The sequence below is a fragment of the Daphnia magna genome, unplaced genomic scaffold (genome assembly GCF_020631705.1).
Source record: "Daphnia magna isolate NIES unplaced genomic scaffold, ASM2063170v1.1 Dm_contigs103, whole genome shotgun sequence".
Classification (NCBI taxonomy): domain Eukaryota; kingdom Metazoa; phylum Arthropoda; class Branchiopoda; order Diplostraca; family Daphniidae; genus Daphnia; species Daphnia magna.
Window position 1 is genome coordinate 250,453 of NW_025533124.1, and position 72,089 is coordinate 322,541.

Here is a 72,089-nt window from a genome sequence, read left to right on the forward strand (position 1 = left end):
ATTCAAGTAAGAAACTCGGACTTGAAAACTCAAAAGTCGAGCATTAAAACTAAGTTAAGTCTCTCGAATCTCAAGGTACCTTTTAGGTGCCTTGAAACTGACTTACGGGCTTAAGTTCTATAAGTAGCGGTGAGAAGAGGCAGTGGCGTTGCGTTTGTTTAGACAATGGCCGATTATTGTAATGACGTCATTGATGAATTCTTGGAGGATATGGGTAATTTAACTGATAATTTTGACAATTTATCTACGGGGAGTGATAATGAATTGCGAGCCGAAAATCGCCGAGCCAAAAAGCGTCGTCTTATTCCATTTTATCGTAAAAGGAAAGATATTCGAAAAAGAAGTTATTTTTCTGCTGACAAATTAATGGCGACTTTTAGGTTCGATCGACCTTCTATAGAATTCATCACAGGTTTTATCACACAAAAATTAATGCAGAATTGATTCCCCTTTTGAAAAATTTTTATTTTTCAGCACTTATTGCCGATATTTTACCACGACGAAAGACAAAAGCACAGCGGAATTTATTTCCGCTGGATGAAAGGGGAATTCCCTTTGGGGAAGGGGAATTCCCTTTCCAACTTCTTTTTGCTATGACTTAGACACTTAAAATTCGTCTGCAACCACGAGAAGAATTTTGAGCAACGTCCTCTGCCATTGGCTGAGTTGCCAATTTCAAGTCAAGTTGCATTTTAAAGCTAAGTCTAAGTTAAGTCCTGGGGAAAACTTCATCTTTTTGTGTTCGGAATAACACCTTGACTCGAGATTGAAAGTTTCTAACTTTAGCTCAAAACTTGACTTAACTCGGACTTAACTTAGATTGTTTCAAGTCAAGTTTTCCTTAAGTTCAAGTCGCCGTTCGGAATACGACCCCTGATTTGAATGTCGGTAAAATATCCCCAAGATTAAAGTCTGGACGTCGATTACCGAGATTTTTCTCGTTAACAATCTCTGCATCTTTGTTAGAGCTTGGTGTGACACACCCTTTTGCAGTATGACTACATATCTAGTCGGTGTCTACATTTCATCTTCTTACTTTTCGACCAAATGAAAAGACACGCAGCAGTGATAACGGTTACCACTAGAGTGAAAAGAAATCCTGATTCTCTAAAAGAGTTTGCTAGATGGATTTCATGCATGATGTTCAACAGCAAGTTGAAAGTGGCTCTTAAACAACCTGAAGCGCAGGCTTCAAAGAAACTACTGACTTTGATAACCTCCCCTTGCATTGCTTTATTCCAAAACAAGATTTCTTTAAACGCTGGATAACGGCATTCCTCAACGAATGATCTTCTTTGAAGGACAGTTTACCTATTATTACCCAGTGACTATTTTACGCTCGCTGTCGACGACATTTATGGTTTGAACAACATCAAACTGAGCATACCACAAATCAGCAACAAAACATTTGCGGTGACAGACAGCAGTTTGATAGAAAATCTAAAAGAAGAAGCGGAGACTTTCCAACACATTCCATCAGCATCGACAGCATGGCGCAGATTACTTGCTGAAATTCCTGTCCCAGCAGCTGAAACAATCGGACTACTAGTAACACTCAGTGTTCACTAACGCTATCGGTATGCCCCCATGAAAACACACAAGTAAGACAGTGACAGTGCAGCTTCCTGGGGTGGAATTCTAACCGTATGAAGTTTTTTGCTTATTTCCATACTGACATATCGAATTCTAAATCATACTTGAAGTATTTGAGGGCGTTTAAGTACACTTAAATATAAGCAAAATTTGACTGTTTTTTAAGCCAACAATTTGTTGGCTTAAACGCAGAAAAGTATGCTTAAACGGATATGTTAATAAATGTTTTCGGTTATGAGGTGGCTCTATAGAATAAACGCTAGTGTTTTTCTTAACAGTTTTCTAAAGAATGAATGGTGATAGAGGGTTGAATGAAGAGCTAGAGTTTCATTTAAATGACCTAGACAAAATGAATAACGATTTAACAAGTAGCGATGACGACGAAATTCGGCGTGAAAGACGCATTGAAGTAAGAACAAGAATGGTACCTTTTTATTCAAGGTGTAAGGATATGTATGAAGAGTTTTTTTATCACCAACAGTTATAAAAAACATTTCGTTTTGACAGGCAGTCACTCCAATTCATAGAAGGTAAAGTGTTTTTCATGGAAATAATTTCGATTGGTGTATGCCTGGAGATAATATATTTTATAATTACAGCAATGATTTCTGAAAGACTTGAACGGAAATTAAATGGCCGAAAGTTTCTAACACCAATGCAACAACTTCTCGCTGCTCTTAATTGCTATGCAACAGGCACATTTTAAAAAGAAGTTGGGCCTGCTCTTAGAATGAGCCAATCGTCTGTGTGTCGCAGTGTACACGACGTTTCAAATGGTTTATGTTCGATTGCACAACAATGGATATTATTTCCTCGAAACTTGAATGCCGTATGAATGCTAAATTCTAAAACAAATTGTCCAGTCTCACAGATTTTCATTGCATTCTAGATATGTGTTGAATTTGCGGAATTTGCCGGTTTTCGTGGTATTATTGGTGCAATCGACGGGAGTCATATCAAGTTACAGAGACCATGGATTGACGAGAGAATTTATGTGAACCGTAAAAAATTTCACTCTATAAACGTACAGATTAGCCCACATTATAAAAGCACGTCTCGTTTCAGAATACAGTTTTGTCTTACTATCATAATTAAGGCAATTTGTGATGCAAATGGAAAGGTGTTGAGTATTTATGCCAAGAAACCGAGAAGCACCAATGACGCAGCTATGTTTTTAGAAAGCGCAATCGGTCAACGGCTAGCAAGAGGAAATTTTTCTCCTTTTCATTTGATTGGAGACAGTGGATATGCTTGCACACCATATTTACTTACACCATATGCTGCACCAATCCCTGAAGCTGAACGCAGATATAATGTTGCTCACAGAAAATCAAGATGCATCATTGAACGTTTATTTGGTATGGTAAAGTGCAGGTTCCCGTCACTTTTCTTTGGCATACGCATGCAGCCCGGTCAAGCTTGTCGTGTAATAATGGCTTACTTTGTCCTTCATAATATTGTTCTATCACGAAGGCAACCAGATTTCGATGACGAGGGAATTGTACCGTTTGAAGAAGAAGAATATGATAATCAACCAGACAGGCAAGAGAATTTGGCACAAGAAATTCTACGTCTACGAAGACAAGGTTTTGCACAAAAAAAAAACGACAACGGATTATTTTAAATGATTTTTCTCGTTGAATGAATTTTTTTGCTGTCAAAACTTTGTATTGCACTGCCTTTTATAATACAGCATTGACCCCAAAAACTAGTACACTTTCACACATCTCTTTCAGATAAATTGAGACGGATTGTTCAGGATTTCTAGCAGATCCGGTGGTATTTCTTTTTCAACGTTGATTGGTTTCCCAATGAGCTGTCTTACTGCTATGACAGAATGAAGTAAGTCAAACCTGTCTCTCGCCAACCTTTTAGAAACGGAAATATTAGATTTCTCTGCATGAGATCTCTTTGCTCGATTGACGACATCACGAAGAGCCAAAGGGACTCTATCTAAAGAAGATTCATCTATTCTAGTAGAAGAACTTGATGTGGCAAGTGGAGACACTTTTGGTGCAGACTCAGCAGTCATTCTCGTGGCTTGAGACCGTTTTGCTACAACCAAATTGGTAGAGAGTGTTGTTGACTTGGCGGACAATACCGGAATTGATGCACGCATTGGTACCAAAGCAACAAGTTGAGGTGTGGTCACGCTATCAGCGATGTCAGCATTACTTAAACTTCGACATAATGATGATTGATTCGATCGACCAGCATCCAATTCAGCGTCGAAAAGAAAGTTATCATCGCTGTCGTTATTCAGTGGTCCAACAATTTGTCCTCTAAGTTTCATGAAATTCAGTACATCACTTAGCTAACCAAAAAATAATAACTTACGAAAAATCACATGTACTGGAATTCACAGATTGGCAGATGTTTGTAAAATCTATTCCAACGGAAGCGTTTTCAATAACGTCTGTCTCTACTCCACCCTGCGATACAAACTTTGTTAGCTTGATTTATCGAACAATAATTTCTCAAAAACTTACAGATATGCTGTTTCCCGGCAAAGCTGCACTTCTTTTGCCCCAAATCATGTTCACAATGTTTTCGTAAATTGGTTTCATTTGAACAGCCTTTCCTCTTCCTAGATAACACGTACATGCTTTAATTTCTTGATTTTTAATTGAATTGAAACACAAGTTTCTTCTAGAGACTTCTTGTGTTCTTTTAAATTTTTCCTAGCTTCAGACGACAAATTATAGCATTTTTTCTTTGTTTCTTCTCTAGCTCGAGGTTATTGGCTAGGACATTGTTGATTAAATATTGCAACTATTTCATCCCAATGTTGCTGTTTGATTTTGTTCGTAACTGTACTTGATTGTGCGCCAAATATAATATCTTTGAGGAAAAAAAACACTCAATAAGTAAAATAATCACAGCAATATTTTTAAACAAGAAAGTTGGAACTCTTTAGTCTAATCATTTTGCTTTGAATACCTTTCGTGCGGTTAGCAATAGCTCGTCAATAAGGATTTCAATTTCACTTTTACTCCATGTTGCAGAGGCGTTACGTACCATGACTGTTATTGTAATTATAACAAACAAGCAACTGATAACTAAAATGTTTTTAGAATGCAACATCGAATACAAATGAAAACGTCGTCTATTATTCCAAATGCCTAGATCCCTTCCAAAAGTTATTCTCATTGACTATTACAATATAAAATACGCTCCTCCTTACTGAAGTAAAAATATTATTTTCTTGCTTAATGCTTAACCAAGCCAAGTAGAAAGTCATACTTAAGACGACCTCAGAATACGGGTTGAACTTATGAAATAAGTATACTTAAATAAGCATAATATTTTCAGACTTTTACTTAACACTTGAGCTTAACTTTAAGTCGCGGTTGGAATTCTACCCCTGGGGTAGAATTCTGAACCAAAGTTTAAGTCAGTTTTTGTACTTAACTTTGGGTTTTCGTACTTAACGTACCAATTTTCTTACTTAAGTCCAAAAATGTGATTCTCAACCCAAATTGTTGTAAGTCAAGTGATGTTTTTTACTTGACTTTGTCAAGTTTCTTACTTGACTTTCTCAAAAGTGTAATCCAACCATTTGTTGGATTAACGACCTCTAAGTATGACTTTACAGTGCGAATTCATTGTAGTTGGGCTAAATTTAATAATTTTTTGCAGACGAATGTCAAAATTGTTTGATAAACAAATATGTCGAGCTCTAGCAGCAACACAGAATCGAGTGACTAGTTGTTCTAGTGATGATGGTATCTTTGATGTGGATCACTTTCTGAATGATATAAATGTGTTTCTTGGTGAAAATAGAAGCGATAGTGAAGATAGTGTTCAACGTCAAGAAGTTAGAAGAAGCATACGTGATAGAATGCAACCTTTCTACAAGAAACGCAAAGACATTCTTGAATATTTCGATGATGAAAAAATACGAAGAACATTTAGATTTGACAGCGCTTCCATTAAATTTATTACAGGTAAATAACATGATATGTCGATGACAAACCAGTGTTTTTATAAATAATTTTTTTAGAACTTGTTGCACCACATTTGCCTAAAAGAAAGACTAAACTAAACGTAAAATAACACCAATTGATCAAGTATTGATTGCACTGCAGTTTTATGCCACAGGAACTTTCCAAACGGTTGTTGGCAATGTATTGAAAGTTAGCCAGGCTTCTATTTCAAGATGTGTACGTGATGTTTCTTTGGCCCTTACACCCTTACACAATCACAATTACCCCCATCAATTACATTTGTTTCCCTGCTGACTTGTTGAAGGTAAAGAACCAATATTTATCATATTAATCCCTACTAACTGCTTATTTTGTAGCTAAAACATGATTTTCAGAATATTGCTAGAATGCATGGTGTTGTTGGGTGTGTTGACGGAACACATGTACATATCACGCGCCCCTTTGACCACGAAAAGGACTATGTTAACAGAAATAATTATCATTCGATCAATGTACAAGTAATGTTATTCTTGTTATTTGGTTATTCTCAAATTCTAGTCTTCATCTTGTTTTTAAAGGGAATTTGTAATGCTCATTGTCGGTTCCTATCTGTTAACGCAACGAAACCGGGAAGTTGCCACGATTCTGCTGTATTCAAGGGAAGTCTTATATGAAAGAAATTTATTAACGGAGTTTTCTGAAATGGTTTCCTTCTTGGGGACAGTGGTTATGCCTGTGCAACATACCTACTTACGCCATATGGAGATCCTTCAACACCGAAAAAGGTAGTGATAAAAGCGGGTAGCCATTTTTATTGGTGTTAGTTAGTTATATTCATATTGTATATCCCTAATATGAGAGATTCAATCAATCTCACAAAGCTACAAGGTGCACAGTTGAACGTGCATTTTGGCATTTTGAAAAAGAGGACTTATTGCCTACGTGGTGAATTACGTTTCTCATCAACAAGAAGTTCTAGGTCAGTATTCAGAACCTAAAATTGTAGTTTGCAATTCTTTTTTACGTGTCCTTTTCCTCTCTATACAGGGTTATAGTAGCATGTTGTGTTCTCCACAACATAGCTCTTGATCGTAACCAGTATTTGTATGAAGACGAAATGGAGGATTTATCCGACGATGACAACGACGATTCTCCTGATAGGCGTAATGAAAATATGTCTAATTCCCTTATTCGTCTCCTAGGTTTTGCCAAGAGGATCAGAATAACGAATAATTCATTTTAAAAATTGTATTCACACCAATGTTCATGCGTAATACAACTACAATTGGTCAGACAAATAAACAATAGTTCATGAAGATCATTGGGGAGCTCAGATACTTCGAATGGGACGCCTAGCTCACGTCGAACTTGTATAACCAATAGGAAAACCTTCAGTCGACGTTCTTTTACGTGGTAGCTCACAGATGTTGCAGTATCTTCACAAACAGAAAATTTCGTTTTCCTCCCAACCTGATTTACACTCATCGGTGTTGCCTTTAGCCTCTTATTTTTATCTAACGAAGTGTCAGCAGACGCTAAAGGAGACCTTGATGGTAAAATAATGCCTTAATGACGATGGAGTGTAAGTTACAAGTTGACGGGATGTACAAGCTGGTTAGGAATTTCCAGAATCAAACTCACCTTCATCAACAGGTGTACGTGGTTGATCGCCTGGAAACGGTGTTGAGGACCTGGAGTATTTGACAAATCCTCTCTGCAATTAATAACACGTTTTTTTTAGTAATATGTTAACACATCAACTAATATAATAATGAAATTAAGAGACTTGCTGCTCTAAAAGATGCATGTGTACTTGGTTTCTAATCTCTGCATCTTGCATCAATAGCTGAAAATCACCATTAGAAGATTCTGAAATGCTAGACAGTTTGACAGTTTCTGAGTCAATGCTATCCAAAATTTCTACACCAGCAAGACTGGGATTGTCTTTTTTTAACAATTGTGTATACATTTTGTCGTATACAGCCTTCAGTTCAAAACATGGTTAAAGCATGGTTAACCATGGTTAAACCTATGGACTTAACCAACTTTAAGTCAAGTATTTTGCTTGACTTACACCTTTGTTCAGAATTCCACTCCTGAAAGTCGAAAATTATTTGCGAGAACATGCACCGGAACCAACGGTGACGGCGAATGTCAAGATTTTAGAGGCTTGTTAGAAGAACTGTTATTTTTATTCGTAATTTAGTAGGCCACCAGGTGTCGGAAATTCCGACGGATGAAGCTCGCAGCCCTCGTCCGAGAGACAGCCCTTTGGCAGAAGCAGCCTAGACTCAGCCGAGTCATCTTCAGTGGATAGCCGCGCCACCGAGGATAGGGAAGTCGGACAGCAAGGCAAAACGACTTAAGACGGCCTAAAGCTCGCAAGAGCCGTAGTTGAGAGGCTGGAGCGCGAGACAATGACATCGGAACTTCTGGAGTGCTTTTCCATGTATATGGAGACACCTGTTGTGGGTGAAAAGAACGACGGGAGGGTTGAACTCATTGAGGCGGTGCCTGCAGAGTTCTTCCCGCCAGAATATTGGTTCAGTTCCCGCAGGGTTATCGGGAAGGTTACAGATCGATAGCCGGCAAGGGACATCATCATCAACTGGTTCCCTCTATTCCAAGATCGGACGCTCAAACAAGATTAGACAACGGTGAAATTTTCCCCATGTTTCTAAGGGACTGTTCAGCCATTGAAATACACTCATTTTTCTTCACCGAGCCCTCGTGTTGAGTCGTTTCCTCTAATCTCCTTATTTCTCAAAGTTAAGGTACAGATCCCTGCCGTTACCGCTCTCACTCTAGCCTGCCCAGCCGTCAAGCCCGCGACCTCAGACGATTCCCGCTGCAGCCAAGGATCAAGTTCATCACCGCCACGAGTAATACTCGATCAGCCGCAACCTCTGCTAAGCCCGATAAGGCTAAACAGATATCCCGGCATTGTCCGGCCATATTCGGCCGATTCGTCCAAGACAAATACCGAAGACATCAAGTCGTAGTCCGATCAAGGCAATGACTGAAGGCTGTTGTCTCTAAGCGTGCTATGGCATTACTCGTAAAAGTTATCCGCGTAAGATCAAATCAGTCTGGCAGGCTCACCCCCGGAAGTTAACTGTCAATCTGAGCCAGCAGTTAACTAACCCTTCGGAATATTATCCTGAAACCAGGATTACTGTAAGACAGAGTCGCTTAGTTGCTGATTTTGGTGAAGGAAGGTTGTTAAAATTTTTCCTTAAGTAAGAGCAGACGTCAATTTAGTGTCATATGGCTATTACAATAAAACATTCAGCAAAGTGCCTGCATTTACCTTTATTTCTAAACGATTTTCCTCAGGAGATATCATAACTAACAAGGGTAATCCATATCAAAGGTGCTATGCAAAATGAATCATTTTCAAATTTTTACTTAAAAGGGAAAGTCAGTACTATTTGAGACACAATAAGAGAGTAAAAACCAAAAAAGCAAGTTGAAAAGAACTTTGAATTAGAGAATAATATGGGTGTACTGAATATATAAATTTTGGGGTTTCGTTACATTACAAACTGCTAGCTCAATGGCAACCAGTTAGTTTCCTTTTTAAACTGATCCACTGAAAAGTGGCAGAAATTTTCGACAAATTACTGAACTTAAAACTTTTAGCTGCTTTACGTTTAAAATTCACATTGAAAAATAAAAAAATCTTTCTTACAACAAGTGCGAAGTCTGTACAATAGGTAGTTCATCGCTCTATGGAGATCCGATCTAATCTACCCATACTAACTGTAAAGACAATTTTTAGCATCATAAAACACTTTAGCGTACATGGCAATGTCCCAATGATCAACGGTTTGTGTGGACAGCAGTTCGTTAAAGTTTGTTTTAAGCAACTAAGATGTAAAAATCCAAACAACTGTGTTGTGATTGTGTAAAGAACCAAAACAATTTATTCTTTATTATTTTCATTATTTTTCCTACCCTTTATTCTTACGTAACATTAATTTTCTATACGCCCCTCTTTTCTATGTAATTTCTTCCTTAGACGTTTTACAGACTGATTTACCCTTCAAACGTTTCAACTTAATTTTCTTGTAGTTCGACCTTCATGAAACCCGTATAAAAACTTTTGTTCTATAGAAAATAGCGAGAGTCACTTTTCACAAATCAGTTCCTAAAAGAGTTGTTCCCCAATTTTTTGTGCTACTGAAATAAACTTTACTAGAAACGACAATGAAAAAGTAAGTTAAAATATTAATAACTTACATTTGGTGGCAGCGGAGTCGAACTCGGCTTTCGTGTTAAGTTGAATAGCGTGTGTTTTTGTTTTTTTTGTTTTATTGTTTGTTTTAAATTTTGTGGTAATAAGTGTTACTTATTACCTTCTCTTCGTTTTTTGGCTTCCAATTTGGTTGAATTTTTTGATAACTTTTCATAGTTATAAAAGAACATGCTTTGTTAGGAATTAGTTCGTTATAAAAGATGAGGGCAAATGAAGATAGCGGTTTAGAAACCACTTTAGAAAGAAGATCTGTAAGAAAAGGACCACTAATACAAAGATTTGTTCGATCAGTACGTGAAAGGTTCACTCCTTTAAGATCAGGAGGCGGGTCGACGTCAATTTTGAGAAATAACGAAAATCTAGGTGTCGAACTAGATAGTGATAGCCCACATCAATCAGATATTGATCTTCTTGATTCCAATGAAATTAAAGAATTGAGAAATGATGATCAGTGGAACGAAGTACTTAATATGCAAGTATCATCACAAGACGAAACCGTAGTCGAACCCCTGATAGGCGAGGAGACAAGAGAATTGCTATCATATAATCAACTTCTAGAACAGGCTCGGGCAATTACGGACCTTGAAAAAACAACAGATAGGGTAGAAAACACAGAAGATATCTCTATAGATTTCCAAAAACTAGAACTAGTAAATGAAGAGAACCAAGATCGGGCATGGTTTTATCAGCAATACGGAAATACGAGAATAACGGAAATTCCTGTTGACGATCTTATTTTTGAATTACAGTATTTACTTCGAAGTGAAAAAAAAATAGAGTTAACAAACAAAGAAGTAGGAACAGCCTTAAGAGCATTACTCTTAACCGAACCCACAATTTTGACACCAATAGAACTCTTTAAGCACTGTGGTCTAAAAACATACTACGAAAGTACTGATTCAGAGTATGAATCAGTGCATTCGGGAGAACAACAAAATAGGTCAGAATCAGACTTAGTGCCCCAATCTTTAGTAACACTCGAAACTGAGGAAGAAAGTTCTAAAAACAGCGTACCCATCAAAATTGTAAGAGCGGAAATCCACACGCAAGGTGATCAGATTCCTTTAGATTGTCCTAAATCGACCCCTAGTACCACAACAATCACTTGTCCGGCGGTTACTCATTCACAGTCAAGTATGAATACTCAAATTCCTCAATCACAGTCAGCGTCCACTCCGTGTAACTATTTACCGTATCAAGGACTACAAAGTCGGAAAGTCTCCTTTACTCCAGCGTCGATCGTTGAGCAGTCAAACAAAAACATGCAAAATAACCCTTCAGAAGAAACAAACCAAGACATGCCCATTAAAATATACGTAAAAGAATTGAGCCGTTTGATGGAATCCGGAATGGATTATGAGGATGCTTCTAAAGCAGCTGATTGTATTATGCAACACGTTCTAACGAATACTAAACGTTGCATTAATTCCTCTCAGAAAACGAAGCCTAATGGACAGCCTGTTTTTAGAACTAGCTCTCAGCCTTCATATCTTACCTCAACCCCTTTACATACACAACCACTTGCGTTAAGTGGACAAAGTGTAAAAATCCCAAGCATGTACAATAAGCAAAGTAATAACGGAGCAACTCCAAAGTATTCAGTTACCAGCTCCATTCCTAAAATGAATCCCTTAGTAATGTGTCCGTCAAAAGTAAACAGTATAGGAAACACAAACAATTTTATTTCTAACGCCATCGATAAAAATAAAAAGTTACAACAAAGCCAAGCAATGACGTTATTTAGTAACGTCGGAATTTACGTAGACCGTGAACGCTCCGGTCGCTTTGATGACTGGCTTGCACATCTAGAATCAGTACTGGTTTTAGGCGATTTTGAGGAGTCAAGAAAAATTATCTTACTACGCTCCAAATTGTATGGTGAAGCGGCTGATGAGTTTGATAACTTTAAACTTGAAAACCCAATTAGCGCGCAAATTTACGACAGAGTAAAGGAGTGTTTAATTAAACTTTTCCACTCTACAGAGACCAGATCTAAACAAAGCGTTGAATTTCATAATATGCAACGGGAACCCGAAGAGAATATGAGACGTTATGCGAATCGTATACGCAAGGCCTTCCACTTAGCGTATCCTATAAAAACCACGATAGATAAAGCAACAGCTTTTTCCAGAGAACAAATTATGATGGACAGATTTCTGGAAGGGCTGTCTTTCGACGTCCAGACCAGACTTAAGTATAAAGAATTCGCAACTTTTGAAAAACTCATAGAAAAAGCTGAAATGACGGCCATGGCAGTAGAAGAAGCCCAAGTTAGATCCAGACTAAATGCTTTTCAGGCCAAATACGTCGAACCTAATAGAGAATTTACTAAAGTAAAGGAAGCTTTAGATCGCCTTAGTTCCCAGGTGGAATCAAACACTCACCAAAAACATTTAGAAGAAAACATGGAGAAAATGCAAAGACAATTATCCACCAGGAGAAACGTGAGTTTTTCACAGCGCTCACCACAGTTAAACCCTCCAATCAATAAAACAGGGGATTTATATTTTTGTGATTTTCACAACGATTGGGGCTATCACTCAATAAACAATTGTAAAGCAAGGGAGAGTCAAGCTAATGATAAATGTTTTCGTTGTAAAGAAATTGGACACCGAGCAAACTTTTGTCCCCAGATAAAAAATTTGAAACCCACTCCTCCAGAGGGTTATGACGGAAATGGGAAAAAACTTCCTTTGTTTGAAGAAAGGGGAAACTAAAAACTACCGATGTAAGCGTTGGGCCCCTCGGTGGAACTAAGAAAAAGCCCCGACATCATATAAATAGTTTAGCAGTAAAATCTACAGTTCCTAGGATAAGAATAAAAATAGGAAGTTCTGTTGTAAAAGCGCTGTTTGACACTGGAGCCGAGAGAAGCGTTATTAGCAGCACATTTTTTCATAAGCTTAAAGAAGGAAAGGAATTAATTAATTTCACTAAAGAGGTAGATGTGGATCTTTTCAGCATAAATGACAGGCGCCTCGTCACGGAAGGCACAATTACCGTTAACTTTTTTGTGGCAGAAGAAACGCCACGCCAAGCACTTAGGCAGAAATTCATAGTCGTAAATGGAATTGTTGAAGATTTCGTTCTAGGGCGCGATGCACTTTGGAAACATCAGTTTATCTATAACGGAAAACAACAGTCCATCTACCGAGTCCCGGAAATTGATCACTTCCAGGAAACAGAAAATCCCTTTGTGATTAGGAAATCTTTGAGAATTCCTCCAAATTCCACTAGTCTCCTAGAGACTAGAGAAGAGGAAACTCACCCTTTCAACCCTCTCAATACTTGTCATTTTGTTAGATGCTGTAATATTCCCTCCGGGCTTAGCTTGGAACCCTACATCTCTACGACACCAAATCGTTCGCTCCGTGTGGTGGCTGTTAATGGAACAGATAAAACCATATTTCTACCTCGCCTTACAGTGTTAGGAACCCTTCATATTTCCAGACCTTCAAGAAAGCCAGTTGAAACAATGGCTTCAATTAGCGTAGCCTCAGTTCCAATCAACACAGCAGCCGTTGAGTCGGCTCTTCCAGACATAGATGAGGAAAACAAAGAGAATTTGCGTAGATTAATAATAAATAATTATAACAGTTTTGCTTTTAAAACAAGTGAGTTAGGCCATACTACTTTAGTAAAACATGTCATTGACACACAAGGACAAGGTCCTATTCGTCAAAGGGCATATCGCACGTCTCCAAAACAAAAAGAGATAGCTAAAAATATCATTGATGAACTGATGCAAAATAAAATAATTCGTTATTCGATGTCCCCGTGGGCAGCCCCGATAGTATTAGTAAGTAAGAAAACAGGGGATGTCCGTTTGTGTGTAGATTTTAGAAAATTAAATGCAATTACAAAAAAGATTCTTTCCCTTTACCTCGTATTGACGACGTTTTAGATTTACTTGTGGGACAGGGGTATTTTTCCACATTAGATCTTGCCTCCGGATATTGGCAAATTGAGCTCGAGGAGGAATCCAAAGAAAAAACAGCCTTCATAGTCGATGACAATTTGTACGAATGGAATCGTTTGGCGTTTGGTTTAACCAACGCCCCGGGAACGTTTCAAAGACTGATGAATTCAGTTTTACGAAGAGTTATTGGAAAAATTTGTCTCGTTTATCTTGACGACATAATAATTTTTTCAAGAACAATTGAAGAGCATTTTAGCAATTTGAAGACTGTTTTTTCCCTCTTAGAAAACGCGCACCTAAAAATGAAATTGTCAAAATGTGAATTTTTAGCGCAATCCGTTTCCTATCTTGGACACGTAATCACGGCTGAAGGAATAAAACCAGACCCTGCTAAAATTGAAATCCTTGTTAATTACAAAAGACCTGGTACAGTAAAAGAATTACAATCTTTTTTGGGACTAGCCAGTTACTACAGACGATTTGTAAAAATTTCTCTACCGTCGCCCACCCCTTGTTATCACAGACCAAAGGAAAACCTACTGATAGTGTAACTTGGAAAACAGATGAAATTGCAGCTTTTGAGTACTTGCGACAATGTTTAATATCAGAACCTATCTTGATATATCCGGATTTTTCAAAGGAATTTCTGATTTACACGGATGCAAGTAACTATGGCTTAGGAGCCGTCCTTTCTCAGATGAAAGACGGAAAGGACCAACCTATAGCCTATGCAAGCATACATCTTAATAAAGGGGAAATCAAGTATTCGACAATAGAAAAAGAGGCTGCAGCAGTAGTGTTTGGGATAAAACGTTTCCGACATTACTTACAAGATCAACCTTTTGTTATTGTAAGTGATCACAGGCCTCTTCAGTGGTTGCAGACTTTTAAAGACGAAACAGGGCGACTAGGTAGATGGGCGATCTTGTTATCTAATATGAAGTTCAGTGTTAAGTACCGACCAGGTCGAGTACACGAAAATGCTGATTTTCTTTCTAGAATACCGATGAATCTAATATCTGCCATTCCTGCAAACAACAACGTAATGTGTCAAGAACAGCAGAAAGATTCTCTGTGCAAAGCAATCGTTACGTTTTTGGAACAAAACGAACCTTGGAAAAAAGAAGATGGCCCGATGCCTTCTTGGGTCGGTGAAATAGATTATTTCTTTGTAGAAAATGGTCTTTTATGTAAACACTACGAACCTACGTCAGTGAAAAGAAGAAACTTTGAACAGTGTCAAGTGGTTGTTCCACTTTCTCTGAGAAAGCAACTTTTACAAGAATATCATGATTCTCCATTGTCAGGACATATGGCAACTAGGCGAACATTCTTTCGTCTAAGGGACAAATACTATTGGCCTACCATGTTACGGGATGTTAAGGAATATTGCACTTCTTGTGAACCTTGTGCGCTGGGACGTCGAGTGCACAGTACGAAAGCCTATCTCAACCCGTTAGACCTCGCTACAAGACCTTTTGAAGTATTGGGCTTAGATTTCCTAGGTCCAATCAAACCGCATTCACTTCAAGGAAACAATTATATATTAGTAATCACGGATTACTTTTCTAAATGGATAGAAGTCATTCCTCTTACCAACTGTACCGCCCTCAGTACTAGTAAAGCCTTAGTAGAACGAATTATTTTACATCATGGTCCCCCGAAAGCAATAATTACAGATCGAGGCAGTAATTTTACTTCTGAATTATTCTCTGCGCTTTGTAGAGCTTTAAACATTAAACGCATGAAAACAACTGCGTATCACCCTCAGACTAATGGGCAAACAGAGCGATTCAACAAAACTGTTGTTGAAATGATAAGGAAATATTTGGAGAATGGATTCGAGCGGTGGGAGGATATTTTAGGCCCCGTTGTTTTCGCTTATAATAATTCTGTCCACTCGTCAACACTTGAGACTCCATATTTTCTAAATCACGGTCGTGATCCAGTCATGCCGATTGATCAATTCCTCCGTCCTATTCCCCCAGTAATAGTTACTCCCTCAGACTATAAAAGTCAAATTATGAAACGCTTACACGAAGCCTTTCAGCTTGTAAAAATCAATCTTTCCCAAGCTCGTGAACAACAAAAAGCCCAGTACGATAAACGCGTAAAAGAGCAAAAATTTAACGTAGGAGATAAAGTTTTACTAGATATGCGAACGCCCTTGGCGAGAATTAGTAAAAAACTCATTCCACGTTTTATAGGCCCTTTTAGAATTTTGAAAGTAAGCAACAATAGTACTGTGGAAATACAACAAGACGTAGGAAAACAAACTCAGCTTGTACATGTGAATCGAATAAAACCCCTATTTGAGTCAATGATCTGGAAAGACGAACCAGGTGTTGACTTTTTTTATGTAAGAATTGAGAAACAAGCCGAAAAATTCGTACAAGAAACCGTAGATGAACTCGAAACTTTTCCTCTACCCCTAGAAACAAACCTTCAATCTGAGTTAGAACAAATTCCTTGTGAAAAAGAAACTCCTACTCAAAATTTGATAAGATCCCCACCCACAATTCCTCCTACTCCAAATGTAATGATAAGTTCACCAACAATTTCCTTACCTTCCAAACCGATTCCAGAGACGTCAACCTTACCCATACAACCAGAGCGTCGCCTCGGGTTACGTCCTCGAAATCTTTTAAAACCAGTTGTCAAATTATGAAATTGTATTGCTGTAATTTTTTTTTGTTCATTACGTTCGAATCACTTTAACTAGCTTTAAAAACCGTGTTTAAATTCTAAAAACTTTGTATTAGTTATCTTAATAATTCATAGAATGGATCCCTGAAATTGATTTTTAAATTACTTTTCTCATAGATTATGTCTTCTACCCCTCCTCATCATACCGTTTTTCTGTCGCCTCCATGCTCTTAACATCACTATTTGTAATTGTACGGCTGCTCAGCCAAAAGGGTTCCTAAAATTCACTAGCGATGACTGTGATTATCAAATAAGCCCCCTTCCCGCTATTCCAGTATATTATGATGTCTATTCTACTCTTCCCCAAATTACCCGTTTTGTTGGCCATTCGTGTACCATATGGCTGGAAAAGAAACACATCTATACTGACTTCTGGGGTTGGCAAACTCCAAGTCAATCAAGAGTGCCAATAGAAGTCAATGCACATGAATGTGAAAAAATGCGTGATTCCCGATTGTGCCATGGCAAAAGCATGGACTACTTAGGAAACAATAAGTGGTCGTTCGAACGTATTCCAAACGTGCAGGGTAGCTGGCTTCAAGTCACAGGTGATCAGCTGATCAACTGTCGATTAGAAGAAGTTACTTTAGAAACTGAGTGCGCTAACTGTACGATAAGTTCACCCATTGGCGATATACCGGGAGGGATCAACGGATCCGTTTCTCACAACCTAGTGACCATTGTCTGGAAAGAATCGTTAAGAGAAGTTCAACAGTGCAAACTAAGGCTTGTGGAAACAGGTATCGCTCAACGTTACCTGACTAACAACAGTGAAATAGTAAGAATTCGTGACGTCGAACAACAACTTGACTTTGTTTACAATACAACTAACAAAGAATATTGTAATTCATCCGAAAAAAGTTACAAACAAGTAATCGGAATGGACAAAGTTATTTTACGTTTACATTCTTTAACTGATACCAACGCTCATCCGAGTAAACCACTGGAAGAAGACATCGAAAAAATTGCTGACATTATCCGGGCTGAAATCAGCGGAGCAGCACATTCTCAATACGCACGAGACCGAACTACCGATGGAATAAATGGAGTGGCTCGAGAAATTCGAGCTCTGCAATGTGAAAATCGAGTGCTGGCACACAAAACTGCTATCGCCACCGCACAACACAGTGGATGGCTTGCTGCCAGTTACCTTAATTTACCCACATGTAGCAAATTGATAGCCACTGGTGAATCGGTCAGCGTCTATCAATGCTCCCCGAAAAATTCAACGATCACCACTGAAATCACAAGCTGTGGTCCTCAACCCAAACTCGGCGACTACACTTTAGACACTGAAGGATGGGAACTGACGCCTTACACCCCCTGTTACTGGCACAAAAATTTCGTCAACATCAACGGTCGAGCACATTTCTACAAAAACAGTTCTTGGCATCCAATCGTCCCCGGTGTAATAATCCAAGGACATAGTTTGATCAACACTTTGCCGTATGAAATTGATAAGCTACTCGCACTAAGTTTACACCCCGCGCTAACCCCCCACCCGATGAGCACCGCAGCTGCAATCGCCGAGATAATAGCTGCTGCTAAAGAAGAACATAGCATCGACCTTGGAAATCCTTTTCACATGAGCACTCTTCTTTCCTCACTCCAAAAAGAAAAGAACGTTTCCCTGTCGTCTAAGATTCTTAGTTGGTCAAGTAACATTTGTAGTCTTCTAGGGATGGGATTTATCGGATTCTTTTTCTTTCATTTTTGTGGAGTAGGTTCCCTTATTGCAAGATACATACCTTGTTGTTCTTTTCTAAGTACTTGTAACCCTTTCACTTGCTTCACCAAAACATCTGATAATGATATAGAAGTAGGCCACCCCGCGTTATTAAACCCCTCAAATCCATCCCCGCCCATTACTATTGTAAACTTACCCGCCTCTGTTCAACAACCCGCCCCGGAACTTTTTGCCCCATCAGCCCCTTTTCTACAAAGAGAGCCTCCACGGAACAAATTCCACCAGGACGCACTAAGACAAGCGCATCGAGAAGCAGCTGTTCTGTTGAATTAATTAATGTTGTTTTCTTGTTTTGTTTTGTCTCACTTTCTATTCCGTTCCAAATTTGACCTTGATTGATTGCGAGACGCAATCTTTTGGAACCGGATAGCTATGTAAAGAACCAAAACAATTTATTCTTTATTATTTTCATTATTTTTCCTACCCTTTATTCTTACGTAACATTAATTTTCTATACGCCCCTCTTTTCTATGTAATTTCTTCCTTAGACGTTTTACAGACTGATTTACCCTTCAAACGTTTCAACTTAATTTTCTTGTAGTTCGACCTTCATGAAACCCGTATAAAAACTTTTGTTCTATAGAAAATAGCGAGAGTCACTTTTCACAAATCAGTTCCTAAAAGAGTTGTTCCCCAATTTTTTGTGCTACTGAAATAAACTTTACTAGAAACGACAATGAAAAAGTAAGTTAAAATATTAATAACTTACAATTGAAAGTGATTGTGTTGTATTGACTGATAATTTCATTAGAAAAAAATGATCGGCAAGCTTACTTCATAGGCAGAAGATTTTTGAACTCTGAGAACTTGTACGATTTTAGTGAATTAGATTCAATAACTCTTGGAACTCAAATTATCAACACGTTGTCTAATAATCTTGAATATTAGTACTAGATGTTTTCAAATTTTTTAAAATACCAATTATTCACAACACTTTGATTTATAACAAAATTAAGATAGGATCCTCAAATAATTCTCTCTTTCTTAATTAATTCGGATCTTCAACGAAATCAAATCTCCCAATCGCCGATGAGGAAGAAGTCTTCGATATACAAATCAGACCAGTTAGTGATGCAGCCTCTAATATGCTAGCAGCAGTCAGCGTGTACAGTATCCTGCACAAAAAGGTGAACCAATTTATTTTGAAAAAGCCATCTATGGGTAGAAAATATTAATGGTATACCTTTTTAAGGAGAGGTAGGGTGGTTTTGGCGCAAAATCATCATTAGGGTTGGGTAATGTCAGTCCAGACACTTTTTTTTTATCTTGGTATTAAATGTCTGGGAAAAAGTGTAGACTGTATTATCGGTAGACTCCCCTACCCCCCGGCTAAGTAGAACAATTTCTGCAATACAAATCAGACTCTTTCCATTACTCGTTATTGCCATTATCGCGTCGGGGAATCGAGTAGCATATGAAAACACCAAATTCATTTTATCAGGATGCTAGCTATCTGATAGTCCATTGGATATATAGGACTGTTAACAGCCCACCGGGCAACATAGGCCTTTTAAAAGGAATAGAACACACGACTTGAGAGGGCCTGAAGATTGAGCCTTTTTACCGCGCAAAAGGGAGAATAGGCATTAAGCAATGCAAGTAATAAACTTTATTATCCTACTGTCACGTCCAAATTCCTGGTCCAAGTGAGGGGGGTTAACCTGATTGTGGACGTGACAGTAGGAAAATAAAGACCGAGAGTTTCTTTTCTTTTTCTCTTCTGCTTTCTCCTATCGTCTGCGGCTCTCGGAGCCTCCCTGCAGGGTCTTAATGGTTCTCAAGCAGATGTTAAGAGATCTATAGATGTTAAGAGTATCAAAGATGTTAAGAGTCTCATAGATGTTATGAGATACAAACAGATTTTAAGAGTACTTACCGTTAGTTGACCTTGTCCTCCGCAAGAGTGAAACTTTCTCCCCTCTTCTCTAACCATCACGTTAACCTTCACGATGGAGGGTGACCGGGGAGATAACAGGAAACATTCTGTTAAAATGGATGTTATTTTAGTATTATTTTATGGAAATAAAAGAATGTGGGGTATTCCTGACGAAGGACAAGAATATCAAGATCTAATTCCGAAATCAGCACCATATTTTTATATACCGGAAGGAAAGCATTATCCTGAGAGAGAAAGATGACATGAAGCTATAAAATTGATGTTTGGACAAAATGTCAGATACCGGCTAAAAATCTCTGAGGATAAAAAATTTTAGTTTGAAGAATTAATTTGACTTTAACAGGATGTTGATTTACATTGGTTCTGGACATATATGGAATCAGAGTATGGCTATCTATTTAAAAATACAAGAACTGGGAAAGAATTTTCTGAATGGGTAAGCCAAAAACACAAAAAACAAAGAGAAAAGTGTGCTCCGGTAAAATCACATGGATACACTTTACCGGGTTATAACTTCTGTGGACCAAAAAATTCAATGGAATTCGTTTTTACCACAATATTAGATGCTATATGTCAATATCATGATTTGGTATATCAAAATATACCAAATTCACTAGAAAGAGATGACGACAACAAATTTTAAATTATGGTTGATATGTGGCACAAGCTAATGCTGGAGATGGATTGACTGGGCCTACACGTTTCGAAAGAAATAGAGTAATTCCATCAATCAAGACAATATTTGCAATGAAAGATGCTGTTGGAAGCAAAAGTCCATGGACTAAAGCTTTTATGCCATCACTCTTAAAAGGGCATTTTACAGATTATAAACTACACATAAAGGATAATTGGAGTGATGAATATCTAAAATTATCACGAGTGAAAGAAAGTCCTTTAATTTCAATGGAAAAAATGTACGATAATTCATTTATGATTGTAAGAAAACAGAGGCGATCCAGCATATCAAGCATTAAATGACACTATTGATGAAATGAAAGATGTAAAAAATTGGTGGAATTCTCAATCAGTAAGAGCTTTAGAAAGTAGAGCAATAGCATTTAAAACTTTTCATGAATTTGAAAATATGGATCATGTTGAAAGATGGGTACATGGAATGATAATGTTCCAATATATCACAGAAACAGATACATTTATATTAAATTTTAATTCACTGGATGAAAAAATTTATCCAATTAATTTCATTCGTGACGGAAGAGTATCAAAAATATTATGGCCATGGAGTCAAAATCCATCAGCATTAATTCAATCTCCTTTTTTGACTAAAAAAATTTCTTGTGCAATCCATAAATGGCATGACTCTAAAGATATTAAAATAAAAGGAATTAATTGGGAACCTAAATATGCTACTTGGTCTACATTAGAAGATCCATTAAGACATGGTTTAGGAGCTAACCAACCGTCGATGAGGATAACGGCCATGGATAGCATAGAGCGATGCGTATTAAAAGAAACCGTAGCATAACCAGCTTGTAATAAATGAGACAAGTAGTCAAGAATATCCCCTTAATTAGGCGGCTAACCATTGCTTCTATGTAAATGATAGAAGGGAATTGTGGAGCGTCGAACGCTTCCCATGAGCAATAACTTTCTTTAAAAGCCTCGATCTTCGAAACGTTGCCTGATAACCTCCAGGCACTCAACAGGAAACTCGACTGCAACAGAGGATGTGGCTCTAATAGATGAGTATGAATAAGACAAATATTTGATTGAAAAACTCGTGGAAAGTGTGCACACATTTGCAAAAGAAGAGGGATCCATGCCTGCGACCGCCATAACAGACAAATCAATACCGCATCTGTCTGATTTCGTTTAATTTTTTGAAAACAATGAGTAATTAAGGTTAAAGGAGAAAAAGCATAGCCTTGTAGGTTGCTCTAGCTCAAAGCAAAGGTATTAACAGCAGAGGCTCATGGTTCTGGTAAGCAAGAAACAAACTGAGGAAGTTGATCATTCTAAGCAGATGCAAAAGGGTCAGTGTGAACTTGCAAAATAACCGCAACTTTTGGAAATCATCCGATAAAAGCCTCCAGTCACTTGGATCTCAAGACGTCAGAGAATTTTCATCTACAAAAATGTGTGGAAACATTTTGTAAAAGAAATTAATGAATGCCCTGCTATAATCTCATCAATATCCTAAATGTGGAAAGAGTTTTCAAATATTTGGTCATCTGTTATTGATGAAGAATTCTTTGCTGAAGTAGCAAATGATTTTCCTATCAGATGGAGAGATGTTGTCAAGAATAGTAGCTATACTTAACAAAACATGAAAATTTATGTACATAACAGTACACCGACACTTTTCACGTTTCCCTTACGCCATGGATAGCTTTTGGTTTGCTTACCACTAGCTGGCGTAGGGAGCCTGAAACCAAGAAGTACAATGCTAGGGCCAACGAGTAATACAACTATATTACACCTTTCAACTGGTGCCTAAATAGATATACATAAATAATTACATTCAAGCAAGACATATCAGCAATAATATAATAAATTACCCAGGGTCCACAATTAGGAATGGGCTATGACCAGAAATACCAGGGGTGACTCAATAGAGATCACGCATTAATTAACACACTCTAAACACAAATACACAATACATTAATTTACGTCATAAAATAACATTTCAATCAAGTACCTGAATGAAGAGCAGAATCAAGTGGACACACACAATAAACGACACCAATAGCGTACCAGATTAAGAGCTGTCAGAATCAGAAACTTTACTAGGCAAAATGGCCTCTTACGACTCGAAAAGAAATCAGACAGAAGCAAACAACTGATCAGCTGATAGCTACGCCCTCTGATTATTCGACGTGACATCTACCGTTACAATTACAAACATAAATCAGATAAACCGCAGCCGAATTAATTAAGCGTCGATTTTCGCTGGAACATTCTCCCCCGAGGTCAGCGGAACGCTGGCCGAGCTTTGTTCCAATAATACTAGTCAATGAATTGCTCGTAAATAATCACCGCTACCAGTCTTCACTTTGACTACTCGGACGAGACCGTCGGATCCAGGGAAGACTTCGATCACGCGCCCCGTTTTCCATTGGCTGGGCGGTAGATTGCTCTCTGACACCATCACGGCGTCTCCGACGACAAAATTCCTTTCCTCCCTCGTCCATTTTCGTCGAGGAATTAAAGTGGGAAGATAAAATTTTGTCCACAAATCCCAAACGAGATTAGCCATCTTTTTGACATATCTCACATGGTCCCGAGGGAGAGCATTTTTGACGATTCCAGCAGGTAAATCGGAAGTTGGCGGCAAATTTAAGAAATATCTTGGTGTAATTGGTCGAAAATCTTCCGGGTCGTTACTCGCGAGCGTCAAGGGACGGCTGTTTAGCTGGCCTGATACCTCCTTCAGCAGAGTTCTCAGCATCTCATCCGTCGGATATCTTAAGCTGGCCTTTTCCGTATCCAATGCTCGGTAGAGCGCTCTTTTCACGGATTTCACCAACGATTCATGAGATCCGCCGAAATGTGGAGCACTGGGCGGCTGGAATTTCCAAACAATCGACTTCGTTTGAACGAATTCTTGAAATTTGTCGTCCATCTGTAGCTCACGAACGGCTGCCACCATTTCCTTTTCTGCGCCGACGAAATTCGTGCCATTATCACTGAAGACTTCGGATGGTTTTGTATACTCCCCGACGAAGCGACGAAAACAATAAAGAAAATCCGGCGTCGACAATGATTGGGCCAGGTCTAGATAAACATAGCGCGTTACACAACAGGATAAAAGTAAGCCATATCGCTTGGTAATCCTCCCCCTGTACGCCGAAGTTTCTACCGGCCCAAAATAATCAAGCGTGACATGGGTAAATGGGGCGGAGTATGAATCCAAACGGGCAGCTGGAAGATCTCCCATCTTCTGAGTTGCTAACTTGGCTCTTGTCTTAATACAAGTTGAACATTTGAAGCGAATTTTCTTTGCCAGCTCCTTTCCTTGTAGAATCCAGAAGTGTTGCCGAGCCTTTGAATGTAGAAAATCCGTGCCGACGTGATGCTCCTCGTTATGGATCGCTATGATGATCGCCTCTGCAAGAACATGCTTTCCTGGCAGGATTGGAGGATGCAAGATGTCATAGGGTAAACGGGCTCGACGGATGCGGCCTCCAAGTCGTAGAATTCCGTCGCTATCTAAAAACGGGCTTAATTGTTGAAGTCTCGATGTTCGGCTGAGCGGTCTATTTCGGTGGAGCTGCTGGATCTCTTCATTAGATTCCTCTTCTTGACACCGACGCACCAACTCTTGGTAGGGGCATTCCATCTTGAGACAGCTGGAAAGATTAGATGAATCAATTTTCAATTTTGACCAATCATGCTCGAACCGTGTTTTCGTCAAATGTTGAGAATATGAAGCACGTCGCTCGACGGAAACAGCCATCCAGGGTAAATCTTTTGGCCACAGGTCAACCGGTTGTTTCAGGAAATCAGGACCTTCTAGCCAGCCAGGTGGAATTGGTTCTTCATCGACGAGAAGCGACCGCGTAGCGACATCTGCGATATTTTGTTTTCCAGGCACAAATCTCCATTCGCTCGGATCGGTGACAGATTGAATTTCTCCAATTCTATGGCTGACAAATGGCGTATAGTGAGCGACAACAGCTCGTAGCCAATTCCGTGTGGTACTTGAATCCGTCCAGAACAGTCGGGTGAGACCAGGAAGGTTTAGCGCCTCTTCCACGTACCTGGAAAGTCTTGCGCCAAGCAGAGCGGCATTAAGTTCTAATTTAGGAATTGAAATAGTTTTACGAGGAGCCAATTTTGTTTTCACCATCACCAATCGGCAACTAGAGGAACCGTCTTCGTAGGAGGTATTCAAATACACTGCAGCTGCAACGACCTCTTCGGATGCATCACAAAACGTTAAGAGTTGACTTCTCTTGATATTTCTTTTGTTCGGCTGAAAATTCCTTGGCATCCGGATGCTGTTTAATTGTTTCAGCGTGCTGAACCAGCGTTGCCACCATGCCTTATCTTCTCCGGTCACGACGTCCTTCCAATTCAGGCCCTTGATGCCTAATTCACGTAGTTTAATCTTCGCTTTGACAATCAGAGGAGCTGCACGACCTAATGGATCATAAACGGCGGCCACTTTGCTGAGTAATCCAGCACGTGTCCACTCCACCTCATCCGCACCGGTTACTCGGAAGGTTAGATCGTCGGTACTAGGCTCGTAAAATATTCCAAGCAACTTTTCGGCTTCATCAGAAGCTAAACTGCATGTTGAATCAACGGTAGAGCTTTCAATTGGTTGAAGAGCTGCGACAAGTTTTGGTGAATTTGAGATCCAATTGGTAAGATGAAAATCTCCTCCTGCCAATCCGTCCCGAATATTCTTCGCGTTGTCAATGGCTAATTCTTCACTATCGGCAGCTTTTAATAAATCGTCCATGTACATGTTATTCTCGACCGCTTCAATGCAATCCTTCTTCCCCGTCTTTGCATCGGCAGCAGCTCGCTGCACTGTCTTGAGAGCAATAAACGGAGAACAATTTAGTCCGAAGGGCAGACGGTCCATCTGATACGTAAAAATCTTTTCTGATCCAGGTTCCTGCCATAGGAATCGATGAAATCGGGCATCACTTGGCTTCAGTCGAATTCGGCTGTACATGGCTGTGATATCTGCTGAAAAGGCGATTTCTCCCTGTTGAAATCGAATAAGAACTTTAGCTAAATCATTTTGAAGTTTCGGACCAGGCCGCATTCCATCGTTCAAACTCTTCCGTTTCCAGCGAGAAGCTCCATCAAACACGACTCGCAATTTTCGCTCTTTCTTCCGGTAGACCTTTTTGTAGACTCCGTGATGGGGAAGATAAAACTGGTCGTTGGAGTAGAGATTTTCATCTTCAACTAGCGACGCATATCCTTCATCGATGTATTTATTTATGGCTTTTCGGTAATCTTCTTCAAGCTTAGGGTTCTTCTTGAAGCGTTGTCGTAAATCTTGAAGACGATGTTGTGCGAGCTTTCGATTATTTTCAAATGCTGGTTCACCTTCAATCCAAGTCAGCGGAGCTTCATAGCCAACTTCTAATTTTCGCAAACCTTCATTGACGATTTTCTCGGCCTTCTGCTCTGACTCCGACACACCTTCGCCTCGAAACTCCGTTCCAAAGTTTTCTGTTTCGCAAAAGGCTCTAAATTCGGCATCTAAGGAGTCTTGAACAGCCGGACCTTCTTCTCTTGACGTTGCAGTGAGATGATAAGAGCGTGCAGTCATCGGACCAATGTCTCCTCCAAGCAAGCCACGAACAATCCATCCCAATCGGGTTCGTGAGGCAAATGGTTCATCATCTCCACCTACTCTCGATTCTAACACTGCAATCAAATGAGAATGATCAAGGGCCAGCAATACGTCGATCTTCCCTCCACTCTTCATAACGGGCACGTCGGCAAGATGGGGCCAACGTTGCTTCAATTCATCCCAATTAACAATTGGAGTAGGGCGAGCGACTTGCGGTATCGTCAGTCCGGCGATAATCGTTTCTTCGCCGTCAGGTAGTCGAAATCGCACGTCAGCACGTTGGGAATCATAACGTTCGGCACCTGTTACACCAACAAGATCCAGCTTTTGTTTCTTCCCTATTATCTTCAGACGCCGGAGGAAATCTTCTCGAAACAGTGTAGTGTCGCTGCCTTCATCGATCATCACCGACACCGGAATAACTGTACCATCCATAGCGTAGGCTTCGGTCCGAATTACTCCCAGCGCCACCTTCATTTGATCCGCTCGGGCTGAAAGAGAAGTGTGATGACTGTCGCCTTTTACAGTCGGAATATATCCTGCATCATGGAGTAAGCTGTGATGTTCATAAGGGCAATCCTTCACTCCACATCCTTTTCCAAACGTACAATCTTTGGCTGAATGCTTCGCCCCAAAACATTTGAGACACAACCGCCTTCTAATGCAGAATCGGATCTTCTCCTTGGTCGGCATTGCCTGGGGCCGATAAGAGCCTTGGGCCAGATAAAACACGGTGCTCTTCATTGCAACAATAACAGCGACTTTTGTAAGGCTTGTCGGAACGATCTGGTTCGAAGCTAGTGTGATGAGCACGAGCGGTGGTCGGACGATGTCGTGAACTGCCAAACCCAAATCCAGATGATTTTTCTGCTGCAATATTGTACGCGTTTTGATAAGCCGAAGCTCTTTCACAGAGCCACTCCCCAAATTCGTTGAGACTTCTACGCTCCAATCCAGTTCTTCTTCTGGAATTCCACTCGAGTCGATCTGCTGGATGAAGTTTCCGGCATAAACGTTCAATGATGTCAGAGCTTGAAGTTTCTCCAATCCGCGTCAAATCGAAGAAATGAGTCCGCGCCTTTTCTGCAAACCGACGAAATGCCGTTGGATCACGTCCGAGATCCATTCGATCGAGTTCACTGAGATAGGCAACTCGCATGACATCCCGGCGTCCAGCTGCCTGCTTGAGACGAGAAAGCGCTGACTTGTACGCGGGTTCTCCTCCTCCTAAACCTTGAACAATGTCCAGTTGCTCACCGCTTAAACGACTCTTCAAAATTGCTAACTTCTCGCCAGCTGAAATTCTTTGATCATGCACCATTGAACGATACAGATCAATCCACGAGAACCAGTCAAAAGCTTTACCAGAAAATACAGGAAGTTCGCTTTTCAATGACGGGGCCTTGTGAGAATAAATCCAGGTCGGATCTTCCAAACCGGAGCAATATCGGTCAATCCAGCAATCAGGCTCGCCTTCCTCTTCGGTTTCTCGAGATCTTGGTTCAATGAGGGATTTCCGACGCCAATCGTTGATAGCAGTTTCTTTGTCTCCCCAGTCGTGTTGTCCATCACTGATGACTGTATTTGCAGATTTTCTTTTCTCAATAGCACCTGTTAAATTTGCCACCTCTTTGTTTGCTTCTTCCGCTTTCCTCTTCGCGTCGACTGACTCCTTCTGCAACTTTTCTGCGTTTCGTTGAGCTTCTTCAGCTTTCTGTTTCGCATCAGCTAGGGCTTGAGAAGTCGTTTGAGTCCAGTTTCTCAATTCCTCGCTTCGAATAGAAAGAGGCTGAAAGGAAGCAATGGAAGAAGCCTCGTCTGCACGAGAATTGATGAATTCATCTACGTCTTCCTTTGCTGTCTCAATTTGGGTGAACAGTGCAATTTCGATGGCTGCTTGTCTTCCAAACTCTTCTGTATGATTCGGCATGACAGCCAACAAGTTAAGACGTTCGGTGTCTGCATACATGGAGTCGAGCTTGTCAACTAATCCGCGACATGCTCGGCGGGAACCATTTTCTGCTATCAGCTTGTTGATCATCTGGCATGCTAAATCAATTTTGGAACGTACAGCATCGCGTTCAACAGCATCTTGAGCTCTACTGTGTTGAGATGTGGTTTCACTTTTTGCATTTGGGGTCTGAAGGTTGAGTCCTTGTCCATCATCGTTGACTGTTGACTGTGCTGGAGACTTGCCAAGATCTTCTGCTTGTCTTTGATAAATGGACTGGACGTTTCGATTCTTCCTTCTTCCTGCAATTGTGTCTTCGTCAGGTTTAGGATGAGCTTGAGCAGCCTTCTCCTGCCCTTTGCCATTGTCTTTCTTCTCGCAGCAGGTCCTGCTACGATCACCAATTAAACCAAGAAGTACAATGCTAGGGCCAACGAGTAATACAACTTTATTACACTTTTCAACTGGTGCCTAAAAAGATATACATAAATAATTACATTCAAGCAAGACATATCAGCAATAATATAATAAATTACCCAGGGTCCACAATTAGGAGTGGGCTATGACCAGAAATACCAGGGGTGACTCAATAGAGATCACGCATTAATTAACACACTCTAAACACAAATACACAATACATTAATTTACGTCATAAAATAACATTTCAATCAAGTACCTGAATGCAGAGCAGAATCAAGTGGACACACACAATAAACGACACCAATAGTGTACCAGATTAAGAGCTGTCAGAATCAGAAACTTTACTAGGCAAAATGGCCTCTTACGACTCGAAAAGAAATCAGACAGAAGCAAACAACTGATCAGCTGATAGCTACGCCCTCTGATTATTCGACGTGACATCTACCGTTACAATTACAAACATAAATCAGATAAACCGCAGCCGAATTAATTGAGCGTATATTTTCGCTGGAACAGAGCCCGTACGCGGCGAAAAGCTAGACTTCCCTCCCTCCTTAATTTTTTTAGCTAGAGACAAGTTATAAATTTCTAGCTAGTGAAATGCAAGCTTGGGTAAAGCATTAGAAGAGTCAAGTTCTTTATAGCTTTATTCAAGTGTAGTTGTTAAGCTTCTAGCCAGTTATTTAAAAGGTTAGCTAATAGTTAAAAACATGAAATAGGTAGGTTTTAATGTTTTTATTGGTGTGGGATCAGCGCAAACATTTATTTGATTCATTTATCAATTAATCTGTTTCATTATGATCTGGCAGTGCAGTTATAATGTAGGTTTCAGCAAGATTGTATTCTAAAGAAACAACACATTTCGCTCTAACGTCGAGAGCATCATACTTAACACATGTTGCGTACATCATACATACATGTACGTACATGTACGCACAATACATGTGCACATGTTAGTATAAATGTAATCCGAGCCAAATGCCAGCAACTACCTGCTCTGTAAGGAACGCTAATCGGTCCAGCAAAATTATGTGTTCGACTAAACTGGCCAACAGTAGACGAAGCTGGAAGAAGGCATACAAGTTCCTACGTTTATCATCACCAAAACGAGTCAAATATGCCTCGATTTCATCATCTATCAACTAAATTAGGTTTTAATTCACTTTTGATTATTCATTTGCGTTATTGGTGCCTCTTACCACTAAATTTAATTTCAATTTTTTCGTTGCCCACTGAAGATACTCCCGGAAACTACCGACAGGCTTACGCAGTCTTCCCACTTGAAATTCAACTGGAGGTGTTGAGGGGAACTTTTCTTCGAGGATAACTTGTAACAGTGAGCGATAGAAAAGTGCCTCAGGTTGCACCTAGATTAAAAAAAAAAATTATCCATTCACTATAATGGACAAAAGAAAGAACAAGAGAGGAAAAGAAAACGTGCATACCTGTTTATTAGTGGCGTATCGTTCTAGCGGCTGCGAAGAGACCGTCATGTTGATCCCTTCCCAACAAATTTAGTTGTCATTTCCGGAATAACTGAAAAACTTATTTCACCGAATGGTTTGGGGAGATCCCAACCCATATTCTGGAAAAAAAAACGAGACTGACGATCATCTAATTTAAAAAGTATCAAGTTTTCAATTTTAACCACATTTCTATCAGATATTAGTGCAAAATTACCATCTCGTTTGGGAGATTTCGTATAGCTTGAGATCGCAAAAATAGATTCCAACTTTATAGATTTAAACCGAGGGTAGAATGTGCCTTGGTCAATTTGCGATCTCCAAAATAAATAAATTTTGGATCTACGAATAAATTGATCAAGGCAACTTCTTCTTCAATAAGCACCTTCCGGGCTATTAAACTACCAAGTAATTCTACTCCGTCGTCATTGGCTATTAATCGTTGTCTGATATTTCAAATAGATTGGAGATGGAGTAAGTCAATTAACATGGTCAAGACCGCGGGGGGGAATGAATGTTCAGCAAGAAGCTTTTGAGCCTCATCCTTGACTACATGATCAATAAAAATTTCTGCGCCATCTGATCTGCAACTGATTGTGTGCCGTTAAAGTAGGTTTCCAACTCCCCATTGAATCATTCAGGGATAAATGTAGAAGTTGCCCAAAGACAGCCCCAGTCTCAGACGCTTTGAGATAGATGTGTTAAAAAATTAACATTGATCATTGTGTTCAATTCCATACAAACGTCCAATTTCGTTCACAAAATCTACAAAAACAAACCCAACCTTTTTTACTTCCTCAATGGGAATTCGTTCCTGCAAAAGAATAAACATACCATAATTAAGTTTCACGAAATGTTGGAAATATTCGACGGGAAGGAGGTCTTTTAAGATAGTGTAAAAAAATAAGGCTAAGCTTTTAAGCATGCTTGCCTTCCAGTTATATCATCAGAGCTTCCATTACTCTGGTGATCTCCTTACATGGCTGGACCACGGTCTAACAGAAGAGGTAGACAAACGCCATAAGAGCTGACTGGCTCAGTAGGGTGGGAGGGTTCCATGGCATTCCGCTAGGAGCGCCACGAGCTGAAAAGGGCTAATGCGAAAAGACAAAAAAAATATATCGTGCGCCTCAGCATCGCTCAAGCATCTATGAATGGCGGGTACAGGATTAATACGAACTAGAAAATAGTGTTATACAAAGTTTAAAAAGATTGCGATAGGCTTCAAATCTTGGTTTTATTGAACAGTTGAAAAATTAAAATAGGAATATCACAAATTAAATTGAATACAACATGAATAATACAATTGATATAAAAGTGAACATTGAAATCAATTATTTTTTTTGGCAGTTATTAAAATTTGCATGGTTATCATTTGGACATTTTTCGTGACTGATGTCGCTGACTATTTTTTTTTTAAACTTCTTGTATTTTTTTCCACTTTGCCTGAAAACGAAAGCGAATTACGATATACTCGTATATCAGACTAGGGACAAGAATCTCACTGTGAGCAGGGCAGCAAATTGAATATAGGGTGAGTTTCGAACCTTTGCAATAACCCTTTCAAAGGAATCCCTTATGTAACTCCCAGTCTCATTGAAATGCTTCATGATCATGGTCTCAATCGTTGAAATTACAAAAAAACATATTAGGGGTTACTTTTTTAAAACCCCCTTTATCCCTGAGAACGAGAAATTTGTTTGGGGACGTATTTTCCGGCAGGTTTTCTGGTTTAACCAACGAAGCCCAGCATTGGGCACAAGATCCGATCAGATTTCGCCTTGAATGCACAACATACCCAGCAAAATCATAAACGACGTCATCGATGCATTTGTCGTAAGCAACCCTATTATAAACACTCCCGTCGATGATGTCGGTACCTTTAGCGAGTCTATCTTTGAGAGCTTGCTTCCTATCCTTAGTTTCCCTCTTGTCCTTTTTGAAGCGATTTAACATGCAGTCCTTGTATGATGTTAATAGCGACATGCGATCTTCCTCGACGTTTGAATGGGCTACAGTCGTTTTGGTTGGGTAGTACACGCATAACATACGGAAAAGCGCCAAGAAAGAATGCACGGTTGGCATCTCGGTCCCACCTCCAGAATGACGTATAATTCCAAAAAATCGCTAATGAATTTAATCAAAAGTTAGTGATAGACCATGATTAAAATTATAAAGTTGAAACATACTTCTATGCAGTCCTGATTAAGTTTACCCGTCAAGACGAAATCATAATTGACCTCGTTCGAGAAAAGGTGATTTGTCAATTCGATGGTACTAAAAATCGTCACCCTCAGTGCCTCCAAAGTGGTCTGGGAAGCAAACGGTTTTACATTTGTAGAATCGTATGCAATTTCTGTTTCCCATAATGCCTCCAATAACGACTCCAATGTCTAAAGTCACCAGGGTACAAATTATGATTTTATAGAAAGCCTTATAGTAAAATTAATTCAAGCTTAATTAATACTAGTCTGTCTTTTCTCCAAGTCGACCTGCGGATGGAATATTTGTAACATCGCCCGTTCATTACATCAAAGGCATTATTTATTAGGCTCACCATTTCCTCCGTTCCCTCGGTATCTGTAACAGAAATATGATTGAGGTTTTTGTGTCACTTAATAAAATAGATATGAGTTAAATTACCCTCAAATGATTCCTTGGTATTTTCTCGTTCACGGTAATATTTAAAGCCGGTTGCAACTGAATTTGATAATATTTGCGCTGCTAGTCTAACATTCATCTTTTCGAACGACGTTGGGTAAAGATGAGTCTCCGTGAGCTTATAAAGCCCGCTAAGGGGTGTTCCAGCTATCCTTTGGTTTTAAATAGCAGCTCGAAGTCACTAAACTTGACCGGTTTACCTTTGAACTACACAACACAGTAATTAATCGCTTTAATTAATAGAACATTTTGTGGACAATACAGTAGGACACAAGAATATACCTGTACGTCCTTCACAGTAAATATGTTGTTTCTAATGGTTTTCAGTAGATGTGGGACATCCACTAAAAAGTAAATTAATCCTTCATCAAGTGTGGGATGTTCGAATGATGTTACGTCCTGGCTACTGTCATCATTGACAGGCAACGGTGAAGTCGTACTGGTATTTGGGACATTTTCTGAACCATTGAAGGTATTTGCAATGCAGTTGTGTTTGCCCGTGATACCACAGAGTCGCATTACAGTTTTGTTGGTTTGTGCCCCATCACAAACAACAGACTTTACAATAGCACCCTGTTGATGCAGTACTGCTATTGCCCTACCCATGAGCTGATGAATGACTGAACCAGGACAAGCGCCTTTCGTTGCATAGCAATCAATAGGTTGAATCCAAGAATATCTATATGGCCTGAAAATTAATACAAGTGCGTGGTCCGCTAATTCCCCTTCGTGTTTCTTGAAATTGATGGGTTCACCAAATCCTTCGTCCTCCCCGTAGTCAACGAAGCCCTCGAATACCAGTTTCATTGAGTCAAATGTAACGTCTCCGGAAATAGCCATTTCATCCCAAACTAAACTACCATAACACATAGCCTTGGGCTTCCCTGACAGAAACGTCTTAATTGAAGATAACGCAAAACTATTAAGACCAAATTTACAAGGCATGCAGCTCAATAGCCGACGAATAGTTTCTGCACTAGGAAGAGGGAGAATGTTGTTGGTTCTTAAGTGATTGTAAGTAGTTTTGCTCTTAATGCGGAGCATCACGCATTCTAGAAGAAATTCTATTTCGTACCGCATAGATCGCGAGTTCTTAGTCTCTGCTTTCCTTAATATAGTTTTCATCACCAGAATTTCCTGTAGATAAAATAATGCCACATTAAATAACTAGACAAAAAAACACATATTCCCAAAATTCAGATTTTGCTTGTATGAACAACATAATAAAGACAGAGAAAAGGCAGATAATCAAAGTTGAAGGGAAAATAGTGATTAAGTCAACTGTAATATAGTGTGAGTCAATGTTGAAGTATTAAAGAAGGAACGGTGTTAATTTAGACTATCCTTGCGTCACGAAAACTATCATCGCCTTCAGAGAATACCATAGAATAATTGGTATTAAAAAATACCTTAGGATTAAGGCTGGACAATTTCTCTTCAAGGGCATTCTCACACGCCTTTGCAACGCTTTTTCGTAAATCCTTTATTTCTTGTCTCAAATCCTAAACACAGAAGAAGCGATTAAAACAAGGATAATAAAAATGTTAATTCACAATTTTTACCTTGATCACTTTTTCTTTTCGGCGTAACTGACGTTTTAACAGACGATTTTGATGACTTGATTTCTGGCTTCGTTCAACGAGTCGTTCCATTTGGCTTGGCTTCGGTGACATACCAGCCACTAACTTATTGAGGTGTTCGCACCTATAGCAGGTCGATCCTTTCTGTAGAATTCGTAGGCAGAATTTCGATCGTCGCTCACCAAGCTGCTTCACTGTAGCTTTTTTAAGGCTAGGTGTTAGAGCGTCTTTACAAGGCAATTTAAAACCACTACAAATATTGGACGAGTCGAAGCGAATCAAGATGTCATTGAGCTCGTCAACTTTGCTGTAGGATTTTGGCAGAAAATTTGGTGTTTTGATTACTACTCCCCTCACAGTGTAAAAGACTTCTTCACCAACAACTGTAAGCATCTTGATGGGCATGGTGATTTGATTTACAACACCGAATCTAACTGCAGTTATCTTGCTGTAAGCTATGGGATCGTCTTCTTGATAATCTTCACTAACAGAACACCATTTCCATGAATTTGGGAGCTTTGCTTCCGTTGGATCACAAATTATGTTCTGGACTGCTTCAATTAATGGTTGATCATCGATTTCTTCATTTTCGTTTTCTCGTAGAGAATCTGCAATCTCTTCATCAGCTCGTGTATAGGCTTGATTGTCATTATCTCCTACACACAATGAGAAAGATGCATTATTAGTAAGAACAGAAACCGAACATTTTACTGATAGTACTTACTTTGGTTACTAGCATTATCTTCTCGAGGAACCAATATCTCTACATCAGCTTCTACATAAACTGTGTTGGGTATTTCTAGTGCTGAATCTTCAATACCATTTCCTTGTAAATGATCTGCAATCTTGACTTTAGCTACCCCGTCAACTGTGTTGGGTTTTACAAGTGGTTCATGACTGTCGAGTAATTGAAGTGAATCTCCTACACACAATGAGAAAGATACATTATTAGTAAGAACAGAACCCAAACATTTGACTGATAGTACTTACTTTGGTTACTAGCATTATTTTCTCGAGGAACCAACATCTCTACATCAGCTTCTAAATAAACTGTGTTGGGTATTTCTAGTGCTGACTCTTCAATACCATTTCCTTGTAAATGATCTGCAATCTTGACTTTAGCTACCCCGTCAACTGTGTTGGGTATCACAAGTGGTTCATGACTGTCGAGTAGTTGAAGTGAATGAGGACTGACAGGAAATTCCAAATCAACAGGCTCCAACTTAGAATTATGTTTAATTCTTGCATTCCTTTTCTTTGTGGCTTGATTGTCACTATCTCCTACACACAATGAGAAAGATACATTATTAGTAAGAACAGAAACCGAACATATTCTACTGATAGTACTTACTTAAGTTTAGAGTAGGAATCGCATCAGCTGCCAACTTCCAAACCTTCAATGGATGAGCTGTATTTAATATCGTTCTTGTTTTTATTAGATACTCCTCTTTGAAATGTTTGGCACAAACAAAGTCCTTTCTGGAAAACTTTCGGTCAATCCTTGGGATGGATTTTTGCCATAACACAAAATTTGTGTCATTCTTGGGGGCCCTGAATATTGGCGTTTTCTCTTTGTTTGACTTATATCCTGTTGAACACCCCGCGACAAAGCACGTTGAAACCATTTAAAAATAAACCAGATGCTGACAGAATAATAATTTATAATAATTAGGCAAGAAGCCTGACAGCACGGTTGACAGCTTGAGCGACCAAGCAGCCAAGCCTGCTGACTGCTGAGATGCACGATATATTTTTTTTGTCTTTTCGCATTAGCCCTTTTCTGCGCGTGGCGCTCCTAGTGGAATGCCATGGAACCCTCCCACCCCAGTGAGCTATCCCAGCTGATGCCAGGGATAGCGCGTTTGTCTACCTCTCCTGTTAGACCGTAGCTGGACGTTGAAAAGTCGAATATTTGCCATTCCGACAATTCTCCGAATGGGCGATGGTTTTTTTTGCATATTTGCTGTCAGTTAAGAGTTGAATGATTTGTTTAAAAACACCTTGACAGCAGGAGTGCATATACTCAGATATAAAAGCCTTGATGAAATCAAATTCAGGTAAATCGGCTTACAGCGTGGATGAAGAATTCCATGAATTGGTTTGGGTGTTTCCTTCATGATTTCAAGATCATGGAAATGCTGTTTCATGCTACGGATTTCGAAGGGGCAGATAGTAATTTCAAGACACACACGAACTGTCCCTCGCCTTTTACCAACTCGCTGACCTAAATAATAAATTTAGGAAATGCGAATTTTACTAGCAATAGCCCGGTTTTATTTTTATTTTTTTATCTGGGGGTAAACAAAAGTCACATCCATACTCCCCGTTAAACTGTGTATTTCTGACGAGGGGCCGAGCTACGGTATCGGTTGATATGATCACAACGCACACTTTGTACTTTAAATCTTTGGAAAATATTCCTTCGCTTTCGAGTCGAGCCCATTTACTCATTATCCAATCCATAAAAGGGTTAATTGGTGGTTTCTTGTTGCCATAATAGAGAGATACCAAAATAATAAACACACGAGTTTGTACTTCGCTTGATTAATAACAGCCATGAAAGGCCAGAATGCCTTTTTTCTCTTTTTATGTGTGTTTGCTCCATCCATATTTTCTTGTGGGAACTCTTATTCTTTTGTAATGATAAAACAGCAGGGCATTTCTTGAAAGGGCAGATAAATATCTTGGAAACTTCGTTTTTCAAGTTTGAATACTGTGACAACAAATTGTGTTGGGTAGTCAACTTATTCACGTTGGAATCCGTACCAATGCTTAAAATGCGAAGGTGGTGTGCAGTTTTCTTTTTGTTAAATGATGCCGTAAACAAGAGGCTACGCACAATAACGGCAAGTAAATTTTAGGCTGTACTTCACGCAATGCGTACTACATATTAAAATGAAAACAGACTATTTAGGTTTTGCCAACCGATATAAAAGAAAAATTAAGACATCTTCAAAATCACTGTCTACATACTCGTCGTCTAAATTTTTATATGCAACAAAGTATTCGACCACAGGGCTGAGTGAGTTTTTAAACATTCCTGGGGAATCAAGCCCAATCACAGAACTAATTTCTTGTTTCTGGATGACCTGTTCTTCTCTAGTTGTTAAAGTGCTTGCGAATTCTAAAGTAGAACACAAGTTTGTTGCTTGATATTTTTCAGCATTTAAAGTACCCGCCATAACGTCCTGTGAAATCAAAGTGCTATTATTGTTTTACAAAATAGTAACAAAGTAAAAATGTGTTACAGGCTCTGTTCGGTTAATAACAATGTATTCGTTTCGTGGTTTGGTTTGACGAGTTTTTGTCGATGCTTTGTAAAGTTTTTCCACCTCCTCCGTAGCTAAAAAGACATATGTCATCCATAGTACTGATGTTTAAAATGCCACGAAAGTATTATTTAAGAAAATTGAAGTGATTTGATGAACTTGTCATTTGTCAAATTTCATCGTTGTTTATCTTTTTCTATTATAAGATCGATAAAGGTACAAATAATCGATAAATAATCGATTTCTTGGTTTCAAATAGAAACTAATTTTCTGCTAAACTGCTTAATCAATTTCCCTCCAATTCCAATTTTTCATGGCCCTTGCCGGGAAATGGGTAGACAACCTGGCCTTTCTAATCTGAAAGTCAACGCCCAACGAAACTCCACCAAAAACACCACCAAAAGCTATGAAGTATGCACCAAGCATCTCCCCTGATTACCATTGGAACTATTCAACTAGCGTCAGCCACCCACCCGCCCTTTTGAACAGAACCATGCCGACCTCGAGGAGATCAACGACCGCCATTTTTTGTCCTGGTCGACAGTTTTAGCGGCTGGCCTCATTTGGTGGTGTTCCGTGACAAAACACGGCAGCTCGTCACGTGATCGAGCACGCCAGGAATTTTTCTCGTGTGCATGTCAACCGAAACGTCAACTTCCCGAATGATTCCACTCAGATATTCGTTTAATTTCGTCTACTGTATTACTTTTGTTCTAGCTATTGTGCCCATTCATCGTTCTATGTTCCCATTTGTACAGAATCCTGCACAAAAAGGTGAACACCGATTTATTTTTTAAAAGCCATCTGTGGGTAGAAAATATTAATAGTTTACCTTTTTAAGAGAGGAAGGGTGGTTTTGGCGCAAAATCATTATAAGGGGGGTTGGGTAATGCCAGTCCAGACAATTTTTTTTGCCCTAGGTATTAAATGTCTGGAAAAAGTGTAGACTGTATTATCGGTAGACTAAAAATTGGCTGCCCCTTTCTTTAACTTCTTTCTATCGCAATAGGAGTGATTTAAAGAAAAGGGCAGCCATTCAGAGGATCTGACCATGACGTCACTAGTCGGTGCAGGAGAGATAGCCAGCTGAGTGGCCGTGATTATAGTAGGCTATGGTCTTTGTTAAATCAATACAGAATTTGCTGACTTATGTGAAATACTCCTTTTAATGAGTTTTTAAAGCCAAAAATGGATTCGGCTACGACCCAGTATTCAATAGCTTTAATGTCGATTAAAGATTTTGTTGGGACTGTTATCAGAGATTTATTTGGACTTCATTAGGTTTACTTATGACAGTTTTTAGGCATTTCTCTTGTCCGATTTTAGGGCGGAATTTCCTAAAATTTTTTTGGGCGTTTTAAAAGCCTAATTGGCAAAAACCGTCATTCGGAGTTTTAAAATTCGAAAATCTACCCGTTTTTTTAAAGTGTTCATGGGAAATCTGAAGAACTACCTGTTTTTTAAATCGATAAATAGTATAATAAACTGTTAACATTCTGCACCCAGTAAATTCGAACTTTGCACATTTTTCTCTCCCTACCCCAAATGAATTGAGCTATGAGCGCCCCTAGAGAGGGTTTTTGAAACATAAAAAATATTAGCTGTAAAACTGTAAGAAAAAAAACAAAGGGTTTCTAAGAATTTGACAACTCTGGTTGACGCCGCAAAAAAGGGATTTCCATAATTTCGTTTTTTAAACTACGGTAGAACTAACGAAGATCTTTTTTTGAAGCTCTTTTGCGTCTTCGTAGCCGAACTGTTTGTTCAAAAAACAAAGCTAAAGTGGCTTCATTTGCATAAGGTCCTCTCGGCTTTCGAAAGACTTTTTTATCGAATTTTCAACCACCCTTCCCATTAAAATAAAATTCTGGAAAAAATAAGGACGTCTTCACTATTTATGAGAACGTACACACAAAAAATAGTAACATTTGGGTGAAAATTGTAGAACTGAGAGAACAGCAAAAACGGCGTTTTTGCATAAGGTATTTCAGGCTTCCAAAGACTTTTGGTAGGTACTGCATGAATCTTCGTTCAAAAAAAATGTATATTCTACTTGTCAATGCAGGAGAAGAAGCGTTAATCAAGACCCAATGGAAAATTATGGACATCGGTCCACCGCTTACAACCTTTATGCGCGACTGACGTTGACTATGTTGAAGGGTGGCTCGACACGACAATGTTATTCGTCGTTCGGGCCAAGTGACCCTGCAGCAGTGGGGTCGAGCTTTCGCCCACTAAGTAACGTAGTGAATCTGTCGTGTAAATCATGAACTCGAGAGTCAACTATCTTCTGAAGAGAATAAAGGTCGATTAAGATAAGGTATCCTTCTCCCTATCTCTTAATAAAGTGCAAGATGTTAAAAACATACGCAAAAAAGTTTTGCCCGACAGAGAATCTCACTATGCACTGTCACTTCAATTCTAGAAAATTTCACATGGACCATCCCAACTATCCCTTTTACGCAGTCGCCTTATAGAACACTGCAACATTTTTTCGTATCTGAGTCGAAGAGGGTGGGAGGTGATCTAAGCATGAAATGCTTGCTGTAGTCCGGTGCAAATTCTGACCTGGAGGGGTGGAAGTTTTCCCTAGAAGTCCCGATATTGAGATTTGTTCAGGTGCTTCACTGACAGATTAAGGTACAATTTATGATGGCGTCACGACTGGTAACCCTTGGATTTCAGAGCAAGATGTCTTTCACAATAATAGTCCTTACATCCCCAGAGGTCGGTATGCAAATCAAACAATCATTGGAAGAGCGTAAGGCCTCTCCATTGGAATCTATTTGAATTATTCCACATCCATGTTCTACGTGAACAAGGGGGAAAGAACAAAGCAAACAGAGTTGACTGCGGTAGCTAGGTCGCCTTCTGAATTTTGTCAGCCAAGGCAGCTCGTTTTCGAGGCGGTAAATAATATGTACTGAATGTAGTGGAAAATAGAGAATAGCTTTCATCTTGCGATGCAAGCGATCAGACATTGAAAAATTCGACATTCATCATTTTGAGCGGCACATGGTCTGTGGATATAGAATTTTTCAGTTCGCTCTGGTACGTGCAGCTACATTTCTTTGTTTCCTGGCGTCCCACAATCGGATGCAACCGTAGTTCATGCGTTTTCTCTAAATTAGGTGGATTGCACCGGATAAGCATTTCCGCCTTTCACTCTAATTCCCAACTATCTCGAGAAGCTTAGGCGAGAAAAGGTTAATCTGGTTATGATTTGTCTAGGCTCGCCGGATGAACCCTGTCTCCAGATCCTCCTGAAGTTGGCGTGTGAAGTGCCAATTCTTCTTCACCCCTCTTGTGATCTGCTGTTTGATAGGCAAAACTTCCACCTTACTGGATATTAACTCGATACATTTAGCCACGTGGAAATTATTCGATGAAATTTCCGATAGGAGATTTCAGGGTGGAGAAACTGGGCAAATTGAGGTTTTCGAAGGAATAAAAACCCCATCTCTAGTGTAAATTTCAGAATTTCAAACCGGTTTCCACAGGGATGGGAAATCACATACGGTGCTGGCCCAATAGAGAGCCACCCGCTCAAGTGGCCAGTCTACCAAACAGGCCAGATTAGACCTCGCGCACCTGACAGGGAAAGCAGGGCCTCTCGAGGGGTCTGTCGGTATAAAATGAGATGATCTCATGCGCAAACAAATGACATGACGTCATTGTTAAATGATGATTGTGCGCAGCTTTATCGCACACACCATTGAGTTTTCAGACCTTGTTGATCAGTAAAGGTGTTTTCTAGGGAATTCAACATGGAAATACGGCTCGTTCATCGTTATCACCAAAGTAAACGATGATCAGAAGTAGATTTTGAGACTCAAACAAAAAAGTGCTTTGAGCGGCTCGGAAAGGAATAAGTGAAAAAATTGTAGCTTTTAGTCCCAACGTTTCATGTTCGCAAATAAATATGATTAGAGCTAATCGCAACAACATTGAACGGCAAAACAAACAAAAAATGTTTTCCAACCTAGTGCTAAAGTTCTCGTAAATGCTTCTCACTGTCCGAATTGAGTCGTGCTGTGTTTGAGTGGTTTTCCTAAATGAGAAACCCAATTAGCCGCAGAAAACTAATCCCGATCTCAAGGGCAGTTATTCAAGCATGTGCTTTATATGAAGCTGGTCGTTTACAGATACAGAATTTTTAAGTTTCTGAGGGCTGGTTTCGCAATTGGCATAGGTTGTATCGTATATTGTATGTTATATTGATATAGATTTGGCGTCGGATGTAGTGTGATAACCACATAGGTTAGATAACCAAGTTATGCATATACACACTAATAAAAACTGCAAATATTTAGTGAGCCTTTTCAGCAATACCCTACAGGTGGCGTTGAACGTAGCCCATCCAGTGGAGGTGCTATTTACTAAACGGGCTACCACACACAGTGGTCCCTCCGCTTGACCGGTACTGTAGTTCAATGAACGTCCATAGGTCAATGCTTGACCCTGCAAGACGTTTCCAGCCGTTGATCGACACCTGGTTGGGATACATCCTCTTGTTAAAAGCCTCCTTAAGGGGTCCTATACTCTAAATCCCCCCAAATCTCAAGAATAACTGTTAATGAGATCAAAGCATCGTAATTCATTTGATTACCAATTTATGTAGTAACGCTTATCTCTCGTTCTCGTCGTTGACAAGAAAGTCAGCGATATTACTTTAATTGGCGTCGCTCCTTTGAGTATCAGATCTGGCCGCCATCGAATTTCCATCTCTAAGTTTCTTGACGAACAACATAAAATTCGCTCTACTAAAGCCAGAAAGAACGCAGCTTGGTAGTGCTTTTTAATCCGTCTCTATTTGTACCCTAGCCGAAGCAGATTGCTGTCTGGTTCAAACCCTTAAGACTTCTGGCAACCGTACGGCCATAATTAGGAATAACTCAAACATTGATCTGTTGTTTTTATCAGTTATGGCACCCAAAAGGTGTGTGACAGCCAACATCATAAGCAGATGGATCCGTTCCTCCCTTAAAGAATCAGGAGTGGACAACGGTGTTAAAAGTGCATGCGCCACTGAAGGGGCTTAGAAAGCGTTAGGCATACCGGTCAATAACATCTTAAAGGCTGGTCACTGGAGAATGAAATTTACATTTAGTAGATTTCCAAGAAAATAATTGTGCTTTCAATTGTTCCAGTTGTATTCCAGCTCAATGTACAGGTATAGTTTCAGAAAAAATTTAAACTGCTTTGAAATCTCCTAGGGTAAAGCAGTTACTGTCGATTTATTATTGAGAATTACCAAAGGGATCGCTCAGCAAACCCAAAGGGTAAATATAATTGTATTAAAGGTAACGGTTAAGACCCTAAAGGCTTCATTCCCACTCGAACCTCAGTTATTTCTGTGATTTATTTCATTTACATGAGAAGTGAACGGTAACAGAAGTAATAAGAGAATTTCGTTATACCATTTAGAAATTTATCAGTCACTGAACGAATTATTCCATGTTTTGGAGGTTTTTCTGTGACAGCCAATTCTTTTTTCAAGAAAACGCCATCTCGGAAGCTACCTCAGCTGTTTCATGTGGTCCTTGGGGAGCCTTGTACAAAAGGTTCTAATACTGTTCTTGACCCCCTCCCCGCACTTTGTTGATTGTACAGTATCCTGCACAAAAATCCGAACACCGATTTAATTTTTAAAAGCCACCTATTGGTGGGGTAAAGGTTTTTTTTTTGGTTTGTTTTTCTTTAAGAGGGAGGGTAGACGGGGTGATGGACACATAGGGCAGGGTTGGGTAAGTCTAGACATTTTTTTTATGCCTTAAAGTATAACGCTTTAAGGCAAGTAACAGGTCGGGACATTTTTGCAACCCCCAGGGTGGTGTGTTTTTTTAAACGACAGTTGGAAATGTTGGACTTAGGCTGGGTTATATTCTATACCCAAATAAATTAGATAGCTGCCTGTGCACAATGTAGTCAATACCGATGGCATATGTGTAGAGGCTCTGATTACGGCGCCGTAGATCAGTGTTCGATTCCCGATACGGAATTGCGAAAATATTTGGTATCGTTACAACATTCTTCATTCGAATTTGCTGGGAATATTAATTATTTCAAAACGAAGGGGTTTATTATTTTTTAAATTATAAAATAAAAAAAAGCACATATTGCTCGATAAAAATTTGTTTCATATATAGTCGAGAATTTCTCGTAAGGTAACCACAATTATTTAACACCTCATCTGGAATCGAACACCAATCTCCAGCTTCACAATCAGAAACGCTACACCTACGCCATTAACAACGACGTAAATGTTCACAGGCAGCTGAAACATAAGCTAAATTGTTTCGGTAAGAAACATTACTAAGTCCAAGCCCTAAATTTCCAACTGTCGTTTAAAAAAAAACACCACCCTGGGGGTTGCAAAAATGTCCCGACCTGTAACTTGCCTTAAAGCGTAATACCTTAAGGCACTATTTTTTTATGTCTAGACCTACCCAACCCTGCCCTGACGTGTCCATCACCCCGTCTACCCTCCCCCTTAAAGAAAAACAAACAAAAAACCCACTACCTTGCCAATAGGTGGCTTTAAAAAATTAAATCGGTGTTCGGATTTTTGTGCAGGATACTGTACTTGTGGAAGTTCGAAAATTAGTTTATTTATTTAATTTAGTTCCTTCACCCGCTTGTTTGCAACATGTATAATGACCCATTTACTATGTTGTCTTTGAATCAGGCACTAAAAATGTCTAAGGAAAAAGAGGCGTTTCAGGGGTGAGGTAGTGAACATTTTAAGAGCTGTAATATATTGTCGTGGTTATTGAAACTATGGACTCGTTTGACATGTCCGGCGATCTTTTATCAGAGATTTCCCGCAATCCGATCCGAGATGTCTGGCAGTCATGTCGGTAGAGATTTGCCACGATTGCTGCTGTTCTCCAAAAGCATAAATACTCGTACGTTTCCCTTGCTGTACCCCCAGTCTACTTATATCTGTTGTAGTGTTGTGTACGTTTACGGTGAATAAACATCTTAATCACTACCCGGGTCTTCAAGTAACTCCCTGCGTTACAGTATGTATATTGTCTAAACCCTTAGGGTCTCATCTGTTACTTTTAATATAATTCTACTTATCCTTCTGGATCACTGAGTGATCCCTTTGGTAATTCTCAAATATTAAGGATAATTTTGCCAACTTTCTTTGCTTAATCATTCTCGTTTTGCCACGAAGATAGGACAGTTAGGTACATTTCAGTAGAAAATCTCAAATATTTAGCATGTATCAATTGGTTAATATTTATTTGAATTTTATGTTTACCTTTTTTATAGTGTCAAAATGACCTTTGCAATGCTAAGTGGAACTAAGCGAATAGCTAATGTTCGAGTACATGTATAAAAATTAAAAAATAATGAAAAAAACCACAACCAGGAGTCATTAAAAGTTTCCACGAAACCCGCAGATAGGGAAGACCGGGCTATTACAGCCAGGGTTATTCTGGTCAACAAACTTTAAATGTACTCAATTATATTTATGTGTACAGTGTAGTGCTACATTTGTGCACAAAAAAGAAAGCCAAAGTGACAATATTTTCATAAGGTCCTCTCGGCTTTCCAAAGACTTTTGCATCGTTTTTTTAACCTACGCTTCCCGTAAAAAAAATTATTAACAAATTCGGTGTTCTCACTATACATGAGAACATACACATGAATTTTCGTAGAGTTTAAATTAAAACTTTAAGCAATGAGAGGACTGCAGAAACATCGTTTTTGCATAAGGTTCTCTATGGCTTCCAAAGAATTTTGGTAGATACTGTAAGACCGCTAATTGGCTCAACACCATGCAACTGCTATCGAACCATATTTCAATTACTTACCCTTGTGATTCTCTTGCTGTTTAGTTCGACCTTTTGTCTCGCTTTCTTCTCGGCTGCATTGCACTATCGTCCCCACGTTAGCTCCTCTAAAAGTGTCTCTTTTTCACAAGAACGTTAACTGCTTTCTAAGTTTCTCTTTTTTTCATCTGGAGTGTAGGACTCAGGCAACATAGCTATGTAATGCTACCACTCTTTTATGTGTGTTCCGTACTTTCTGTGCTATCGATGGACATGATACATTCCTGTTAACAACAAGCATGTTTTATTCACGCTCAATAAGGTCATGGTCCCAGTCATGCACCTTCCTATTGAACTAAATGGCGAGTTCTTCGTTTCACGAATTATTCTTCGTGGAAATTTGGTATTTGGCTATGGCTAGAGCAGCACAATCTGGTCAACATAGTAAATGGAGAATAACCCTAACTAGTTGAGGTTGTTTTTGAATAAAATGTGGTTAACATGGAAAAAAGGTTAAATTGACTGAAAACAGACGTGTTGGCTCGAAATTATCTAGTAGCCACAATGGAGAATCAACAGAAGAGACCTTTCATGAATTGCCACAGAGCATACGAAATGTATACAAGGCTGTCCGCACATCATCTACGTAGCGCTGAAGAAAACCAGTATGTGCTACAACAGAAATTCTTGGAATACCACCACTATATCTAGAACCATGTCATGATATGATGACTCATATGATTAAGGTGAGGTTGAGTGACATTGATGCCCCTGTGAGTGACATTTACAATTTTACATTCTGAACAAAGTACTGTTCACGCTACCGCTAAGCTATCGTAGCTTCACTAAAGCTTGGGACAGCGTTCCTGCAGCAGAGAAAACCATTGCTCTCCTCACATCCCGTAGAAGAAATTATAGCCCTAGCGGAGTTTTGTCGGGTCGTATCCCGTGTTGAACCAGTGTGCTTCACCCGTGTGAAGTGTGACACTGGTGAAACACACTGGTGTTACACCTCTTGTTCGCGAGATAGGGCGGGTTTAACACCGGTGTAAGTTATAAAGCTTTACCCGCAAATTTTATAGTTATTTTGCACCGGTATTGTTCTAGTTAAATATACCCGTATAAAGCTCAAATTTGTCCCAGTGTACTTCTCCGATTATCCCTACTATATTAACCGGTGTAATACACTAATATGTAACTGGTGCACTTCTCCAGCTGAAATTTTTGTATAATGGGTGCATAAACCCGTATCAAACCCTTTACATGTACTGGTGATTTTCTCCAGTTTTAATCTCATGCAATTTGTTGGTAGATCACACTAGTGTTACCCTATTGCATTTTTTTGGTGCATCGCACTGGTTTTGAACCCTTCAAACATACCAGTTTTCACAGTTACAATCTTGGTCCGTCTCTTTCACGAGTGCAAACAAGCTAGACATTTTCAGTAAACAGACAAGTGCTTTTTACTGCCACGTATTTTATTTCTATTGTACTGCTGAATGAAAAAGCATGACATTAGGGCACAAAACAAGTAATTGATTGACTGATGCAGTCCAGAAGGTCTAATAACCATGAAATGTTAAATAAAAATTGTCACAATGTAAAAACCTAATATTGGAATCTTCTTAGTATACCAACGACAAAACAAATTAAAGACTAAAACAGTTAACTAATGCTTGTGTCCCACCTGGTGGGTATACCATGAATTGCATGCATTCCGAAACCCAGGTTGTTGGAACACAAGTGTAGTAAGTGATGTCTTTGAAGTTTTCATCTCTTTCAACAGTTTTTACGAGGTAATACTTGATAGATGTAACATTATTAACACTTTCTCCCCCCGTCTCCTCCAACTTGTGTATGCCCTTCCAGTGCATGTGTATTCTTCCAACCTAATAAAGTACCATTATTTTCGCAAAAAGTTCTTTATTTATAAAGTTATTATACCTGGAAGGCACCAGAACTACCCGCATTACTGTTTGATAAAGATTCCTCGTCGCCTTCAGCTGTTATTGGCTCCATGACTGATATTTTTCCTTTTTTGTTTGTTTTTCAAGAAATTCACACAAACTCGCCAACAGGAATTCCCAAATGACATGCACGAGGAATAATTAAACATTAGTCAGGAAATATTAAATTAATAAGCTTAGTTTTACCATCGGCGTTATTCACCACTAAATGCGATCACCACGCGATATGTCTTTTTTCCAAGTTCGTCTGCTCTTTTGCAGCGTGGAGAATTCTAAAGGTATGGAAAGTCAAATAACAAAAGACGATTGATAAGCGACAGCAAAAGCATTCTTACTACTGGTATCCATGGCTACCACAATATGTCGTCGTCTGCCAGCACAATATGACTTGTCCAGTATATAATTTGCGTGTGACTCATTTTTTAAAAATAAATCTTGCTTTCTGTCTCATATTTATTAATTTACCCTCAGTTTTCTGTGTATACATAGTATAAAGTATATTTGAATTTACGCGCCTTGCGGCGAAAAACAGACAAGTTGAATTTTTATTCCGGTGTGTGAAACAGGTTTGAAACGCAGTAAACATTGGATGGAAAACTATATTTATGAAACAAGATGTAGACGCGTTTCATTGCAGTGTCAAACCAATATGTTCCTTACAAACTGTGGTAACAAATTGAAATAAAAAATATGAGTGTGGCAAACCAATATGAAATGCATATAGATGTAATTTTAAAAGCTACATGTCAACCACTTTGATGAATATTTCTAAGTCCTTATCGCAGAAAAAGTAAACCAATATGCTGTTTCGTTAACTAGCCTACCCACGGTTTCAAACTGGTGTCACACACACTTAAAAAGGCGCAGAAACCACAAAAAAATGTAAGTGTGTGACACTATTATGAAACCAATATTCCCCGAATTAATCCTCAACACCAACTAGATAAATTTTTATGGTGCTTAAATCTAGTTCTACCTAAAGTTCATATTGGTGTCAGACACCCTCCGAAAAATGCCATCAACTAGGGGGGGAAATATCATTAAGGAGTGTCCTGCACCCGTTAGGAATGCTCTTGAATCTGGTTTACAAAAATTACCTTTACTCTAAGTAAAAATGAGGCAAAATAGTTTCGTAACACGAGGATCCGAAGAGTATCAAATGCAGCTTTCACATCAAAAATTCAGAAATACGTTAAACGAGGCTTTTCATTTGAAATTCCTCGGTTGCGTGAAGCGCAACCAATTTGAACAATAAATGAAGGGTTTGAAATAAGTGTTTTACACCACACCAGATCCACACCAAAAAACTCCACTAGGGAGGTAGACAGTGGACGTTTAGGACACCAGGACGTTCACAATACCGCATTCTTTTCTCAGAATTTTCCTACCACTCACTGATTTGCTACACTTAGTACAAGTGGTGGACGATCTGGTCGAAATAGGAACGTTGCAAGAGCTGACGATTTGGAGCACACCTATCACCAACAACTCTGCGACATAAAGCATGATTCTGGTAAACCTTGTTAAACTGAATATTATAAACTAAACAAGTTTACAAAAGCTGACACAGATATTTTATTCTATTTTTCCTACAAATCAGGAAAGGACATAAGATACCACATAAACAGATTCTGTAATGTTGCAAATAAGTTATGAGAAATGGGAAGTCCCCTGCCTTCTAATCTACTTATCAACAAAATCATATGCTCTTTACCAGAATCTTACAAGGAATTTCGAGCGTATGCTGCCTCTAATGCAAAAGTCAGGGAGGAACAGGATGAGGATCAAGAAGATAAGATAGACGAAGGTTTTGCTGCCTCCCAATGCTTTGCCGTCGGAAGTGTTTTTGACTGGTTCGCTGATTCGGGCGCGACAGCAAGTATGACCGATCAACGTCAACTCCTAATGGATTATGAAGCTATCAAATCAGGAAGTTGGTCAGTATCTGGCATCGGAGGAACGAACTTGTTCGTCCATGGCAGAGGAAACGTTCCAATCATTACAGAGGTAAAAACACGTATATAAACAAATAATCAATGGATTCAAAAGTAACGAATTTCCCTCCCTTCCTTTTCTTTGGACAGATAAAAGGGTAGGAAAGTGATTACATTATTAAAAATGTCCTACATGTCCCTGGTATCGGAATTAATCTCTTCTCCATCGGAGCCGCTACTGAAGCAGGAATTGAATGCATTTTCATTGAAAACAAATGCAACTTTTATTACAACAAACAACTGGTACTAACTGGAGAAAGAGCTGCCAAAACCATGTACTACCTGAATATAATATCAAAAAATGTGGAAGATTTTGCCAACGCAGCTCAAAAATCGACATCTCTTACAACATGGCACCAAAGACTAGGACATGCAGATCATCGCAACATCCAAAGAATGTTTACAATGAGAATCGTCGAAGGCTTAAACTTGGGAACCGGACCACACGACTTTTGCGTCTGTGACGACTGCGCAGGAGGCAAGATGCACAGATCACCATTTGAACTGTCCACATCACCAAGGGCTGACCGGATTGGAGGAAGAGTCTGCGGTGACGTATGCGGACCAATGTCCTTTACTTCCCTTGGAAGAGCGAGATACATGCTGCTTTTTAAGGACGAAGCAAGCGGCTGAATCATTGTTTATTTCATGAAAACCAAGACGGAAGTTCTCAATCACATCAAGACTCTCTACGTATTCATCAAGAACCAAACTGGCTATTCCATTCAGATTTTAAGAACTGACAATGGGACTGAATTTAAAAATTCAGACACAACAAAATGGACCCTAGAAATGGGTATACGACACGAAACCAGCTGTGTGTATACACCGGAACAAAATGACAAGGCAGAAAGGGCTAATCGGACTATTATGGAGATGGCCAGATGTATGCTGTATTCCAGCAAAGCGCCACTCTGGCTCTGGGCAGAAGCTGCTTCTTATGCAGTTTACATCCGAAACAGGATTCCACCAAACCAGAGTAAAATGTGGCCCTTCGAGATCATGTACAAGAAGAAACCCGATTTGACGCCTATCCGGATTTTTGGATCAAAATCATCCGCCTTAGTACCCGACGCCAAAAGAAAGAAATTAGATAGCAAATGTGAGGAAGGTTTTCTCGTCGGTTATGACGACTGCTCAAAAGGACCCCGTGTATTTATTCCTCTCACGGGGAAGGTGATTGTAACTCGTGACATAATTATCGATGAGACAAGAGTTGGATTTCAACCAGACCTGATCCACAAAACAGCGACGACTTCTTTCCTATAGTCTACATGTGACCCGTTCACAACCCTAGAGCCCCCGATTGACAAAGCCGCGTAAAGAGAAGATAATAGGATGGAGATGAATCTACAAGTCCATGATTTATTGAATGAGGAGATTGAAGCTCATCACAATGAGATTGCACAAGCACCCATAATAGAACCAATACTTATGAAACCGAATAACAATGCCCGAGATGAAGTATTTGATTTCTTAATAAAGAATGCAATTGAGCAAGAAGCCCAGGCTATTATTCCCCAGAATAGATGGGCGGACATCGATAACCGAGAAGAAGAAATGATTAGGGCAGTCAATCCGGAGCCAATAGCGGAACAACATATCAATGCTGAGATTGATATGGAACAGGCACAAGTAATTAATGACATGCCGATCATACCTAAACCTTTAGAAGAACAGCCCACTAGAAGATCAAAACGTCAACTACCCTACGTAAACTACAAGGAAGACGCATCAGATGGATCTGAAATAGAAGAAGGTGCGAGGGCAGTCCTTGAGACAATGGTGTTAGAACATGATCCATCAACACCGTATAGCCCAGTTAGTGCTCTTCTCCTGGAATCATACATCCCAATCAGCTTTAATGACACAATGTCCTGCCCAGAATCTAAACTTTGGAAAGAGGCCATTCAAGAGGAGTATAAATCACTCATGGAAAACAAAACCTGGGATATTGTTCCATTACCACAAGGTAGAAAAGCAATTAAAATCAAATGGATACTGGATTATAAACCTGACCATAAAGGAGTCAACGCGAGATACAAGGCAAGGCTTGTAGCCTGCGGATATGATCAGTTATATGGCGTCGACTACCTAGTGACTTACTCCCCCGTTGTCAAACACTATTCTACTCGACTGGTCCTGGCAATCGTCGCAGTGTTCAATCAGGAAATGTTGTAATTAGATACTAAAACTGCGTTCCGCACACCGGCTGTTTCGGAAGCTTTTTAACAGTGGCTCTTATGGCGGTGAGTGAGTTGCGCGAACGGTAAATGGGGAACAAAAAATTTAAATTTATAAAATTTGCAAATAAAATATTTAGTAAACGTTCGCGAAACAAAAAGCTATATAAAATAATTTTTTAAATTTTGTTTCATTAGGATTTGTTGATCGACATGACGCTCATTAAATATCAATTCCCCATTCAGCCTTCCGTTGGGGCATTATGACACAGCCCAACATATTTACAAGAGGGGAGTTTGCGTGAAAGATATATTCACTTATGATTTTTATGTCTTCCTTCTACGCACCCGAAAACATTTGACAAAATATTATGATCGCTAAAAGTCTGTTTCTTGTGAGAATCTTGATTTGTCAGAAAATTTTGCTGTTGACCACTATGCAGCCATATGTAATGGTAGTAAGCTCATTTTTGTAACGGTTGCAATGTTCCAAACTTTTTGAGAAATTCAAAAGAAAATTTAATCACATATTGAGCCGATTGACTAAATTTATTAGCAAGAGTCTTTCAAGAAATAAATGGATAAAATTTGTAATTGTCATTTGCTACCTCTTTTTGTGATATTTATCGAGAACAAAACTTACCGTATGCAAGAAGGGGAAGTATGTAGAAGTTATGTATTATTCGAGTCTAAACGACTAAAAATCTGTTGTTAGCAGAAGTATCGGAAAATGCAAAAAAAAAAAAAAAATTGGCTAAAGTTACATAGCAATTTCTTAAACACACGATTGATTTTATGGCACATTATACAAGAAGCTAGTTATTTACTTTGATCGCTTTGACAGTAGAACGTACTACGATACTAGTCTTTGCTTCTTGTTGTTACTATTTTGCCCTAATCAATCACCTGTTGTTATTCACTTATGAATTTTATAAAGGAATTTATCGATGCATGCATGGTGTGCTCCATGCAGTACAATAACACATCAACATGATGCTCTGATTCTTATTTCCAAATCGGAATACGAATACCTATAAAAACGGGATAATGAATCTGTACAGACATAAAGCGACTATGTTTCGATAGCTCTGCTTCGGGTTAAAAACCTATCAGTTAAAGACAAGTAATCCAAAAAAATTAGGCAGAATTTCGAATTGAGAAGCCTTTATAGACCTGTAGCAGATGCTGAGTTGAGCAACCTCTCAATTACAGTAACCATCATTCACTTTGAACGCTTGTGCGTTTTACCAAAAGCACCCGTGCTAAATGCGCACGACTCAGACCCACTTATTCTGGTCTAACATATAAGCTATTTCTTACACATTTTTATCGCCTAATAGCTAAGAAAATTTTTAATTTAGCGGTTAGATTGAAAAATTTTTCTGATAGCTGGTAATTTCCGTCAAAGTAAAACGGGGTTTTAAAATAGTTACAATAATTCTGGCATGTCAGTTCGTGCATTATTCCACCACTCCAGTAGATTTTTCTTCAAAGTTTTCCAAAAGGTGGTCGATTCGTTTGTTTTGAATGGTGAATGTCGGAGAAACGATAGAATTTTCACGCTCCCGCAAGTCTGATTTAAACTTATCAAGAGGCCCAATGAAAGACTCAACTTGTCCGTGTGGGAAAGAGTTATTGTTAGATTCTCTGTCTAGCATCATTTTATGGACAGTTTGCAACAGATTGACCAAATAAGCTTTAGCTTTTACCCTGTCATCAGTAGATAGAATTATTTAACGAGCAAAACAAAGTTAATCTTAGTTATACAAAGAGAAGCTATTTAATTTTACAATTAACCTTGCATCTGGGATCTAGATATATAGCTGATCGAAAAATATCATTATCCATCAACATATTTTCCCGTGTTTGAATGGCCGCGAAAAAAGCTTTTGCAAATACTGTGTGGATTTCTTCGACCTCCATTTTACACAACGTCCACAGTTTGTAAAAATCCTCTATGGTCAGCTGTTCCATTTGCAATCTGACTGATGCATTTCGGGCCAGCTCGAGAACATAACATATCTCTTGAATGCCAATTCATGGAATCTCTCTGATCTTTAAATCTGCATGAGAATTTTCTATTTCGGTGATGAAGTCTTGAAGCTCAAGAAGACAAGCTAGCATCGCAAGTGTCGAGTTCCATCGGTAATTATCAAATAATAATTTTAAAAAAGAGACATGCGACAGTTATTATTATCACACCTGGTTTCCCATCAAGTATTGGTTTTTCAGTTAACTAAGCTGAATCAAAACCACAAACACCTAGCTTTTTAAAGCTTCCATCACCACACGAGCTTTTGCAATTAATCTGTTAACAGATTTCAATTTAAGTGCGTCCAGCACTGCGAGTTGTAATGTGTGCGCTGCACAGCAAATTCTCCGCACAACATCGCGAATGCTTTCCGAGAGTTCTTTAATAACATGTTCTTCTTCTTTTTAGTCATTATTTATGTCCAGTTCATCATAACCAATGTCTTCTTCTTCGTCTCCATCCAAGAAAAGTTACACAGATTTAATCATGTTGCTGCCGTTATCAGTTGTAAGGGAATAAATCTTATCGGCAGAAATCCTGTAATCAGAGGTGTACTCCAGAATAAATTCTTTTATATGTTCTCCTGTATGTCTTCCATATACTTCTATCATCCCAAGGGGTTTAAGAACTATTTTATCTTTTTCAGCATATTGGATGTTTATTGCTATGAGTTTCACTGCTACTTCTTTGGAAATGGAAGCGCGTCTATCAGATACCACTTTATTTATTTCGTACGTTTTGACAATTAATCGCAGAATTAGGTTCAAGAGCTTTAATTATAGGGTCAATAATCATTTGAAAACCACTGTCTTCTATCAATTAAATGGGGCGCCCATTGACAGCCACGATATTTACTCACGCTGCCATCAGTTTTTCTTCACTCATATCAATTGTAATTTTGTTTAACCGAGGAGAGTCTCCATGGTCTTTATTATTTTTACGCTTTCTAGCGTTTTCTTTTAATTTTAATATCTCAGAAAAAATATCAGCATGAAAGGCCCTAATATGACTTTCTAAATTAGTAGCATGTTTCCCTATCAAAACGCGCTTACATTCCCCTATTTTGCCCCTACTGGTATTTCCAGTTGCATCGTAATCGAAGTAATTGTGACAAGGGATTTCGTTATTCCTTCCCATGCTTACACTCTTATGAAATAAGCAAAACGGATAACGGTGAAAACTTGGAACACACACACACACACACAAGGTGACGCAATATAGACCTATGCCTAAAAGCAGCTGATAGTATTGTATGAAACAGAAAAAAGGGGGTGAAAAACGCACATCTTTCGGTGGTCTATTTGCATATTTTTCGATTTTCTGTTTGGGTTTTTCTTTGTGGCCAAAACAGAGGAGCAGGTTAAAATACCGGTATTTTTCTGTGGTTTTTACGCCGTTTCGAGATGCGGGTCATCACTTCTGTGCTATACCAATTCTGGTAATTTTTCTTCTTGCCATCAACATGCCATGTTTGTGTTTCCCATATATTGGGACACATGTTTGCCTCTACAAAATACAGATACCTCATGTCACTCAAATGAGAGCCTTGTACAAAGTATTTAAAGGTTATGGGCCTAGTACTAATAAACCTCAGATACAAGATGTCGACATTGAGAGAAGTAAGCCGTATGGCCTAGTTTAACGTACACAATTTCTCCCTATAGAAATTTGGTTGCTGGCTGTTACTCGAGAAACACCAAGTGGTAAAAATTGTAAACGAGAAAAAACCCCTTCCTGCTGGAGTAATCTGTACAGAATGCATATCTTTGTACTTCCTAACAGATGATAATTATTACATTCTGTCACAAGATATTGTAAATGGTTTAGTCACAAATGTCTCAGCAAGAACCAGTTGTCGATAGAAAGATATTCTGGTTCGCAATTATCTGATTGCAAGAATTGAAACTCAACAACAGCGAGTATTGATCAACTGCAACATAATACACGAAATTTTTAGGCGTTTATCGGTCCAAAACCTCAGAAGTGCAGTTGAAAATCAGCACTTGTTGCAGAAGAAGTTTTTCGAATATCATTTTCAACCTTAACTCGACATCATGTCACACGTCACTGAGATCGACACGATGGCATACCAACTACACGATGTTGACGCCTTTGTTATTGAAATCCAGATTATTACAAATATATTCATATTATTTCGTATTATTTATTATCATATTATTTCGCAAAAATAACGAAGAGCTCCAAAATAAGCGAATTAACATTAATTTTTTTGTAAAGGATTTATTTAATGGAGTTTAAGTGTTAGTGGGCTTTTCCAAACATTCCCCTAATCCCTCTGGGACCTACCATTTTTAAGAAAGAGGGATTATGTCCTTGAGTAATTTCCTCAGTAAACATTTGATATCGCAATATCGAGGTGCAGCGAAACTGTAAGTAATGCAAATCGTGGTGCAAACATCGATTATGGAGATTTCGAAGTTGAATTATGTTTTGGAAGGAGGTAAGTACTTTATTTATTTTTGTTTTAATTATTTCTAAATTCAAATGTTTTAAATTATTTCAAGAGTTTACAAATACCAAAATGGACGCAAGTCAGTCCAATACTTAATGAAATAGGTTGGATATGAAGATCCTGAGTGGGCAGATTGGGCAAACTGTTTTAACTGCAAAACTTTAATTCACCAGTACCGTAGGTAAATATTTAATTAATATTTTTTTGATTAAATTTAAGAATTTAGAATAAATTTTTTTATATTAGGGAACTTCGTCGACCACATGTTGTCATTGTGGCTGGGCCAGCTGGTGTGGACAACCCTGCCGGGCTGGCTGGTGTGGACAACCCTGCTGGGCCGGCTGGTGTGGACAACCCTGCCGGACTGGTAGGTGAGACTATCTTTACTATGGAGGCCTGAAGGAGGGCTGGACGAGTATATGAAGGTTATGAAGCCACTCGCAGTTGTTCTAGACATTTTGCAAGGTGATAAAGGGGTATTCCTTGGAGTGGGCCTTGTTTTGCCTCTGATTACCAGATTGAAGGATCTACTAAATCAACGAGTCTACTTACATCTTGGACCAATACGTGACCGAGTTCTTGAGAAAATTGATAAAAGGTACTATTATCTCGAATGTTTTTTTTGCATTGGTTATTGTTAGCATTCTTATTTTAAGATTTGATAAACTCTTTGAGGATCCATGGTACTTAATGGCAGCATTGAGTCATCCGTGCTTTAAGGCACACTGGATCAAAGACCGAAGGAGCCAAGAAGATGCCAAACTAAAACTCAGACAGCTGATTCAAGACGCAACATACTCACCAGTTTTGGAAAAAAGCAAGACATCTTTAGCCGAAGAGTTTTTGGTGTTTGATGACATCCATCCTTCCGGAAGACCGGATGACGAGGTAGATAGATTTTTAAAAGATCGCGACACCTCAGTAGGTATGCTAGATAACTATCCGCAGATAAAAGCTTTGTTTATAAAATATAACACTGTCATTCCGACTAGTGCTCCAGTAGAGCGTCCTTTTAGCCTAGCAGCACTAATTTTAACTATAAGAAGGAATAAATTGTCAGATTCAATGTTGGAAATGTTGATATTTTTAAAAATTGCTTTAAATTTGTAAAATTTGATATAAATAAATGACTTATTTTTGTGACATAAGTCATGACGTTGACTTAAACATTTTTTGCGTTGACAGTGACTTTTTTTTTACTTTTGACGTTAGCTTTTAGATTGACGTACGACGTGCAAATTTTTCCTACGTCACCAAAAACTCCGTGACGTTCCGAAAACTGCGAGCCAGTCGACATAGAAGAGTATAATGGGGATGCCGAGCCAGCCGTCCATATGGAAATTAATTTAGAACGATCATTGGTAAGGTATTCAACAGTACATTAATTTTTATAATATTATCAAAGTTAATTATTTTATTGCTGGACCACAAGTGCCTACAACATCCTTCTTAACAGTTCAACCTCAATCAACAACACCTGGACCTTCAACATCAAATCCTATGCCCGAAGAAAAAAAAAGTGGAAGAAGAAGGAAAAGAGTGATAGAAAAAAAACTTAATAATAAATGTTTTTAATAAAAGTGTTTACTAAAAGGACACGTATCAAATTCTGTCCAAAAAAAGAAGAAAAAAAACAAACAATAAAAAAATTGTAGGGTGTTTTCAAAACGTTGCGGATGTGCGGAAGGAAGAGGAGATTATGTTCTAATCGTTCACATTCTTTTTTTACATTTCGTAAAATCGTTTAAAAATACAGAATTCAAACCCAAAAGTTTTTTTGTTTTTCTTTTTAACTTTAATATAATGTTATTGAAATTACCGGAGAAATAGGACCCAGACAAATAGGACCCAGACAAATAGGACCCAGAGAAATAGAACCCGGAGAAATAGGGCCCCTTTTTCTATCTTTCTTTTTAGGGTCCTATTTCTCTGCTAGATGGGTCCTATTTCTCCCCTCCGCCTTCTTATACGTACTGACTATATAGTTTTCAGCTGACAGCACAGCGTTGGCGTTGATGCACACATTGAAACAGCAACAATTTTTTTGTTTCAACTCTGATTTCTTATTTTCTTGCATTAATACATTGCATATGAACTGGTTTATATATCTCATGTTATGAAAAATTGATTTGGCGCATGGAGCGGATGCACCTGCAACGGGTGCGCTACCAATCGACGTCCACATTGGCCAGCACGTCGGCCAGCGAGTCAACTTCATGCTACCGGCAGATCATCAAGTACATTGCACATTTGTGGCGGAGGAGCAAGCGACGTATACCAAGACGATACAGAGACTACCGCAGCTGGAAGAAGCTGCAGCAACAGCAACAACAGCTGGATCACCCATAATACGGCAAACAACAATCAGCGACGCATTCGCTCAGTTTAAGGACGCGACGGAAAAAGCAACGGCGCAGGAAGAGGAGGAGGAGGTGGAGCAGGTATCCGCATCCTGAATGCCCTACAAATGGCACCCAACAACAAGAGCAACAACAACAACATCAATTGCAGAAAAATAGCCAATGTTCTAGCAGCTATCGAGTACCGTCCGTAAGTTCATAGGTAGCGTTGAGAATCAATGATGGCCGGCTTCGCCTCTCGATTCGCCCGTCCCCATACTCTCAAATGATCGGCGCACCAGCGTTGCCGTCTCCATTGACAATCACTATCAACGATCCTCTCCATTCCTCTCTGATGAAGTATGATGCTATATCTATATATATATACAGGCATTGACAAGTATTGCAATAGGTTTCCAGTAGTTATATTTAAGAGAGCAGGGAAAATTACAATGTTACCATGAAAAGATATCAGAACACAGAGGGCAGGCGAGCCCAATTACACCCAGCACTTTGACAGTAGTGTCTCCACTCCTCTTAGGCGTAAGTGGGTTTTCCCAACTAGCAGAAGGAGTTGCTGAACCCGATTCCTACTTCAACACGTGGTCTAACTCCGTATATTTTCGGGAAAACTAAACAAACAATAATGGATTTAAAATTTTTTGGAAGCCTGTTCTGGAAAAACAGTTCTCTAAGAATTGAATTGGAGAATTATTGGGTTGCGCACTATTGTCCTTAAGTGTAGGGTACTATTTACTTTTTAGTTATGTGTGAGAATGATACCTACCTATTCTTTAATATCTTGAATTCCCATCATCTGTTGTAGACGTTGAAACCTTTTCATTGCCAGGGGCTTGGTGAAAATCTGAAGTGGGAACTTTTACCATTTTCAGTGTTCCGATTTCTTGGTGATCTCGGATGAAGAAATATTTGATTTCAATATGTTTGACTCGTTGGTGTTCTTCGGGATCCATTATTATGCTTATCGCACAATTGCTGTCACAGTACATGGGAATGGTTCCTGTGTTGATACCTAATTCCGCCAAAATTGACTTGAACCAGATAGCATCTCTTGCTCCCTCCGAAGCGGCATAGAATTCTGCGTCGGTAGTGGAAATGGCGGTTGCTCTTTGACCCTTGCTCCCCCAAGAGACTGCACCTCCATAGAACTGGAATATGAAGCCCGTCGTCGACTTACACTTTTCCATGTCTGATGCAAAGTCAGCATCTGTAAAACCCACGAGGGGTGTCTCATGATTTTTACTTTCACCTCCAAAGCAGATTCCATGATTTTTGGTGCCAGCTAGAAACGCAAGAACTCGTTTGATCACCTCCCAGTGTCCACTTCCAGGGTTTGATACGAAGACCGATATTTGGTTAACCGTGTATGAAATATCTGGCCTTGTCATGTTTGCAAGGTACATTAGGGATCCAATCGCTTCTTTAACGGAACGTTTTTCCATATCCCGTTTTTCTTCTTCTGTTGTTTGGGACATTTTGTGGTTCACTTTGTTGTTGGGATCGGCTGGGATCGTCTTATAATTACAATCTTCCATATTGTACCTCTTCAATATTCTTCGGACAAAATCCGGTTGGTTGATGGTGAGAGATCTTTCTTCTCTATTTCTAGAAATGTCCAAACCAACAAATCGATTCGGAGGCAATGTCCTAACTTGTTATTTGCTGCGCAAGTGTTGGAGAATGGCTTCAAAGACTTTGGGTCGGTTGGTACATGCTAAACCATCGTCCACGTATATAATGAGGATGGCATATTCCCCATCCGGACGAATTCTTAGATATACACTCCGGTCATGCTGTGAGCGTTTAAAGCCGAATCTGATAAGGTCACTATCAAATTCCTTGTTCCAACAATTTGATGATTGTTTAAGGCCATAAATTGGTTTCTTCAGATCACACACTTCTTTTTCCCTTCCAGGTATTACATAACCCTCAGGTTGGCGCATGTAGATTGTCTCTTCTAATTTCCCATATAGGAGACACTTAGGGAGAGTACTGTAAAATTTACTATCTTTATAAAAGAGCAAGGGTTGTTTTTGGGCGGGATTTGTTTGCGTATCTGTCGATTTGTTTGTTTATCAGCGCACGCTGCCATTGGTTCGAGAGGGCTCACGTGATGTTTTGCTACCTGGAAAAGGTTTTAACTGCCTTTGGCTACGCCTCACCTTTTGCCTTGATCTTTTTGTCTTTTTTCCTATAATTCCGTCCCTTTTACCATAGGTCAATTAGGCCTCACATGCTTGTTTTAACCTGCGAAAAGTTTCGACTAGCTAAAAAAGGTTCGACTACTTGCAAAAGGGTTTGACCTGCCGCCAGCTAGGCTTACCTTTTCTTTTCACTCTCCCGTTCCTTCTCTCCGTTCCTTTTGCCATTGGTTTAACAAGCATTAGGTGCTTTCTTATACCTGCAAAAAGGTTCGACTACCTGCAGAAGGGTTCAAACTGCCATAAGCTAGGCTTAACATTCCCCTTTTCCGCTTTCCTTGATTTTAGACATTCCCAGCCGCCGCATTCCACATTTTCCTACACGTCCTTAGCTCCCCACCATCATGGCCGCAATGACGTCAAAGGAATGCAGCCGCACATTCAAGACATGGGAAAGCAATTTCCAATACTAGGAGGTAATATTTCCTTTTGTTTCCATGCAAGAACCATTTAATTAATACTGAATTTTGAATGGTGTCTCCACACCTTGAAACTGCAGTTTTTTTGTTGGTGACGTACTTGATGGAAGCATTGTCTACGTTCCAACACCCTTAAGAGACCGTTTCCTTTTGCATCCATCAAACAAAAATCTTTTTGGAAAGCAGTCTTTCTGTGTGTGACATTGACAGCAAAATGGAATGTTTTAAACTATTTTGAGAGACTGTTCCCCTTTTTGCTTCCCTCAAATAAAAACCATTTCACTGTGTTCTTGACAGCATCAACTTGTGCTCTAAAAATTTCATAGACTGTTCCCTCTTGCATCCATCAAACGACCACCAATCATTGGGTTCTTGACAGCTCCATTGACTGCGTTCCAACAGTCTTGAGAGTCTGTTCCCTTTCTCATCAATCCTGAAAACATTGAATTTATCCTGAATTTGTAACGATGTCTCAACACCTTGGAATTGTAATCTTTTTGTTGGCGACATTCTTGACAGTAGCAATGACTGCGTTCAAAAAAATTTGAGCGACCGTTTCCTATGGCTTTCTTGAAACATTAAACATTTTATTGTGTACTTTGCACCTACATTACCTGTGGTCCAACAACCTTAAGAGACCGTTCCCTTTTGCATTAATCAAACAACTTAATTTCTCCTTAATTTTGAACAGTCACACAGAAGTAGAAACTGTTCCAAATAAGTAATAACTGTTTGATGCTATTACTTTGCAGCAGCAATATATATTGTTTAGTCACAAGAATTGAATTTTTATTTATTTCTAAGTTTCAGGTTTTTCAATTTTCGTATCCATTTGTTGGAGTGCTACCCTCTCCTGCTCATGAGCAAATGTGCGTGTTGTATTGCCAGGCTCACCATTTTCTCTATTCCTAGATAGGAATTGTTGTCCAGTAGTGGTTCCAAAGCCGTACTAATGGCACCGCTGCGACCAGTCCCAATACAATCCCTTGAAAAAAGAAGTACAGTATCCTGCACAAAAAGGTGAACACCGATTTATTTTGAAAAAGCCCTCTGGGGGTAGAAAAAATTAATAGTTTACCTTTTTAAGGAGAGGTAGGGTGGTTTTGGTGCAAAACCATTATAAGGGGGGTTGGGTAATATCAGTCCAGACAGCTTTTTTTTGCCCTAGGTATTAAACGTCTGGAAAAAGTGTATACTGTTTATCGTTAGACTCCCCTACCCCCCGGCTAAGCAGAACAATTTTTGCAATACAAAATAGAGTCTTTCCATTACTCGTTATTGTCATGATCGGGTCGGATAATCGGGTAGCGTATGGAAACACCAAATTATTTTCATCAGTATGCTAGTTATCTGTTAGCAAATTGTTAGTGGTTTATTGGATACGTTTCTGTCGGCGACGCGGGAGATCCGCGTTCTAGACTTGGATGAGATAACTGTTTTCAAATTATTCCGGTCATGAATACAGTGAAACTGTTTTCGAATTAAATAATCATTAATCATATATAAATACTTTTTCAAAATTTTAAATATTGTATATCTCATCAAAGTTTTATTTCATCATATTCATTAGTAAGATTTACTCTGAATACTATTAACGCAAACAAGCTTAGAACGTGGATCTCCCGCGTCGCCGACGGAAACGTATCCAATAAGCTGCTAACAATTTACTAACAGATAACTAGCATACTCATAAAAATAATTTTGTGTTTCCATATTCTAACCGATTACCCGACCCGATAATGACAATAACGAGCAATGGAAAGACTCTATTTTGTATCGCAAAAATAGTTCTACTTAGCCGGGGGGTAGGGAAGTCTACCGATGATACAGTCTACACTTTTTCCAGATATTTAATACCTAGGGCAAAAAAAAGGTGTCTGGACTGATATTACCCAACCCCCCATATAATGATTTTGCGCCAAAACCACCCTACCTCTCCTTAAAAAGGTACTAATGCGATTACTAATTGCTGACTAATTTATCATTTTCTACGTAAAGTACGATTTTTAATGCAATCGCACCAATTTTGCAAATTACCTATTTTGAGTTTCATATTGTACCTGAATAAATAAAATAAATTTGAATTTTTTTAGATAAATTCCTGAGTCTCTTTATTTTATGGAAAATAGCGGGATTGCCGAAAATTCATCAATAAATTCATCAAAAATTGAGAACGAGTGAGGATACTATTCGTATACAAGACGTTTATTACGCATCTCACTTGTTCCATTGACATCCCAATTCCGTCCGAATGACGTCCAAGGTCTATCCAATCGGACGAGATAGGTATTGTCACGTGGTCAATGACCACGTTATGTGATCCGGTATGCAATGCTACCGGACGTGTGACGTCAGTGTTTCCCCCCCATATATAGTCCCCCGTTGTCGTATATCAAGCCCATAGTCTTAGTCTTGTGAACCGTCAATACAACTTACTGCTACATGGTGGAGATGCAGAACCTCTGGTAAGTCTCTTTTTTTGGTTGTGTTTCTGTTCGATTCTGTGCTGCGGAGGCGGTGGCTGTCAGGGACCCCTGAGAGTCGACGACCCAACTGGTCTTAGCACCTTAAATTGTTGGGATACGGGGTCACGGCTCCGACCGTAGGGCAATCGGGGGAAGCATAACGAAGGAGAGACGCCGGGGGGAAAACGGTGGAAGGGGCTAAGGCGGGGCAGACGGGTACATTGAGGGAACGTGGATAGCGGAAACCGTGAGCCGAAGTGGTCGGCAATAATCGGGGCAGTGAACCGTGAGCCTAAGAATTCGGCAAGAAGCGGAGAAGTAACCGTGAGCCGAAGTATTCGGCAAGAATCGGGGCAGTGAACCGTGAGCCGAAGAGTTCGGCAAGAAGCGGAGAAGTGACCGTGAGCCGAAGTGTTCGGCAAGAATCGGGGAAGTGAACCGTGAGCCGAAGTGTTCGGCAAGAATCGGGGAAGTAAACCGTGAGCCGAAGTTTACGGCAAGAATCGGGGAAGTGAACCGTGAGCCGAAGAGTTCGGCAAGAAGCGGAGAAGTAACCGTGAGCCGAAGTTTACGGCAAGAATCGTGGAAGTGAACCGTGAGCCGAAGAGTTCGGCAAGAAGCGGAGAAGTAACCGTGAGCCGAAGTGTTCGGCAAGAATCGGGGAAGTGAACCGTGAGCCGAAGTTTACGGCAAGAAGCGGGGAAGTGAACCGGGAGCCGAAAAGTTCGGCAAGAAACAAGCGGTGCGAGGATTGCGGGAAGTAGATGATACGAGAGGAGGACGTAAGGAGCGGGGAGAGAATCTGAGACGCTCGGGGACGGTTCGTGGCACGGGGTAGTTGGGGGATACCCGAGATCGGGAGTGCATCCCAGGGGCGGGCGAGGACGCGCAGTCGACCGCTGAGGGAAAGCGGAACGGAAGAGCGAGGAGAAATAGAGGAAGGGGCTAACGAACCTCAACAGGGGCAGCGACCGGCATCCGTTCGGCAGGAGTATCATCTCACATTCAGTGAGGAGGAAACTGAGCGGTGGGAGGACGCCGAAGAGGAAGAAGGATCGGGAGAACACGAAGAAGAGCAGCCAGAGTGGGATTTCACGGATTTGAGAAGAAGATCATCGAATATCAGTAGCTACATCCGGGGATTCAGAGCAGCTCAACAGCAAGTGGGCGCAAGGCACGCGATGGTCGCACAGATAAAATTCCAATCCCCACCCACCTTCGGGGGGAAGGACGGGGAAGACGTCGTGCAGTGGATGCATCGATACGAAAGAATCGGGAGATATAATCGATGGGGAGATGAAGAACTTCGCGACCACGTGGAGCTGTCGCTGTCCGGGGCAGCGCAGAAGTGGTACTCATACAAAGAGGCCGCGGGACAACTAGCAGCCGAATGGGAGGATGTTGCAGGACCGCCAATTGTACCCGGAGTTAAAACACAGCTGTTGGAGCAATTCAAGCCAGTCAATCAGAATCGATTCAATGAAGCGAATCTGAGAGAACGCAAACAAGGAATCGAGGAATCCACGATCGAGTATTTTTACGACATCCTGGATTTATGCCGCAGAGTAGACCCGAATATGACCGAAGCTACGAAATTGGCGCACCTATGGAGAGGACTCAAGCCAAGTTTACTAGAGAAGCTCTGGAGTTTGAAACCCAACTCGTGTGACGAATTCCTTCAAGAAATTAAGCGGTATCAGGAAATGACGTCCCGAGCAAGACACGAGGAATGGGCGATGGGCGTGGTCGGAAAACAAACACCAACGACGGGAGATGAGAGAATGGATCGAATGGAAAAATTGCTAGAGGGACTAATGGGAGCCGTGGCATCAAGGAACGCATCAGGGGCAGCCGCACAGCAAGGAGAAAGAGCGGAGAGTCAACAGTATCGGTCGGATAACCGATCGATACTGAAATGGACTTCGGATGGGAAACCTATCTGCAGCAGATGTAAGACGGAGGGGCACATCGGGAGAGAGTGTCCAACAAGAGAAAACGGTCAGGGAGGCCTGAGGGGTCGGACGCAGGACGAAAAGGTCGTGTGCTACGGGTGTGAAGGGATAGGACACATACGTCGCGACTGCCCGAGCTCCCAGCGAGGAGGGGGGGCACCACAACAAAAACAGCATCAGCAGGTGCGATTCGCTGGAGAGGGTAAGCAAGTAATTGGTCTAGTAGGGACAGAGCATGGAGACCCGGAGGTGCTAGCATGGCCAATTCTGAAGATCGACATCCAGAGGATGGTAGTACTGGATGTGTTGTGCTGGGGAAAACGGGTGACTGCCGTGATAGACACAGGGGCGGTAGTGTCCGTGTGTTCGCCCAAATTAGTGAGAGAACTAGGGATAACAGTGACACCATGGCGCGCAAATCGTCTAGTATCAGTTGACGGCAAGGAGATTCAACCGGGAGGAGCCGCAAGGCTGTTAGTATCGGATGGGAAGATGACCGTCGAGGGGGAGGCTTTGGTTCTGGACGGCGACATCGACTTACTTCTGGGGAAGGACATGTTGGAGAAACTTGGAACGCGGATGAAGATTGGGGCGCTACCGGAGATCTTCATTGGAGACATTGCCCTCGGAGCACTGGGGGAGGAGATGATGGAGGAAGCACCGAAACTAGTAGTCCAGAAAGGATGCTGGGTCCCACCCCGATCGATGAAAGTGGTCGCAACTCAACCACTAGATTTGAAAGGGTTTGGCGAAAGTGCACTGGTGGAACCATCCCAAGCATTGCAGAGGACGAAAAGGGTGTCGACGGGAAAGGTCCTGGTTAGCGGCATGGGAACAATCGGACAGATGGCGATAACCAACTTATCGGATCACCAACAATGGATCGAAGAGGGGACGGTGTTAGGAATAATCGAGCCAGTGACCGAAATCAAGGAGGGAGACTCGCCAGTAGCCGTCGCGACAGCAGGGGCAGAGAAGAAAGCGTTTCGGGAGCACGAATTTGAAAGCAGGATTGGAGAAGGGGTAACGCCGACAGACAGAGAAAAGATCCGAGAAGTGTTAGTGGAATTTGGCGACTGTTTTTCGTGGCCCGGAGACCAACTAGGACTGTGTACGGCAGCAGAGCATACAATAGATACCGGGGAAGCAAAACCAATTCGACAATCACCCCATGCGCGGGCATGGAAGGAGAGAATCATTATAGAAGCTCAGTGCAAGGAAATGGAGAAAGCAGGAGTTATCGAACCCTCGAACAGCCCATGGGGAGCGGCAGTGGTCGTGGTCAGAAAGAAGGACGGGACGTGGAGATTTTGTGTTGATTACCGGCGCCTAAATGCAGTGACGATAAGTGATGTGTATCCGCTGCCGAGGATAGAGGAGACTCTGGCACGATTGGAGGGTGCGGCGTTCTTTTCAATCATGGATTTGCAGTCAGGATACTGGCAAGTGCCCATTAAGGAAGGTGACCGTCCGAAAACGGCGTTCTTCACAGCGGATGGGCTATACCAATTTAAGGTGATGGCAATGGGGCTGTGTTCAGCACCCGGAACTTTTCAAAGAATGATGGACGTGGTATTAAGTGGTCTCAGATGGACAACGTGTCTAGTTTATCTGGACGATATTGTAGTGTACTCTCGGTCGTTGGACGAACACGTGCAAGGACTGCGCGGGGTACTGGGACGTCTGAGAGGGGCAAATCTAAAAGTGAAGTTGGAAAAATGTACGTTCGCCCAGCCACAACTACGGGCGTTGGGACATATCGTGGATAAAAATGGGGTGTTACCGGATCCGAAGCAAGTGCAGGCAGTGAGAGACTTCCCGCACCCTCCGGTGGATAGTTCCAGAGCGGCAAAAGTGAAGAACATAAGGGCGTTCCTAGGCATGTGTTCGTACTATAGAAGATTTATCGACGGATTCGCGAAAATCGCCAGACCGCTACACGATCTTGTGGGCGAAAAAAACATTTACCTGGGGAGCGGAGGCCATGGAAAGCTTCGAGGCTCTAAAGAACGCGCTAATGGGAGCTTCGCAGTTGGCGTACCCGGATAACACAAAGCCCTTCGAAATCCATCCCGACGCTTGCGAATACGGGATCGGGGCGGCCTTAGTACAGAAGGGGGAGACAGGGGAGAGGCCAGTTGCCTTTGCCAGCAGGCTATTATCCCGAACAGAGCGGAATTATTCCATTACGGAGAAGGAGTGCTTAGCCCTGGTTTGGGCGGTGAAGAAATTCCACAGCTACATCTGGGGGACAAAGGTGAAAGTGGTGACGGACCACCACGCCCTTTGTTGGTTAACGACAAAGAAAGATTTGGCGGGCAGATTGGCACGGTGGGCATTGTCCATACAGAACTATCAGCCCGAAATTGTGTATAAAAGTGGGCGGCTCCATGAGGACGCTGATGCACTATCTCGGTATCCGATGGATGGGATAAAGACAATGACGACGAAGAGGACCTGCTACCGGTATACATGACAGCATGGGAGGAGGAGCGTCGTTGGACGAGAGAAATGCAAGGGGCAGTCCCGGGATGGGTGGAGGTACGCAGGCAACTGGAAAGGAGTACAGCCGTGGCCTACAAAAATTTCGTGCTGATTGATGGACTACTGCATCGCCGAACCTTGGGTAAACAAGGAATGAGGTTGCGTCTATGCGTACCCCCGGATCAACGGTTGGAGATTTTAGACGCGTACCATGGCGATCGTTGGGCTGCGCACTTAGGAGTGAAGAGGACGCTAGGGCGGATAGAGGAAAGATACTACTGGCCACGCTTACGACAGCAGGTACTAAACTACGTGCGGGCATGTCCGCAGTGTCAGGCAAGAAAAAGTCCGCCAGTAGAACCTCAGGGACACATGGAAATCATCCGCGTGGAGAGACCTTTCGAAAAAGTTGGGATGGACATATTGGGGCCTTTTCCCGTGTCGGTGGGGGGCAAGAAGAATATCATCGTTGCGGTGGATTATCTCACCAAGTGGGCAGAGACGAGGGCTGTTCCAACTGCGACGGCCCGGGACGCAGCTGAGTTCTTCGTCGAGGAGATTGTCTTACGGCATGGGGCGCCGGAGGGTGTGGTTACCGACTGTGGAAAGTGTTTCGTCGCGGAGTTTACGAAGGAAGTCATGCGTCTAATGGAGGTGGACCATAGAACGACAACTCCTTATCATCCCCAGGCCAACGGCCTGGTAGAAAGACTAAACCACACGCTGGGGGACATGCTATCGATGTATATAAACTGCACACACACTAACTGGGATGACATTCTGCCCTATATTACATTCGCGTACAACTCTAGTGTTCAGGAATCGACCGGAAAAACACCTTTTTACCTTCTCTACGGCAGAGAAGCGCGGTTGCCGGCGGATGTAGTGATGGGAGTACGCGCGACGCCTCATGCAGAGGATCCTGATGCACTGGCCCGGAATTTGGAAGCCGCGAGAAAGATGGTGAAAGAACGATTGGTACAGGTACAAGAACGACAGAAGCGGTACTATGACGCGACTCGAAGAGCTACACCGCAATTCAGCCCAGGGGAAGAAGTACTGGTGTACAAGCCGTTCCGGAAGGTGGGGAGAGCCGAAAAGTTACTTCACCGGTGGCTGGGACCATTCGTGGTGGTACACCAGGCGTCGGCATTAAATTACGAAGTAAAGAGACCAAGTGGTCGACAGACAGAACTGGTGCACGTGGTGAAAATGAAAAAATTCGTCAGAGGGGCCGAATGGACAGTGGTAGACAAAGAAAGTACGGGAGCAGAACCGAGAAGAATAAAGCCGCAATGCAGCAACCTAATTGCCGGGGGAAAGGACATCCGTGACCGAGAGGCCGAAACTAGAGAGACTACACCCCGGGACGAGGAGGTGCAAGAAGCCCGAAATGAAAGGATTGACGATCAGGTGCGGCGATCGACACGAGCCCGGATGCCACCGGTACGATACGGACAAATGCCGCAAGAGGCAGTGGGGGCTCTTCTCCTTCTGCTAGGACTACTGGGACCGCTGATGGGGGTACAACCCAGTCAAGGACATTCCCAAGAGGCTTTTGTGAGGGATGGAGTAATATTCCAATTACAAGGGGAGGTCTTCTTTAGTGACTCGGAGTGGGTAGTAGTAACCGATGTCTCGTTCAGTCCCATAGAAAACGCCCTGAACAAACTGCACCTTTGGTTCACAGACTCGGCCAAGAAGAAAGAATCGCAGACGGAGGAAACAAGATGGAGTGCACGGTTACGGGCGCAGATGGTGGAAAGGGCGACGGACGGGTTGGAGCTATTGGGACTTGTACGTGAACGGTACGACACGCTGCGGGAGGCGGTGGTAGGAGGGCCCAGGAAGGCCAAGAGAGGTATTATCGACGTCGGCGGTACCGCACTGCACTGGCTGTTTGGGGTGGCGACAAGTCAAGATCTAGAAGGACTTAATGGACAGCTGCAGGCCTTGGGAGGAGTTCGTCGAGGAAGAAGCTAAGAAGCGACGTGCGCGGCGGTGGAGTACCATGCATTGCCTTACGGAAATAGACAACCGTATGGCAGCGCATGAAGATACTTGCTTGACGACGCTGCGCGAGCTGGAGTCGTCCATTGAGCATCTGGCATAGGGATGATGTTTTTTTTTTTGGGGGGGGTGTCATGTGGACTGTATCATGTAGCAATGTTCCCGGTTTTCTTTCGGTCTATATTTTTTTTGTGTTGTTTGTTTTAGTAATGCATTCGGGGACGAATGCAGCTAGAGGAGGGGATGTCACGTGGTCAATGACCACGTTATGTGATCCGGTATGCAATGCTACCGGACGTGTGACGTCAGTGTTTCCCCCCCATATATAGTCCCCCGTTGTCGTGTATCAAGCCCCCAGTCTTAGTCTTGTGAACCGTCAATACAACTTACTGCTACAGTATGAATATGGGATCTCGGCGAAGCGGACATTACCCATACGTAAAAGACGTTCAAGGAATGTAAACTTGGAAATCGGGTATGTTCCAAGTACAACTACGACGTCTCAAAATGACGTGTTTGGGACGTCTATGGGACGGCACTGTGTTATCTGGGTTTCTGATGTGTGTATGTAAGCCCTAGAAAAAAAAATGACATTTGGATTGCAAATATACGAAGCAGTTAGATTGGAAACGCAATTTTCAATAATAGATAATAGGAAATTTGATTTGATGGACATTTGATAAAACCTACTGTTTTGCCGTTTTCTTGGCTTCCATTAGTCTCTCATCCATTTCCTTCATCAACTGTATGGCCTGGTTTTCCGGACATTTTCGATATCACAGCAATTCCGCAGCTCTTTATTATTTTTTTTTTCGACATTTCTTTTTTCCTTGATTTCTCTTAGTTTTTGTTCAATTTCCCTGCTCTCACGATCAATTTTACTATTCTTCTCAAACAATTCTTTTTCCGGTTTATTTTCCACTTCTTTGTCACCGTTTTTATCCATTTCTTCTTCTACATTTCCCTTTTTATCTCACTTCCATCGTCACCTTTACTGGCATCACTTATTTCTTCCTCTGTATTTCTATGTTCTCTCTTACTTTTTTCTTCATGACCAAGAGTATCTTTGCTTACTTCTAACTCTAGATATCTCATGCTTTCCTTCATTGCACCTTCCGAAACACGTCTTTCTTCATCTTCCTCTTCCTCCATGATAGTCTCAAAGACAAAAACTATGACTTCTTCGTCCTCAAGCAGCAGCATTTGCGACAATATTTGGTCTATGCTATTATTGTCTGACTCCATTTTTTCTGAGGAAGAACATACCTCTGGCGAATATCCTGATGTCATTGATCTAATATTAAAACTTATACCAGTGTTTTTGACCAAAATTACAATACGACGTGCCTGGACACAATGTTTGCAATTGTTTACTTTAAAAAATAACGAGTATAGCGTGGCTCAACTAATTGCCTTCCCTTCCATCTTTTTCAAAAACACACGATAAAAATTCGGAAAAAAAGAATAAAGTGTTGGCCTTAAATAACGGCCGATAGATGGCATTGCTAAACAAAGCAACTATGTAACGACATTTCTAAGCTGACCACTCCAACGTGCTCACCACATGTAATACATTTTGAACACTGTTACCAATGTTTGTTTGCTTATGTTATACTAAACGAAGTAAATAATTAGACAAGAAGACATCATTTCTTATTTAAAGTAAGTATTTGTATTGATTGGACGATTGGACTATGATATGCATAAGCTAAATTCGTTTTTATTGTACGTTGTTATATATATAGTATGTATGAGTTAAAATGACAAGACATTCGGCTTACTGTGGCAAACATTTCACAATTTAAGAATGAAAAGTTACAAATGTAATGCTATGCTACAAAATTATAAAATTTACTGCGTTATGAGAGACCCATACAACAATTTTACAGTTTAATCAAAAGGTAGAGTTCCTGAGAACATGAGACACTTACCATTATTGCTTTGAAGTAATCAGTTTAGTTTTGAAGAAGTCAATGTTTTATACAAATTTTGAAACGTGGGCCAGTTGTGGGTAACATTTTTCAGTTGAAGCCTGAGTGCTTTCTAGGCTTTAGGGGAAAAGGCTACTATGTTTGAACTTTAAACTAAAGAATTCCTG

The 72,089-nt window shown here is 40.4% G+C and overlaps 4 protein-coding genes, 2 long non-coding RNA genes and 2 pseudogenes across 6 annotated transcripts; 3 read left to right on the forward strand and 5 right to left on the reverse strand.

Annotated features, from left to right (window-relative positions):
- Positions 1–3,267: 3,267 nt before the first annotated feature.
- On the reverse strand, positions 3,268–4,685 carry LOC116935690 (annotated as a pseudogene).
- A 551-nt stretch (positions 4,686–5,236) lies between these two features.
- On the forward strand, positions 5,237–6,762 carry LOC116935672. The gene is made up of 4 exons (XM_032942953.1): positions 5,237–5,540; positions 5,695–5,756; positions 5,897–5,943; positions 6,567–6,762. Exons 1-4 carry the CDS (start codon positions 5,237–5,239, stop codon positions 6,760–6,762), a joined length of 609 nt encoding a protein of 202 aa, XP_032798844.1.
- A 4,706-nt stretch (positions 6,763–11,468) lies between these two features.
- LOC123466578 lies at positions 11,469–12,452 on the forward strand (the record flags this gene model as incomplete). Its single annotated transcript, XM_045166839.1, has 1 exon — positions 11,469–12,452. A coding segment is annotated over exon 1 (945 nt), but the record flags the coding sequence as incomplete, so codon positions are not given.
- A 6,408-nt stretch (positions 12,453–18,860) lies between these two features.
- On the reverse strand, positions 18,861–19,391 carry LOC123466575. The gene is made up of 2 exons (XR_006641453.1): positions 19,333–19,391; positions 18,861–19,264 (listed from the first exon to the last, which is right to left on the reverse strand). It is a non-coding gene; the product is annotated as an uncharacterized LOC123466575 (long non-coding RNA).
- Positions 19,392–21,861: 2,470 nt separating this feature from the next.
- LOC116935689 lies at positions 21,862–28,364 on the reverse strand. The gene is made up of 4 exons (XM_045166842.1): positions 27,426–28,364; positions 22,703–27,364; positions 22,563–22,643; positions 21,862–22,497 (listed from the first exon to the last, which is right to left on the reverse strand). The coding sequence occupies exons 1-2, from the start codon at positions 28,362–28,364 to the stop codon at positions 23,015–23,017; spliced, it is 5,289 nt and encodes a 1,762-aa protein (XP_045022777.1). The 3' UTR covers positions 21,862–22,497; positions 22,563–22,643; positions 22,703–23,014.
- A 245-nt stretch (positions 28,365–28,609) lies between these two features.
- LOC123466576 lies at positions 28,610–29,020 on the reverse strand. The gene is made up of 3 exons (XR_006641456.1): positions 28,951–29,020; positions 28,811–28,889; positions 28,610–28,745 (listed from the first exon to the last, which is right to left on the reverse strand). It is a non-coding gene; the product is annotated as an uncharacterized LOC123466576 (long non-coding RNA).
- Positions 29,021–34,024: 5,004 nt separating this feature from the next.
- LOC123466299 lies at positions 34,025–36,279 on the reverse strand. Its single transcript, XM_045181026.1, has 5 exons — positions 35,750–36,279; positions 35,389–35,679; positions 35,123–35,320; positions 34,381–35,054; positions 34,025–34,320 (listed from the first exon to the last, which is right to left on the reverse strand). The coding sequence occupies exons 1-5, from the start codon at positions 36,021–36,023 to the stop codon at positions 34,153–34,155; spliced, it is 1,605 nt and encodes a 534-aa protein (XP_045036961.1). The 5' UTR covers positions 36,024–36,279; the 3' UTR covers positions 34,025–34,152.
- Positions 36,280–68,353: 32,074 nt separating this feature from the next.
- LOC116935675 overlaps positions 68,354–72,089 on the forward strand; it is a 7,162-nt pseudogene continuing 3,426 nt past the window's right edge.

Bases quoted from the DNA above. Each gene is read 5' to 3' on its own strand.
- LOC116935689 (XM_045166842.1), bottom strand. From the start codon at position 28,364: ATGATCAACAAGCTGATAGCAGAAAATGGTTCCCGCCGAGCATGTCGC. The intron at 27,365-27,425 runs GCATTTCGTCGG...CGCGGATTGGAG, and splicing joins ATCTCGGACGTGATCCAACG to AAACTTCAAGCTCTGACATC.
- LOC123466299 (XM_045181026.1), bottom strand. From the start codon at position 36,023: ATGGTTTCAACGTGCTTTGTCGCGGGGTGTTCAACAGGATATAAGTCA. The intron at 35,321-35,388 runs GTAAGTACTATC...CATTGTGTGTAG, and splicing joins AAATAATGCTAGTAACCAAA to GAGATTCACTTCAATTACTC. The intron at 35,055-35,122 runs GTAAGTACTATC...CATTGTGTGTAG, and splicing joins AGATAATGCTAGTAACCAAA to GAGATAATGACAATCAAGCC.
- LOC116935672 (XM_032942953.1), top strand. From the start codon at position 5,237: ATGTCAAAATTGTTTGATAAACAAATATGTCGAGCTCTAGCAGCAACA. The intron at 5,757-5,896 runs GTACGTGATGTT...CTTATTTTGTAG, and splicing joins AGGCTTCTATTTCAAGATGT to CTAAAACATGATTTTCAGAA. The intron at 5,944-6,566 runs GTGTGTTGACGG...CTCTCTATACAG, and splicing joins AGAATGCATGGTGTTGTTGG to GGTTATAGTAGCATGTTGTG.